The 72,089-nt window shown below is 34.1% G+C and overlaps 3 pseudogenes; 2 read left to right on the top strand and 1 right to left on the bottom strand.

Moving 5' to 3' along the window:
* The first annotated feature begins 19,794 nt into the window (after window positions 1-19,794).
* On the top strand, window positions 19,795-20,997 carry LOC122116234 (annotated as a pseudogene).
* Window positions 20,998-33,196: 12,199 nt separating this feature from the next.
* Window positions 33,197-33,293, top strand: LOC122116255 (annotated as a pseudogene).
* A 681-nt stretch (window positions 33,294-33,974) lies between these two features.
* On the bottom strand, window positions 33,975-34,693 carry LOC122116227 (annotated as a pseudogene).
* Between the last annotated feature and the right edge of the window lie 37,396 nt (window positions 34,694-72,089).

Here is a 72,089-nt window from a genome sequence, read left to right as displayed (position 1 = left end):
GCAAGGACTTGGCATTGTCCCTAAGCTTTTTTATGCTCAAGGTTATCAATCTACAACTTGAGGCACAGAGTTGATTCCTTTTTTCAGTGGTTAATTGGAGATAAGAATCTAACAAGTACTTTTCTGTCTGGGCTATTTTCAATCACAATTCTAAGATCTTATTACCCAGAATAGCTCGAATTATAAGAGTGAGTCACTGGCACTTCGTTTGATGTATTTTTTAATTTTAATTTTGTTTTAAGATCTTTGTTTCACTATAGTGTACATCATTCTATACATCAATGTAGAAAAGTGTATGTATTTCTGATGACAAATAATCTCTAAAAATGTATGTAATTCTACACATAACATATATATATATATATATATATATTTCTGAGAACAGTCTCCCTCTAAAATACTTTGCTACTATATTGACCTTTTACGTTTCAAAGATATACAATCTATTTTTCTAAAAGTTTCCTAGAATAAAATAACTAATATTTCAATAGAAAGTCGAGCTGATTACTTTCAAGGGAATTTTAGATATAGATATGATATTGTAGTAACATTTACATTATATTACTTGAAAAAGTTCTGTCCAAACTCTTAAATATTTGTGTGTAGTGAGGGGAGAGAGGAAGTTAATTCATAATGGTAAGGAATTGGCAATGCTTCACAAATCTATTCCATAATTTGTTATAAGCACATAGTCAAGCTACCTGATATGGTTTAGTTTTTTTGTGTTTCTTTATTTGTTCAAAATTTTAATATGGATGTGTACACAGTGGTAACATTAAAATTATTAATCAAAAGAAAAATAATAGCATATCTGACTTTCAATACTTAGCAATTATGATGCTAATAATAATTTTGATGAAGATGTTGATGATGACCACAGTGTAGCCTGATAATTATAATGTTGTGATAATTATAATGTTGTGATTGAAACGGAAAAAAACTTTAGACATCTTTGAAGCTAGACTTCCCACATTGAATACATAGTTATAAACAGTGTTGCATTACATACAATAAGAAAAACAAGAGGAGAGTTTCAATACCAAGACATAAAATTACATAAACAGGTAGAGACAGTAAAAACCCTAATGTTATTTCTGCAGTCTCTTAATGTATACTCACTTTTCTTGATGGTATTGTTTTCTTATAAATAAAATTGTTTATTTCCAAATTTTGATGGACTAAGATATAGTTTTCAACCAAGTGTGATTAGTTCAAATAACACTCTCTTACAGGTAGTATATAATAACCAATGTTTCCAATAATTTGTTAAGCGTCTGTTCTTCAGTACAGCTGTAAAGATATGATACAATTTACATAGCACCACTTACATATCTGTAGTTACCATAAAAGGACATAATCTGTAGAGCCAGGGATTAAAATTTATTTTTATTTCTGCGTGAAAAAATTTGTGACTTTATACCAACAAACTGAATTTGGCTCTTTCCTTATTTGTAAGCTAAGGTGGAAAATGTAAGGACTCTTCACTTTTCTTTTTTCTTGCTCCAGAAGTCAACAAATATTCTTCAATATTTCTGGTAGATTACATGCATTTACAGCTGAGAAATATAAGGCCAACAAATAATGATACTAGAATTCGTATCTGAGCTCTTCACTCTGTGTGCTTAAAAGGAGAATAATTGGGTGATGGAGAGGAGCAATATGAAAAGACTATGGAGAAAAAAGCATACTTTGTAAATGGTTGTTTTAGGACTAGGTGACCAGTGATGAGTACTTGAAACAGGCTGGTGTCAGGTGCATAAAAAGGAGTACATAGAAATTGTATTAGTGGCAGAAACTGTGAAAATCTTGATCATTCATCTTATCTAATGGGAGGGAGTAGAAAGGTAAGAAGAAATCTGAAGTGCAAACACATCTCTGGCTGGCAACTGTGTTAGTAATATTCTTGGTGATAAGGACTACAGGTGGAAATGATGGATTTAGAGGGAAAAGCTCTCAGATAGTTCTAAAGTTTATGTTAAAAAGATGCAACGATAGGTCTATTTAGACATCACCAAAAATCCACGACCATTAATATGAAAAAGTATAATATTATCGGAGTCATTATTAAAGGGAGTAGAAAAAGGAAAGTTCTGACACAAGTGTGAGCAATGTGAGCAGCAGTGTGGACAAGATAGGAAGAAAGAGATAAATAAGGAAACAAAAAAGTAATACACAAAGATTTACAGAAGTAAAGGAAGGAGAGAATTTGCAGGAAAATATTGAAAGAAATAGGCTATTTGGATTTGAAAAATAAAAGGACATAGACAAGTTCAATAAGGACAGTGTTTTGGTGAGTCATATTGATAAAATTTTGAGATATGAATGCGAAGCCATAAAATTCTGGATCCATGAATTCAACAGATCCTGTTGATCTTAAATGCTGAGAACAAATGCTTTTATCCTGACCTTAGAGGAATTATACAGATATAACTCTCATGAACTTTCCTTAGAGGTATCCTGTGAATATTTTTGAAGACTTTGTTTAGCCAGGAGATTAGAGATTGAACTACAGCACAGACAAGCCTAATTTGTCCTACAGTTCCAATGAGTGACTCATGTATCCACATCAGTATGGGATTTTATTGAAATGAATTTAGATGTGTTTGGATATATTATCAGCCTAAGCATTACAGTGCAGGACAAGTAACAAGTATTAGGTTGAACATACAGCATTACTGATGTGAGTGAAGACTCCTTGAATTGATTCTTCTTGAGAACAGAAAATGCCTCAATAGCCATTGACAAATCATAACTGCCATATACTCTATTGAAATCTAATTACTGTTAGGTATATCTCCATGCTAAAAATAACCCTGTCAATCAACCTACCACAAATTCATATATGTAGGAAGTGCTCTTATAAACTTCAAGTTTTTATTCAATGGAAGAGTTCAGACATTACCCTCACCACTAGGATTAAATGCCTAAAATCATAAGACATTTTGTGTTAATGCCTTTCTTTCATTGTCTCATACACTTTGGCAAGTAGGGAAGGATTCTGATGTAACAATAATACAATGGTGACTTGAATTAACACAACATCTAGGATCTAGTGTTAATTTGGTTACTTACTAATTCGCTCCAAATTTTGTGGATATTTATATTTCTCCTGGGAAAACTAATGAGCTCCAAGCAAATGTCCCTAGGAAGCCTTTCAATTCTAATATCACTGTTTGCCTCAAAATGCTTTAAATTCTACACCCTGTAGTGTGGGCATAGGGTTATACTGTGGAACGTTTCTCCTCTGAGAGTGAGTACTACCCTATTGCTTAACATAAACAAAGTACCTTCATACGTAGACTGGGTGTGTGCAAAAAAGAAGTGATAGTTGAACAATGTTCTTAGTAGTTTATAAAGATGAAATGGAAATATAGCAACTATGAACTAAGGAATGTGCAAAAAAGACAAAGGCACAAAGTAGAAGGTGCCAAGGAAATTATGTACTCAGGTATGAGGGTGTGTTCAAAGTATAGTTTCAGACAATGTAGTTGGATATCTTGGGGGGAAAACTGCTGTAAAATATTCTGGGATAATTGTGCAAGTAGAAGCCCCTAAATCTGACTCTAATCAGTCACAACATCATCAATTTAGGGATTATTTTCCAAGTGCAAAATGAGAAAAAGGGGGTTCATCACAGTTAGTGTTCTGGTTGAAATAATGGCAATCACATAATATTTCTTATAACTCTTCATTTATTTTGGAGCATTAAAGTAGGAAACAGCCAAGTAAATATTTTGCATGTACTTAAATGAAGTGAGATGTATTTTATTGGTCTCTGTTTACCTGGGAAATTATAGATTGTGTCTTTATATACTCTAACTTGGAACAATGATATGTTTTCAGTTATTTCTTCTCTTCCCCTTCTTTTGCCCTTCCACTTACATAATTTTTATTTAAAAAGACATACTTGAGCTTGCATTTCTAAATTCTTTAAAATTATCTGTATTTCTTCATACGTCTGGCAGCCTCCTAAATCTTTCTCAAGGGAATATTTTGTCACTAATATTTTTATCCTATATTATATCTTCCTGCCTAACTCAGTTCAAGAAATACATTAGGCTTATCCAGATATGTCAACACTTGTACCAACATACAATCTTACTTAGAAAACTGTCATTTTTAATGACCCTAATGATACTTACATGCAATCATGTTTTAAACTAATATGCTACTCAAAAGATGAACGAATCAATTAAACAAACAAATGGTGGAATTCTTTGCTTCTAATTCATAAGGAAATGGAAAGACTTGGAAAAATGCTACTCAGAAAATAAGCAAGACACAAAGAAACAGATTCCATAGTTTCCCTCATGTGTAATAAGTAAGTAATGTCTAGGTTAGTCCTATCAGATGAGCAGAATTGCTCAATAGCTATGTATAGATGACCATATAAGAGGATGCTGAGCAAAATGAACTCCTAGATATGGAAACAGAGGTTTTCTTTGTGGTTGTTGTTCTTAAAGTACTATGCGATTTCTTTTTTTATTTTGTGTTTTCCCCTATGTTTTATCCCCTGCTGTATTTGATTTCAGTATCCCGTGTATTATATACACATTTATCTTAATTTGGCAATGGAAGAGGAAGAACAAAATGGTGAGACAAAGGACAAAGGGCAAACCAATGCAATAGCAACACTCACAAGACAACATGTAGGAAATTTACAACTTGTGAGGGGTATTAGGGTAAAGGAAAAGTGTGAGAAATATGAGGGAGGGCATAAGAAGTTTGACTTGTTTGATATTCACTACATTACATTTACTGCAACCCCTTCTAAATATTAAATTGAGAATAAAATTAAATATAAAAATAAGCTACGGAGTTCCACGAAGATGATGGAGGAGAAGCTGGAGTGTAAACAAGCTCTCACATAATAAAACGAGTCATTTAGCAGGTCACAAGAACTTAACGGCTGCCTGACCTGCCAGACTCAGCTCCACCCAGGGAAAAGTCACCCAGCTCCGGTGCCAGCCCTAGGAGTGGCTTTCCTAATTGGGTAATCAGAGCCACAGGCAGCCTCTAGCAGCCTCGACAATCAATTGAAAATCAGTAAACAGAAACCCTGCGAATGGCTCCAGGCTGGGCTCTGTGAGTTTCTCACAAACTAGCCTCCAGGAAAAGCTACTGTTTGTTGAAAGGCCTCAACTCTACCCAGAACCTTGCCTCATCCCTGCCTCAACCTCTTTTGTGATTCTCAAAGCAGATCTGCCTCCCATTGAACTAGCCTGGGAAAAGGGTCACAAAATCCTGGGTAAAGCAGAGCATTTTTCTGCCTGTTTGAACAAACTAACTTAAGAACCAACCAAGCCACAGGACCACAAACAGACCAGAGACTCCAACCAGAGGCTGGTTACAAAACAAGGGAGATACAGGGTTTTACCCACCCCTCCTAAAAAAATCGAAGAACTTTTTTCTTCTTCTTCTTCTTTTTTTTTTTTTGTATCTTATATATAAAGAAAAATTTTCTTTTCTAAAACATTTTTTTTAATTTTTGCCTTTTTTGAAAAAAAATTGTTTTCCAGTAACTTTTTTTTCCTCTTATAATTTTTATTTTAGGGATACATGAGTGTGTGTTTTTCTTTCTTTTTTTGTTTTCTTTCTCTTTTTTTCTTTTTTAATTATCTTTTTGTTTTCTGTTTAGCTTTACTGAACTTCTGATCTTTTTTTCTTCCTTTCTCATCCTTTTCCCCTTTTCCTCTCTTTCATTCTTCTTTATGTGACTTAACTCTTGTCCTGCACATCCTCAGATAAACCCATAATTGACTATTAGACCCTATCCCTCATTGTGTACACACTTAATCCTCAAATTTATTATTCAATTCAAAACCTCTGAGACTTAAATTCCTTAATAGCAGTACCTCTTTATAGCTATATAATATTTTAAGCATTATTATTTTTAAGTTTTTCACATCTCCTTTATATCCATCCCCTTCTCTCAATATATTCACGTTCTTCTCTAAATAGATTTGAGAATAAGTGATTTGAGAATAAGTCATTTGAGAATAATCAATGAACACCAAATTAAGGAAGTAAAGAAATTCATACAAGATCTAAAACAAAGCTTCAACAAAGATTTTGAAGCCATCAAAGCTGACCAAATAGAAGGAAAAGAGATAAAAAAAAAAACAAAGTAGAAAGTCTTGACAGCAGGTTAGACCATGCAGAAGATCGAATCTGAGGGATTGAAGACAGCCTAGATATTATAAAGAAAGAACATACAATCATGCAAGACAAGTCCAAGAAATATGATAGATCTATCAAACACTTGGAAGACACAATCAGAAGGCCTAATCTAAGGGTAATGGGTGTAGAGGAGCACCTAGAAACAAAGTTCATGGTCTAGGAAATTTGTTTAACAGGATCCTAGCAGAGAACTTCCCAAACATAAAAAAGATAGGCCTATTCAGATACAAGAAGCTTTTAGAACCCCAAATAGACCAGACCAGAATAGGACATCCCACAGTCACATTATAATCCACACAGGATCAACTCAGACCAAGGAAAAGATCCTTAAAGCTGTCAAGGAAAAAAGATTAATCACCTATAAAGGGAAACCAATTAGAATCACCAAAGATTTCTCAGCAGAAACAATCAAAGCAAGAAGAGCCTGGAATGATGTATGCCATGACCTAAAAACAAACAACTATCAACCAAGAATACTGCACCCAGCTAAACTCTCCTTCATAACTGAAGGCCAAATAAAAACCTTCCATAGCAAAGAAAAAATAAAACAATACATCTCCACCAAACCAGCCCTACAAAAGATTCTTAAAGATGTCTTACACATAGAAAACCAACAAGACCACAATAAGGCCAAGAAACTGCACCCGAACTGAGAATCCAAGAACCATAGGAAGAACCCAGTTTTCGCAGCCCCCAAGAAGGTGGATAATATGGCAGGAACTCCCAAATACCTCTCAGTCCTATCTCTTAACATTAATGGACTTAACGCTCCAATTAAACAACATAGACTGTATAGACTGTCTACCTAGACCCTTCTATCTGCTGTGTTCAGGAGTCACATCTTGCTTGTAAAAACAAACACATTTTCAATGTTAAAGGCTGGAACAATATCTACCAAGCAAATGGTCCCCATAAAGAGGCAGGAGTTGCAATCCTAATATAAGATAAAATAGACTTCAAATTAAAATTCGTGAGAAGAGATAAAGAAGGTCACTATATACTAATTAAGGGATCTCTCCTTGCGGAGGCTATTCCAATTCTAAATATCTATTCGCCAAAAAACGGAGGACCCAAATTTATCCAAGAAACACTACTTTCCCTCAAATCCCATATAGATCCAAAGACATTAATTGTTGTGGATTTTAACACACCACTCTCCCCACTAGATAAATCAACTCGGCAAAAACTCAACAGAGAAACCACAGATCTAAACAGCTGCACAGAACAACTAGATTTAACAGATATCTACCGAACATTTCACCCAGCAGCATCAGAATACACGATTTTCTCAGCAGCACATGGAACATTTTCTAAAATAGACCACATTAAAGGCCACAAAGCAAACTTGTCCAAATTCAGAAACATTGAACTTATACCTTGCAATCTCTCTGACCACAAGGGAATAAAATTAGAACTCAACACCAAAAGCCACTAAAGAAAGTCTGGTATCACATGGAGGCTGAACAACACACTGCTGAATCACGAGTGGGTCATGGAAGAGATTAGAAAGGAAATTAAAATGTTCATGCTATTCAAAAAAAAATGAACACGCAAATTACCAGCTCCTCTCGGTCACAGCAAAGGCAGTACTCAGAGGCAATTTATAGCTCTGAGCTCCTACATCAACAAATTGGAGAGATCTGAAACCAACAATTTAATGACACATTTAAACCTCCTTATAAAAGAGCAGCAAGATAAACCCAAATCCAGTAGATGGAAAGAAATAATTAAAATTATATCAGAACTAAATGAATTAGAATCCAAAAAAAACTATAGAAAAAATCAACAAAACAAAGAGTTGGTTCTTCGAAAAATTAACAAAATTGACAGATGCTTAGCAAATCTTCTCAGAAAAAGAAGAGAACACACCCAAATAGATAAACTCAGAGTTGAGAATGGAAACATCACCACGGAAACAACCACGATTCAGAACATTATAAGGGAATATTTCTCAAAACTTTATTCTAATAAGTTTGAGAACTTGACAGAAATGGACCTTTTCCTAGGAAATAGTGACATGACAAAACTAAACCAAGATGAGTTAAACCATCTTAACAGGCCCATATCAAGCACTGAAATATAAACAGCAATAAGAGACCTCCCAGCTAAGAAAAGTCCAGGAACAGATGGTTTTACAGCAGAATTTTACAAGGCCTTCAAAGCAGAGCTCACACGAATACTCCTCCAACTCTTCAATGAAATTGAAAGAGAAAGTTCACTAACGAACACATTCTAAGAAGCCAGCATAACCCTCATCCAAAAACCAGGCAGGGACTCATAAAAGGAAGAGAACTATAGACCCATTTCTTTGATGAACATTGATGCAAAACTTCTCAACAAAATTTTGGCCAATCGACTTCAACAATTCATCCAAAAAATCATACAACACGATCAAACAGAATTCATTTCAAGGATGCAAAGCTGGTTCATTATGCGCAAATCAATTAATATTATTCATCACATCAACAGCAGCAAGGATAAGAACCACATGGTTATCTCAACAGACGCAAAAAAAACATTCAACAAGATCCTACACCCCTTTATGATGAAGGTTTTGGAAAAATTAGGAATCCATGGAACATTCCTCAATACTATAAAGGCTGTATATGACAAACCTACAGCCAGCATTATATTTAATGATGAAAAACTAAAGCCATTCCCTCTTAACTCAGAAACACGACAAGGATGTCCACTCTCTCCACTTTTCTTCAACCTAGTATTAGAATGCCTAGCTACAGCAATAAGACAAGATGCAGACATAAAAGGGATCCAAATAGGGAAAGAAGAAATAAAACACTCCCTCTTTGCAGACGACATGATCTTGTATTTAAAGAATCCTATAGACTCCACTCCCAAATTACTCAAGCTGTTGAAAAACCTTAGCAAAGTAGCAGGGTATAAAATTAACCCCCCAAATCCATGGCTTTTCTGTATGCCAACAATGAGAAAAGTGTGCTGAAATTAGGAAAGCACCTCCATTTTTAATAGCCCCACAAAAAATGAAATACCTAGGAATTAACTTAACCAAAGAAGTGAAGGACCTCTATGATGAAAACTTTAAAATCTTGAAAAAGGAAATCAAAACAGAACTTAGAAAATGGCAAAACCTCCCATGCTCCTGGATTGTAAAGATTAACATCGTGAAAATGGCAATACTTCCCAAGGCTCTATACATATTCAACACAATACCTATCAAAATTCAAACCTCAATCTTCAAGGAAATAGAAGAGGCAATCCAAAAATTCATATGGAACAATAAAAGACACCGAAGAGCAAAAACGCTCCTCAATGGAAAGAACACTGCTGAGGAATATCAATACCAAATTTCAAACTCTACTATAAAGCTATAGTAATCAATACAGCTTGGTATTGGCATAAGACCAGACCTCAGGACCAATGGAATAGAATTGAAAACCCAGAAATGAACCTACAGACCTATAGCCATCTAATCTTCGATAAGGGAGCTAACAAAATAGAATGGAAGAAAGACAGCCTCTTCAGTAAATGGTGCTGGCAAAATTTTGTTAACTACTTGTAGAAAACTAAAGCTAGATCCTTATATATCACCCTGCACCAGAATCAACTCCAAATGAATCAAAGACCTCGAAGTCAAAGCAGACACTCTGAAAACATTAGAGGATGGAATAGGAGAAACCCTAGGTCTCCTTGGCTCAGGCCGAAATTTTCTGAATAGAGACCCAGAAACACAACAAATCAAAGAAAGGCTGGGATTGCATGAAGTTGTAGAGCTTCTGCATGGCAAAGGACATAGCTCAAAAGATCAATAGAAAGCCAACGGACTGGGAAAAGATCTTCACTAGCCATACAACGGACAAGGGTCTCATATCTAAAATATACTTGGAACTCAAAAAATTAAATCCCTCAACAACAAATTCTCAAAGAAACAACTGCCCAATAAATAAGTGGGCTAAAGTCTTGAAGAGAAACTTCTCTGAAGAAGAAAGAGGTATGGCCAATAGACACATGAAGAAATGCTCAACATCCCTAGCCATAAAAGAAATGCAAATCAAAACAACATTGAGATACCACCTCACTCCATTTAGAATGGCAAAAATCAAGTACTCTCACAACAAAAGATGCTGTAGGGGATGTGTACAGAAGGGAACCTTACTTCATTGATGGTGGGAGTGTAAACTTGTTCAACCACTTTGGAAATCAGTATGGAGGTTACTCTGTTCCCTTCTTCACTGCTAATTAAAGTTTAATTATGGTTCTTTAAATGATGACAAAACGTCATATTTTAACGTATATTTTCATTGAGACTGGTGAAAAAAAGAATGTCTCTGATTGCTTTTTAAATTGTTTTCAAGTATTTTCCTTCACTATTTTCATTATTTCCTCTGTTCCGGTCTTCTAATCAGGAACACATGGTTACACAAAAAAATCTTCCTAAGATATAGGATGTTAGGTAGAAAAAAATAGATGTATAATTAAAGATTTTCATCTTTAAGAGACTGAAAAGCTCAGAAGACATTTTGCTATTATTGACATGGTTAAGATGCCTTGAATGTTTCCATTGTTAAACTAAGTGTAATACATGTAAAATGTTACAGTTGTTCCAAACGATGATTATGGCTTATACTTTTCTGCTCCAATGTGATGAAACCTCTTATAAGGTTGGAGGGCATATCGATTTTTGGGGAGAAGTGTTAATGTTAGAATGCCAAGGGGGATTCCTAAAACAGCACTGCCTATCACGTATCACTTATTACATTTGTGTCATATATGTATATAAACCTACAAATATGAATTGAATGAGAAATGTGTGATTCACACAATTGATTCAATAACAACTAAAACCAGAAAACACTTCTATGTATTTATATAAACTAGTATATCTAGTGAGAATTTGAAAATTTTTAGAATATGTATTTTAACATTTATGTCAAAATATTGTTTATCTGTTACTGTTTATTTTTAATTATTGTCAGTTGTGGGGCTTGAAATCTGGACCTGGAACTGTCCCTCAGCTCTTCATCTCAAGATTAGTGTTTTACCACTTGAGCCACTGCCAGTTTTCTTTTGGCTCATTGGAGATAAGTTTATCAGGGACTTTCCTGCTTAGGCTGGCTTTGAACCATGATTCTCAGCTCTCAGACTCCTTAGTAGCTAGGGTTAAAAGCATGAGCCACTGGCGCCTACCTACATAATTATTTTTTACATATTCATGAAGTATTAAGTGGTAATCCCCTTAATTTATATGTTGTGTAATGATCAAGCTACATCATATCTATTAATTTCTGCATGTAACATTCCTTTTTAGTGAGAATGCTCAAAAACTTATCTTCTGGCTGTGATGAAATAGCTATTCTTAACTATAATCGCCTTGCTAATTGTGGTATACAATTAATAGATTTATTTTAATCATAGAAGTCTGCTAATTAAAGTTTTATAAAACATGATTTGTAAAGTGAAAGAAATTCATGGTTCTATTACTTGTTTTAAGAGAACAATTATGAGGGCTGGGAAGGTGGCTCAGTGGTAGAACACTTGCCTTGCATGCCTAAGGGCATGGGTTCGATTCCTCAGCACCACATAAGCAAAAAGAAAAAAGCTGGAAGTGGCACTGTAGCTCAGTTGTAGAGTGCTAGCCTTGAGTTGAAGAGCTGAGGGACAGTGCCCAAGCCCAGAGTTCAGGCCCCATGACTGGTCCTATTAAAAAAAAATGCAAAAAGAAAAAAAATTATGCCTTTTATTTTCAATTATATTTCTGTGGGAATGTGTAATAGTTATTGATTTAACTGTTAAAATTGAATAACAATTACATTATATCTAGTTGATTCAAACTTGCATTTGAAAATTGCACACTTAACACAAATATACTTCCACTTTCCTCTATCACATAATTAAAATAACAGTAAAGCAAAGATTTGTGTTAGCCACTCATGTGTTGAATCCTAGAAACTCAGGAGGCTAAGACCTGAATACTTCAGTTCAATGTCAGCCCAAACAGACAAAAATATGAAAACTTATCTCCAATTATCCAGCCAGAACCAGAAGGTGAGAATGTTGCTCATGAATAGAATGTCATCAGCCATGAACAAAAACTTCAAGGAAGACCATTAAGCATTGAGTTCCATCCCTAAAAATGGCATATACACATAAGACAACAACAAAAGGTAATATGGACATCAATAATGAAGACAAAGTAATAGAAAAGATTGTGAGAAATATGTAAACAGGTGGAATACAGAAATCAATTGACAGAATTTTGATTCAGGAGAGGGAAAAGTCTCAGTCTTATTTGTACAATCTCATTGTAGTCATTTTTGTTGAAACCTGGCTATTGGGTAATTTGTGAAAGAGTAGATTGGATTACCTGACAAATCAGACATTGCCTGTGACTATGCATCATCCCACTCTGCAAAATCTAAAATCATGCTTGTTAATTTAAATAAAACCTCATGTTAGAGATTGTTCGGTCCACACAGACTGGGTCCTTATATTGAGGCTTCAGACCAGTGCTTTTGTTTATAATCACTCCTGTTTTAACAGGTTGGGACAAAGAGAAGTGGTGGGTTTAATTTTAAAAGTGAAGCACGAGACAGAATTATTTTTGTTGCTAAGGTTCTAACCACTTTAGCTGATTTTTCAGGCCAAGCCATCTTTGAGCAATGATCGCTTAACTATGGCTTCCATAAATGTGAGAAAACAGGGAAATTACACTCTATCTAGCTTTCTTTGTTTTTGTAGTTTCTCATGAATTTTTATTTTTCAGAACTGGCCCTGATATCAGTCTTCTAAATCGCTGCCTTCTAATTAACAAGGTATATTTCATCTCAAGCTTGGACCCACAATATTTGTCAATGTAAACATTCAGTATTGACTTCTGTTTTCTAGATATGAGATTAGTATGGATCTTTATGCTGTTATAAAAACACAGATAAATCCCTTGAATACTTTTTCCAATTTATTAAAGTATTTCTAGTATGACATCACAAGTAGGACATTAATATGTCACAAGTACCTTATGCAGACCAGTTATTTTAATTGTTTTGTGCACATATTAAGTCCAATATAATTTTATCAAATCTATATGAATGTATAATATTTACAGATACGTTTATTTACCAAAAATAAGTCTGACCCATATTTCCCTTTTATAATTAAACCTACTACTTCTCTTTCTGCCATCCCAAACTTGTTTCATCCTGGCAACCAATATATTTTTTCTCTGACTTCTAGATCATGCAATAAATAAACTTTTAGGATTGCCTTCAAATCTATGGTAAATTATTCCCAGTTATTGTATGCCTTAATATTGTATTGTATTCACTCGAGTTGCCTTTTGGTTCTGTTATTAGAGAATATAGCACAATTCCTTTCCCATTCACCAAAAGAAAGCTTGAATTGACGTCCATTTCTTTGACTAGAGGAAATAATGCTGCTATAATCCTCTGTGTTTTGGCCTTTAAGTGAATGTTACATTTTATTTCTATGAGACAAAGCCTGAAGAGCTCAATTACTGTGCTATACAGTGGGCATTTGCTTATTTCATATTCTAGGAACCTGTAAAAATATTTTCAGAAGTGGCTTTCCGATTTGACATTTCTGCCAGCATCCATTTTCTCTGTTTCCTGATACCATTTAGTATGGTCATTATTGTATTATGTGAAGTAATTCTCATACATGTTTTATGATGTCATTTAAGTTTTAATATGTATTTATTGGATGACTGATGATGTTTTTCATGTGTTTATTTTTCACAAGATGTATTTTGCTGGTTTCTAATTGATGTTCTTTTAAATATTAGGTTTTGAGAATTTTATGTAGAATCTAGATTTGAGGCATTCTTAAGGTATAGGATTTGCAAATATTATATCCTTGACTATGGGTACACTTCATCATCATTATTATAATCATCATCATCACCATCATCACTATTACGATTACTACTATTAATTTTTAACATGCATGCTTAGTCTTGGGGCTTGAACTAAGGGTCCCTGAGATTTGTGGCAATTTGTTAACAATTTACCATTTCAGTCATGCCTCACTTCTGGCTTTTTGCTGATTAATCAGAGATAAGGATCTCAGGGACTTTATATTGTGGGTACTGGCTTCAAACAGCAATACTCAAATCACAGCCTCCCAAGTAGCTAGGATGAGATAGATGAGCCACCTGCTCCCAACTTCTATTCCCTACTTGTATATGAGCTTTCACCGACCAATTTTTTTACACTTTTATTGAGTTCTAATATATCGTTTTCCTTGCCTATTATTTTAATGCCAAATTTAAGAATGCTTCATGTCCAAAATTGTCAAGACATCTTCCTTTGCTTTACATTTACATCACTCTTTTTGTTTTATATGGCACATTTTATAAAATTATATTGGATTTAATGTGCACAAAATAATTAAAACAACTGAAGTCTGCATAAAGTACCTGTGAAATATTAATGTCCTACTTGTCTGTCATACTATAAATATTTAAGAATCTGGAAAAAAGTATTCAAGGGATTTCTCTGTGTTTTTCTATAACAACATAAAGGTCTATCATAACCTCAATAATATTTAATGATATCTAGAAAACAGACGCCAATATTGAATGTTTATATTGAAAAATAGTGTGGGTCCAAGCTTGAGATGAAAAATACCTTGCTAATTAGAAGGCAGATATTTAGAAGACTGATATCAGAGCCAGTTCTGAAAAAAAATGTGAGAAACTACAAAAACAAAGAAAGCTAGATATAGTGTAATTTCCCTGTTATCTCACGTTTGTGGAAGCCATAGGTAAGAGATTATTTCTCAAAGGATGCTTGGTCAAAAACTAAGACCTCATCTGAAAAATAATCTAAAGTGGTCAGAACCTTAGCAACTTCAAGCATGAATAGTGCCAAAGGAAATAAAAGAAGAAAACAGAAAAGGAACCGAAAGAATAGAAAAAGAAATCTGTTTCTTCTTCATTCTTGTAGTTTTATGTCTTTGGATACGAGGATTGAGAGTATATTTTTTTTTATTTTTTTTAGGATTCAGGCCTCTCCAATATGAAAGCATTTATTTCAAGTAATTATTTTATTATTACTATTTATTAACTTATTTTAAGGCCTTCTTAGAGATTCAACCCATTTTATATATATGTCTTTATATATATGTCTATTCCTACAACTGAGCTGCACCCCAGCTTTCTTGTATAGTTTTGAAAATTGTTGATGAATTCTTCAATATATAGCTACTATAATTTTCATCTTATCTTTTCTCTCCCACTATTCCCACTACATATTTTAGTTTATGAGGTGAAAACTTTCCCCAATTTTATCTTCTAAACATAGAATTTTGCTTTTGAGATTACAGGGAAGTGCATTATTTTCATGACATCTATTAAAATTATATACAGAGATATGTATTTCTCATGTATGATTGATTCTTAGAGTTCATGGCAATAAGCAATATTTTATATGGTCATATGCACATAAATATTGAGCCATTGTGATCTTCTCCAAAGAATAGCTTCCCTTGGTCTTGCCATGTAAATGCTTAGATTACTGTTAGTTAATCATGTCCAAATGTAATTAGTTGTCTTTTACAATTATTGGATTAAATTGTACATTTATGGACATATTCTAGATATTAGAAATGAGGAAACCCATGCAACATATATTTAAATGTATGTGGCTTATTTCACTTAATATCATTTTTCCCAGTCTTTCTATTTCCGCAGGAATGGGGAAAAGCCATTCTTTCCAATGGAAGCACAGAATTCCATCAATACAACAGAATTGAGGATCCGGAAATGAAGCCACTCCTATAGGCACAAAATCTTTGATAAGGGACCCAGAAACACAGGATGGAAGAAAGACAGCTTCTTCAAAATTTGTGCTGGTAGAATTGGCTGTACACAGAAAACAGAAGTTAGATCTTTATATATCCCTCTACATTAGAATCGATTCCAAATGGATGGAAGACCTTAATGTAAGACCAAATACCTTGAGAATGTTACAGGAAGGGCTAGGAGAAAGATGAGGGCTCCTTGGCACAGGTCAAACTTCCAAAAATCAGAAACCAAAACGAATCAATGTAAGTCTGGGTAAATGAGATTAGGTCAAACCAAATCAATCATTTATCAGACTCAAAAGCCATGGAGAATAAAGATAGCACAGATTTATTAGGGAGAAAAACTACAGATGAGAGCCTCAGCCAATGGTAAATCCTTACTCCCTTTTCTAACTAGGTCATTTATAGTGGCATGAATATAAGTGTTTTCTGGTGGGGATTAGAAAGAAAACAACTAAAGCTAAGACATAGCATGTGAAGTGAGTTATAGCTGGAGGAAAGTAAGGATTAAGGCGGGGTGGGGGGTCTAGTTCAATGCTTTGGCTTGGTACCAGCTAAGTAAGGTATACCTGCACAAGGGAAGGTCGGGGGGTTAAAGCAGGAGGGATTATTAACAAAAGCTCTGGTCTGAAGCTTCAAAATTAGGATCCTTGTCTATGTGAACCAAACAACCTCTAACATGAGGTTCTTTTTAAATTAACAAGCACGATTTTAGATTTTTGCCGAGTGGGATGGTGCATAGCCACAGGCAATGTCTGTTAGGACAGGTAATCTAATCTACTCTTTCACAAGTTACCCAGTAGCCAGGTTTCAACACAATGACTACAATGAGATTACAAATGAGACTATGATTTTCCCTCTCCTAAATCAAAGTTCTGTCTAATGATTTCTGTCTTCCAGATGTTTACACAACCTTTCTCATGATTTTTTCTACTATTTTGTCCTCATTATTGATGTACATAATACATTTCTATTGTTGTGTTGTGCATATATGCCATTTGTAGGGCTTGAACTCAATGTTTAGTGGTCTCCCTTGAATTTTTTACTCATGGCTGATGACATTCTACTCCTTGAGCCACATCACCTTCTCCTTCTTGCTGGATAATTGGAGACAACTTTTCACATTTTTGTCTGTTTAAACTGACATTGAATCAAAATATTCAGGATTTAGAGGCCTGAGTTTCTAGGACTTTACACATGAACATCTAACACCAAGCTTTACTTTACTGTTATTTTAATTATGTGGTAGAAGAAAGTGGAAGTATATTTAGGTTATGTGTGCATTTTTCAAATATGTTTGAATCAACTTGATATAAAGTAACTGTTATCAATTTTAACTGTTAAATTAATGAATATTACCCATTCCCAAAGAAATATAATTGAAAACAAAAGGCACAATTGTTTTCCTAAAACAAGTAATGGAACCATGAATTACTTCGACTTTAAAATGCATGTTTTATATAATTTTAATTAGCAGACTTCCATGAATAAAATAAATATATTAATTGTCTACCACAAGAAGCAAAGTGATTATAGTTAAGAATAGGTATTTCATCACCGCCAAAAGATAAGGTTTTGAGTAGTCTCACTAAAAAGAAATGTTACATTCAGAAACTAAGGGATATGATATAGCTTGATCATTACACAACATATAAATGTATGGGATTACAACTCAATATTTCATAAATGTGTAAAAAATAATTATGTAGCTAGTGCCAGTGGTTCCTTCTTGTAATCCTTGCTACTAAGGAGTCTGAGAGCTGAGAATCATGGTTCAAGTCAGCCTAGGCAGGAAAGTCAGTGAGACTCCCCAATGAGCCACCAGAAAATTGGCAGTGGATCAAGTGGTAGAGCACTAGCTTTGAGCTGAAGAGCTGAGGGAGAGCTTCCAGGCCCGCATTTCAAGCCCTCATGAGTGATAAACATTAAAGATAAACAGACAAATAAACAAATATTTTGACGTAAATGTTAAAATATATATTCTAATTTTTTTAAATCCTTACCTGACATACTAGCTTATATAAATATAGAGGCATGTTTTCTCATTTTAGTTGTCATTAAATCAACTGAGTAAATGACACATTTCTCACATAATTCATATTTATATGTTTATATGCTTATATGCCAGAAGTATAATTAATTGATAAGTGATAGGCAGTGCTGTTTTATGTACATCATACATGTGTACAAAGCCGGTGGCAACTTTTTCTTATTTTCAGAAACCATGATATGTTGTGGCCCTGTAGTTGCATCAGGAAAAGACTGTAATTCATTTAGTTTACTATACAAAATCTACTGTAACAAATTTCTACAAGTTACGTGGCCTATATAATCCATATTTATCATTTTACAGTTCTCAAGGACAGAAATCTAAAAGATGTCTCACTAGATTTAAATTGAGCCACCAACAGAGCTGAAATATTTTCAGATGATTCTAGTGGAAAAGACTTTTACTTCCTGTTCTGCTTTCAAGAAACTTCAGAATCTGTGATGTTGTCTTGTCCTTTATCTTCTAATTTAGCATTTTTACATCTTTCTGATTGTTCTTACCTAATAATGTCCCTTTCCAAGTACAGCTGGAACTGTTAAATACCCATTTGAGTATACTTCCCTATCTGATAATTATTCAAATTTGTGTTCCTTGGGTAATAAAAGGTCATTTTTTTACAAACATGTATATATATATATATATATATATATATATATATATATATATACACACACATATACTGCAAATCTACATTTGAGGGATTAGATATTTGGGGATGATAGATATGTTGGGAAGGTATTTTGTTGCCTACAACAATGAGTTTGTAGCAATCTTTCTACTATAACCTGTTATTCTTTCATTCAATTTGAACAACATATTTCTTCAGTGAAATATAACTAGAAAAAAAATTAGTCCCTGAAAGCAATTAATCCTGATTTAAATATTTTTATGTACTAAAAACCCTAAATCCCAGAGAGCAGCTCCTGAAGCAGTTCTGGCACTATCAATTTTTACACATTTTGCTTCAAATCTTCTCTTTTCAAGAGCATTTGGCTGCTATTATTTTGGAATTATGGTTAATATTTATTTGACTGCTATTTTTAAAGTATGCACCACCCAATCCTGGTTCTCTTTTTGTAACGTTTTTGTGTCTAATCTATTTCTGAAAGAAACACAGCTATTTAAATGACCTGAACTACTTATTGAAGAATCAGTGTGGAGAGGAAAAGAAGAAAAAAGATGTCTCTGTGTGTATGTTATGTTAAAAATGTACCTATAGAACTAGAAGTCAAGCAGTACTAAGGTGGAATGAACATTACTTGTTAACTATTTCCTGATTACTGGATTCACTTGAAAAAGAATACTTTTATTTTTTGTGAACATACTGTATAGAGGTGTTACAATTACTTGGGCAAGATAATGAGTACATTTCTTATCAAGCATTGCTGCCTCCTCCTTTGTTTACCCTTCACAAAAAATTAAAATTAAAATTTAAAAAAATAAAATAAACAGACAACTAAAAAAAATATGACACAGATAAGTCACTTTAAATGAAGAATTTTGCTAAATGTATTTTCAATGTCTTAATGTGAATTATGTGTAAAGAAATGAGGTTTGATATTAATACACATTAAAGTTTGTCAAGTTTAATTTACAAATATTATTTCAATAAAAGTTTACTACATACAAAAAAAGAAAAAGAATACATTCCTCTGTGTGGAAGCCACTTAGTGGTATATTAAATTATAAATTCAAGGATTACAAAGCTTCTTGATTTCCTGTAGGAGGGACATCCCAATATCTCAAATAAGCTTCACATTAAAGCCAAAATGGTGCTGTCCCAGAGACAATGAGATCAACTTAATAGAGCTATAGCAGATTATCTTCTTTCAAATGGCTATGAAGAGGCTTATTCAGTTTTTAAAAAGGAAGCTGAATTAGATATGAATGAAGAATTAGATGAAAAGTGTGTTGTACTTTTGGAAAAAAATGGACATCTGTTATTATATTACAAAAGAAGGTTATGGAATTAGAATCAAATCTAAATGAAGCAAAAGACGAATTTACGTCAGAAATGAGATCCAAAAGAATGGATTCCCCATCCACCAGAAAAATATACATTGAGTTGTCACAGGAGTCCAGTCACTCGAGTCATTTTCCATCCTGTGTTCAGTGTCATGGTCTCTGCTTCAGAGGATGGTACAATTATGGTGTGGGATTATGAGACTGGAGATTCTGAACGAACTCTTAAGGGACATACAGATTCTTTAAAGGATATTTCCTTTGACCACAGTGGCAAGATACTGGCTTCCTGTTCTGCAGATATGACCATTAAACTTTGCGATTTTCAAGGCTTTGAATGCATCAGAACCATGCATGGCCGTGACCACAATGTCTTTTCAGTAGCCATCATGCCTAATGAAGATCATATAGTGTCTGCTTCACGGGATAAAATGTGGGAAGTGCAAACTGGCTACTGTGTGAAGACATTTACAGGACACAGAGAATGGGTAGGTATGGTACGGCCAAATAAGGATGGCACTCTGATAGACAGCTGTTCCAATGACCAGACTGGTCGTGTGTGGGTCTTAGCAACAAAGGAGTGCAAAGCAGAGTTCCGAGAACATGAGCATGTGGTGAAATGCATTTCCTGGGCTCCAGAAAGTTCATATTCTTCCATCTCTGAAGCAACAGGATCTGAGACTAAAAAAAGTGGCAATCCCGGGCCATTCATGGAATCTGGATCCAGAGACAAAACTATTAAGATGTGGGATGTCAGTATTGGCATGTGACTTATGATTCTTGTGGGTCATGATAACTGGATACGTGGAGTTCTGTTCCATTCTGGGGAGAAATTTATTTTGATTTGTGCTGATGACAAGACAATGCGCATCAACACTGTTACCTCCTTGGATTTCCACAAGATGGCCTTCTATGTGGTGACTGGCAGTATAGATCAAATAGTAAAGGTGTGGGAGTGCCATTGGTTCTCATTTGGCCCCTCCTCCCTTTTCCCCCTGGATGCACTCTGATGATACCATGGTCCCCCACTGAGCTCTGTTTAAATAAATATTGTCCTTTCATGTAAAAAATGTACCTATAACTAGTTATCTTAAAATAATATATTTGTAATTATGCTTAGATTCTGACAAAATTTAGCCTCTCAACAAGCAATGTTAATGCAGTCTAATTTCATGCCTGCCGTAAGCACACAACAAATTAGTATTTCTTTAAAAATTATTTTTAAAAACTTTAAAAAATTACTATTTATTTAAAAAAACTTTTTTAAAAATTAGCCAAGGCAAGTGGTTTATTAGATATTTAGAGTATGTTCAGACACTATGATGGAAGCTAGACAGGAAAAAATAATCATGATTTTATTCTTCCTCTAGACACTCTGATTTACTTCACCTATTTCTGAAAGAATGAAATTCTTGCTTTGAAGACTTTAGCTTGATATTTGCAATGTGTCATTCTTCCTTTATTAATTGGAGAATTTGGAGAAAGATGAGAATTCACACTAGAAAAAAGAGAAGAGGAAAAGAGAAATCTAGATATTTTATTCTTCCTCATCTCCATCACAAGGTCTGGATAATCATTGGGGATATTAGATACAGTGCTCTAGAGTAGAAAAAATAATCCCACAAGTGATCAAATGGTGAATGCTTATTTATAAAAAAGTGTAATAGCCTTATACAGGAAACGTTATCTATTTTTTAGTTCTTGTTTAATATTTGTTAAATTCTGGTCTGCTATATTCAACTATCGGTATACAAGGATGGGAAGAAACACATATCTTAATATCATATTCTAATATTAGCTTAGTTCTTGCTGTGTTATATGTATGTGGCTGTATTTGAGTTTTGCCTCAATTTCACGCTATATTCTTCCAGTATTTAAGTTGAAAGAAGACTCCGTCTGGAGACATCTATTTTATAGCTAAGGGAAAACAAGTCAGCTGTTAGACACAAACAATGAGATAGAATTCTTCTCCTAGAAATAGTCTTTTACCCCTTCTGGCTCATTTTTGTAAGCTGAAGTAAGTCACATGACCCATCTTGACATTGCAGAGTAGAGGTAAATCTCACCTACAGGGAGCTGATGCAGGACATAGTGTAATATGCCAAGATATGCATCACTTGAGATAAAGATAAACATGAAGAGAACTTTAATATGATCAATCATACTTGCCATCACATGTCTCTGAAGGAAGGAAGGTATTATGTACCTTTGTGTCTGAAACTACTGAGATCTTCAAATGATGTCTTTTATGCTTGGATGTTACAGGAATTAGAGAAAATTTTGATACTTAGAGAGCATAAAATCTCAGAGAAAGCTGGAGTAATCATTTCAATACTAAATTTTGTTCTGCTAGGAAAAGAAACCATTTTATAGACAATCCTTTATTCTTTCTTACCTAGTATCTCTTTTTTTTCAGAAATAGATTTTGTTAATATATGTAACTATCCACCAGAATAAATGCCTTCATTTATCTGCATCTGATGCAGATAGCATAATCAATTAGATATAAATGGAAGTTCATCAGTAGCACTTTTTAAAAATGTAAAAGTGTGGACAGAAGCCAATATACATATTTTTCCACCTTCACCTTCCACATCCTCCTTCTTCGTTCCTAGAAAACACACCCAATCAATAAAAAGGCTTAGATATTTGGCTCTTGACCTTGAAAGTGGAAGCAGAATGTTATGGATGTCAGAGATGAATGTTAATATCACATGGAACAGCCCTAAGAGTCCCACAGATCTTAACACTGTACTTCCTTAGTGATGTGATAGGAAAGTAAGCCTTACTGGACTTAGTATGTTTTTCCATTTCTTTTCTACCACCTGCCCCAAATTATAATACATAGTAATGGAATGAAAAAGTAATGACATCTTAAGAAAGTCATTTAGGGCTCTGGGAATATGGCTTCATGTTACATTGATTGCCTAGCATGCATGACACCCTGGGTTCAATTCCTCAACACCAAATTAACAGAAAAAGAAACACTGGAAGTGGTGCTGTGGCCCAAGTGGTAGAGTGCTAGACTTGAGCAAAGAAAAAAATAGCTCAGGAACATTTCTCTGGCCCTGAGTTCAAGCCCCAGGACTGTCAAAAAAAGTCATTTAGGTAGTAATTGCAATATAAAGAACCCATATTTAGAATATATAATTACTCTTTCCATAATGATACCTGACAAGAACCCATAATTCATCTACTTTACTATAATAGAATAATGTGTTGAAAAAAAAATGTTTAGCTGATAGGTCACGACAATTATTGCCAGGAATGTGCTTAGACATCAGGTGAAGTTTATTCCTGTAAATTCAAAGCATCCAGGCTTTTTGTCGTCACTTGTATTCAAAATGAGAAAGGTAGTCTAAGTAAGATTTGGAAATCTTTTCGGTAAGTCATGGCACAAAAAAGCCAGAGGCAATTAATATTAGCTTTATAATAAACTTCATCTAGATTTTCATGATTTAAAACAGAAATCTTGATACAGTTGATGTCACTTGGCTTTCTTACTATCTCAGTTCAAATCCAACCAAGGCAAGAGAATCTGTCAAATTCTTGTCTGTAATTAAACATCAAAAGAGCCAGAAGTGGAGAATTGGCTCAGGAAGTAGAGTACTGGTTTTGGGAGCAGTTGGACAGGGAAGACAGTATTGTTCAGGGGCATGGTCCAGCCTCTGAGTTCAAGCCCCAGAATCAGCACAAACTAAACAAACAAGCAACCATGCAAAAAAAAAAAAACCCGCATATATTTCTTTGATACCATCCTTAAAGTATTGTAAACAGTTTAATTCTGTGGAAACCCATACTGTTTTTCCTGATAAATGGATTTTTTTAATTGTGAAAATACCTTACAGAGGGGTTACAATTACATGGGAAAGATATTGAGTACATTTCTTATCAAGCATTATTTCCTTCTCCTTTGTTTCCCCTTCCATACCTTCCCTTGTCCCACCCCCAACCCACCACTCAAAAGTTGTAAAGTTTATTTTTGACATAACGACTTGTATATCTTATTGTTGCAATTGGTCCACCTGTATCCTTATTTAAAAGATATGTTATTTCCTTTCCCCTCCAAAAATTATACCAACACCAAATACAGTGAAAACAGGGGTTATTCCGTGGTGAAGGGACATACAAAGCAACAAAGAAATCAACTTATAAATATGTTCGAAACAATCATAAGAAAAACCATTTGAATCCTTATCTTGGGGTTCATTTCTCCTAACATCAACATTTCTGAACATTTCTGCTTGTATCAGACATATATTAATTATTGCAAATAAGGGAAACCATGGGACCTATGTTTCTCTGGGCCTGGCTAACTACACTTAATATGATTTTTTCCAAATCTTTCCATTTTCTCATAAATTGGGCAATATCATTCTTTCTGATGGAGGCATAGAATTCCATTGTGTATATATAACAAATTTTCTTTTTATTTTTTTGAGTCCCGTCGTGCTGACCCTCAGCATTTCAGCTCAATGCTAGCACGATACCACTTGAACCATAGCACCACTTCTGGCTTTTTTTTCTGCTTATGTGGTGCTGGGGAATCGAACCCAGGGCCTCATGCATGCAAGGCAAGTGCCCTACCACTGAGCCACCTTCTCAGCCCCTATATACAACATTTTCTTGATACATTCATCTACTGAAGGGTATCTGGGTTGGTTTCATATCTTAGCTATGGTAAATAATGCTGCAATAAGCAAAGTTGTTCTGGTAGCTTTAGTATAATCTTGTTTGTGATCATTTGGGTAAGTTCCCAAAAGTGCGATTGCTGGGTCAGAGGGGAGCTTTATGTGGAGTCTTTTGAGGAACCTCCATCCTAATTTCCAAAGTTGAACAAGTTTATACTCTCACCAACAATGCAGTATGGTTCCCTTCTGTCCACATCCCCTCTAGCATCTGTTGTTATTAGAGTTCTTGATTTTAGCCATTATGGTCAGGGGTGGGTGCTTCAACTCTGGGCTTGGGCACTGTCCCTCTGCAATTCAGCTAAAGGATACCACTCTACCAGGTGAGTCATAGCACTACTTGCAGTTTTCTGATGATTAATTGGAGATAAGTGCCTCAGAAAAGTTCTTACTCAAGCTGGATTTGAACTGCAATCCTCAGATCACAGCAACCTGAGTAGCTAAAATTATAGGAATGAGTCACCGGCACCTGGCTTAAGATCACATCTCTAACAATGTGCATTCAGGACATGTAATGTGTATGTTCATCTAACTTTATATTAATTCTAAAGTTAAAAATCTGAGCTACAGCTTAGACTTCATACTCACAAAAATATTTCTAGTTTAAACGTTGATACTTCTGGAAAAATAAAACCTAAGAATGTAAAGGAGTCTGGGAAGTTCAGTTTGCATCCAGCCTGGACTGAACAGTTTTTGAGACACTACCTATAATTAACCAGACAAAAGCTGGATTGGAAGAATAGCTCAAGTGATGGAATACCAGTCATGAGCAAGAGTGCTGAATAAGAGCTTGAGTCTTTTGCATACATACATACAAACATACACATACACACAGTCAATTATATGTGCACCTACACAAATTAAACAACTCTCAGAATGTGTAGAAAAGTTACAAAACAATAGAAACTATGTCCTGAGTAAGACTAGAATCAAGTAATAACTTTTAATGTTAGCAAGTCCTAAAGTGAACTTTCTTCAAAAAAGTTTGAGAATTTACATAGTTAGGGACGAGAAATTGTAAGAGAATCTAGTAATTATTATTAAAGGGATCAAATCCATGGAGGAATGAATCAGAGACCCTTGCAGGTAAATCTGAAAATGTTCATATCTTGTGTCAAATGTTAGAACATTTTTGCAAATAGTACATACACAGTCTAAGCAGTCAGTCTATTGGATAAGATCATTGGAGAAGTTCAGATTTGCTAGTCTGTATCTACATTAAATAAACCAACAAACTATGGCAGGGTAATGTGATACAAACCTGGAATTCTAGCACTCAGATATAGACAGGGGATTAGAGACTAGAATTACGTAGTGATACCTTCCCTGAAACAGGTAGTATAATTTTGTCTCAATAAAACAAACCAAACAAGAAAGGAATACACTGTTGGAAATTTGGGCTAATTTTGTCATTATGTTTAGAGAAGTCAAGTTTACTATTTAAATGCAACTCATGCATAGTCCTCAGTTGTGTTTAAAATACTGTCTTCATTACAGAATATAACTAGATGCAAAATGGCTCATGATTCCCATCCAAGAATTTGAGAAAGTAAGTAAGCATCATTCTATTGGATGCCAAAGAAATGATGAAAGATTACAAAAGCTTAAGCCTGGAGGAATAGCAAAGTTTGTCTAATATAGGACTTTGTAGACCTTGTTAAATTAGAATTTAGATTTAAAATAATATTTTGGTTTGTTTGTAATTTCACATTCTATAGGATACTACAAAATTCTTCTTACATAGAGGTTTGAATTGACAAATTCACAAATGATTCTGGCATTCTATTTGCCTAGAATATTCTTTCAAGAGAGTTGCAATTAGAACTTAGTAATCAGATAATTCCATCAGTTCATATATAAAATGGCAATGTGAATAATCTAGACAGAGTTGCCAACAAATGGATGATATCAATTTATAAATTTAGAAAAAACAATTATTTGAGGATTTAGTGAAACATGGGATGAAGAGAGAAATTGAGTGATATCTTGGTTCTTCTATTTATTCATAACACAGGAAGCAATTTCCTTAATTGTGTGCCTCTGTGTAAATCAGAAAAAATGCTAGGATTGGGGTTTGTTTTTATTTGGTTTTTGTTTTATTGGTTTGTCCTAGCGCTTGAACTCTGGGCCTGGACACTCTCTCTGAGCCTGTTTTTTACTCAAGGCTCATGCCCTACCACTTCAACCTCAGTGCCACTTGTATCTGGCTTTCTCTGAGAATATTATTAGAGATAAGAATCAAAGGAAACTTCCTGTCTGGGTAAGGTAAACTTGAAATGTAATCTTCCGATCTTAGCATCCTGAGTATCTATGATAATTAAAAAAGTGTAAGTATAAATAATATTTGCAAGTGTTCTGATCTCAAGAATACTACTGGTGGAGAAATGTTGCATCCCAGTGTATTGTGATATTTTTTCCTAGAACAAGAAGGGCATCACATTAACAGAGGCATAGAATTTTTCCAAATAGACATAAGCTATTCATGATATGAATTAAGGGAATTTTAAGGTGCACCTTACAAGTTGGAAACTGTTGGGCTAGGACGACTTTATGGTATAAATCTTGGGATTGATGGTCATAGAAATAAGAGCCTACCCCTGTTTTCACTGTATTTGGTGTTGGTATAATTTTTGGAGGGGAAAGGAAATAACATATCGTTTACATAAAGACACAGGTGGACCAATTGCAACAATGAGATATACAAAGTCGTTATGTCAAAAAATGAACTTTACAACTTTTGGGTGGGGGTTACGGGGTGGGACAAGGAAAGGGATGAGAAAGGGAAACAAAGGAGAAGGAAATAATGTTTGATAAGAAATGTACTCAATATTTTTCCCAAGTAAGTGTAACCCCTCTTTATGGTATTTTCACAATTAAAAATTTCAATTGATCAGAAATAAACAGTATAGTTTTCCATAGAATTAAACTGTTTTCAGTTTTAGTATGAGAAAGGACTAAATTTATTCTTTTTTCAAAATATTGGCAAGTATATTGTGAAAATATTGTCTAGTTTGACAATATTCAAGTTGATGAGCCTCTGATGAAGGTGTAATTCAAATAAAATGCCAAATAGTATTGATTTTTAAAAAGTTACCACTTAAAGAATAATATTTACTATAACCATATAGTGAAATTATATTTTATGCAGCTTATTTTTTCAATTTGATCGTCAAAGTGATGTACAGTGGGGTTACAGTAACTGTAAGGTAGTTAATACATAACTTTTCAAACTTGTGACCCCTCCCTCATTTTGATCAGTTTTCTTTCACCTCAATACTTCTCACAAGTTGTTATGTACATTTCCCATATATTGTCATGTAAGCATTGCTATTGCATTGGTTTTCTCTTTGTCCTTTGTCTCACCATTTTGTTTTTCCTCTTCCCACCCCTAATTATGGTAAATGTATACACAAAATACAGGGTACCAAAATCAAGTACAACAGGGGATAAACCATAGGGGGAAACCCCCCCAAAATAGAAATCACATACTACATTAAAAACAACAACTGCAAATACAAATCTGTTTTTCCATATCTTGGAGTTCATTTTGCTCAGCATCAGCTGATATGGTCAAATATATGCATAAAAAAGCCACTGAAAAAGAATAGCTGCATGGTCACTATATCATGAAAACAACATGTTAACTGTTTTTGATGGTGAAGGTGGAATTAGGATTGGTGAATTCAAGATTCTGATAAAGGAATTTCAAAAAGATTTTACAATTATGACAGGTAAGTTTCAATTGTTCAAAATATTTAACAACTTAGACTATAAAGAAAACTTAAAATTGCCTGGGAAAATAGGCTTTCATGCAAAGAAATCCAAGGAGACTTAGTGGAAAGAGCAATGTGGGTGAAGATGGCTCATTAAACAAACCAACCAACCAACCAACAAATCACAGAAAACTTACTGTAAATCCTGTAGGTTCCCTTGAGAATGTCCTTACCCAGGAATTATACTCTCACTGTGTGAAACAATGTTGTAGTGGACTTTAAATTCAAAGTTCTTAAAAAAGTAAATCATCAAAACTTGTGAATTTACCTTTAATTACCAAACTGTAATTCTCTGAAAAAGATATTTTGGGTCAAAAAATTTAGAGAGAAAGTGCCCTCCACAATGAAAGAAGGTATTGGATTTACACTTTTCTGTTTGTAATACTTTCCACAATGTCTTTGCACATGAAGCACTGAAACAGAGAAAAACATCTGATTGAATAATTCAAACCAATGATTTCACATTTCTAAGTATCTCACAAAAATAATATCCTTATTAACATGAGATAGTGAACACTTCTCTTATTACATAAGCCAAAAAGTTTGGGATCAGAAAAGAGTTGAGCAAATGGAAAAGGTAAGAAAACTGTTCTTAGAAGCCCCTGCTAAGCGTATTGGCTTCAGCAGTGAAGGGAGGCCAACATTTTTTATATACATTGTCTTAATATTTTTGCTACCTAAAGTGATTTTACAGAGCATATTTGGCCCACTACGATGTAGAACAGATTGAAAGAAAACATGAAAATAAATTCCACATCCAAATGAGGCAACTTGAAAGAGTTTTAAATGAGAAACCATGAAGATGGAGCAGTGGGGGAGGACTTATAGTACTTCAGCTTCACTACACTTGAAGTCAAGAAGCTGTGATTAATTGGAAATCACGCAAGAGCTAAGAGGAGGGCATAGAAGTAGGACATAGAAGCATTGTCCTTTGTAACAGACTGTCATCAAGGTATGGATGATTTAACTCTATTCTCCTCCATACATCTTGTTGAGCAAATGCAAAACCAAGAGAAAGAGAGTCTATTGAATTAATTTTGCAAAGAATAACTTCACTGTTCCTGATATGGTATCTAAGGAGAGGTTTAAGAGAGAAGATAAAAAGTGGAGTATTCTTTGGTTTCCTCTAAGGATCTTGTTACAAAATATGTCTTTGAGGGTAGAAGTGATTGAACCAAAAAGCGGTGGAGTACTTATTTTTGTAGGCACTTTAGACACAAGAAGACTTTCAAGGTAAAAGAAAAAAATGTATAGCCAAATATTTGTGATCACAGCTTCTTGGACCGGTTTTTTTTGGAGACAAAGTATTACATTAGAATTTGTCCTCATTAACATAGATGTTGGGTTTTTGTGGCACCCGAATGCAAGGGGGATGTTTAATAGACTTGCTTGGACATGTAAATAGCATGACAGAAAAAATGGCCAATGATATTTAGTGAATTATTTTGACCAATTACTTTGTCATAACAAAGAAGGAAAAATGTAATTCAAAATCAATTGACTTAAAATTATGAAGAAAGAGTATAAAGAGAAATGAGAGAAAACATTGAGGATTGTTTTCTCTCCATTGGAATAATGGGTTCTTGATCATGTTTCTTCCTTTCTATCTTCACAAGCTATCAAATGTGTCTCAGGACTGGAGAATCCATTTAAGAAAAAGAGAACTCACAGAAGAAAGATAATATTTGCAGCAGATGTCAGTGATTTATATCCTTAGACAGTCTATTTAAATCTGTTCAAAATTCTCCCCTACCCCTAACAGCCCTTTTTGGACAGCTTAGTTTGCTTTTCCCAAGACTGCTTTTCATTAACTGCTTAAAATTTGAGATGTCATATTCATACTCTCTAGAGATTGCTGTTTGGTTGTGATTTTTGTGTGTTTTTGTTGTTTTGTGTTATTTAAATGAATTTCAAAAGATTGTGCAAGTGTGTTACAATTAAATATGTCCACTTAATTGTTCATTGCTCCTGGATCAGATTCACTTCTTCTATCATTCTCAACCAACTCCTTCTCCAAGATTTATTTCAGATTTATCACTTCCTTTATCATATGTGTACATTGAGTACTCTAATTTTATTTGTCCCTTGCTCCATTTTTCATTCATTCTATGTCTTTACTATTATTCCTCTCTGGTTTCAACTTCCTGATAGTCATTCTGCGAAACTGTCTGTTAATACTCTGAAAGGTTTATATACAAAACACGGAGTTTCAATCCTGTATATACTTGAACTGGTGTCAGCTTATATTTAAATAACTCATTCATCTGCAATAACAATTTGAAGACAGGAGATCTAAAGCACCTAAACATGATTTAATTCTCATCCATTTGGACGATTCATCTTTAGTTAACAAGAAAGTTTAAGAATGGCTTAGAATGTATTCCTAACTACAAATTTTTATAAATGGCTTTGTACAATATTTGTGATTATTTTCTTTCACCTGAGATAAAATTTCTACTACCCATAAGTTTTGGAAAAAGAAGAAAACTAAAATTTACTACTATAGAGGAATAAATAAAAATAGAAGACAGATTTTGTGTTTGTCACATCCCTGATGAGTTCCCATATTCAATACATTAAGTCATATTTTTATATGTTAGACATATAGGGAAAACATAAAAAACGCAACTATCTGTGACTTTTTAAAATGTACCTTATTAAATGATGGAATTTATTAGCTAAAGTTTGGGTTTGAAATATGGGATACTGATCTATTTAACACATTTCTGTGAAGCACCTACTGAACAACACAAATGGTTTGTGATACGATTTCTACAATTTAATGAATGGTTGAACCTGTTTGTTAGTAGTGCTGAGTAAATAAATCAAGTCTATTGTAACTTGCTCTCTACACTTGAAAAACTTGTAATGTCACTAAGTATCATCTAAATGTCAAATGTTATTTTGCGAATGTGATTTTAAAAAGTTTATTTGAAAAGCAATACACTTTTAGGAGATTAAATGTAGGTTATCATTGGTTTGAGAATGGCAACATTTTTATACCACAGAAGCAATTTTTACTGAAGTACCAGTGTTTTGAAGCACTGAAAATCTTCTCAATTAATGTTTTTCTGAATTACTTTTGACCTCTAAATAAAGTTTTCCTGGCCTCAGTAGACCAATTATGGATCTATCCTTCCAGGAACTATTTTTTTAACCACTTATACTGGACTGAAGTCTTTCATTAATCATTAGGGGAGGGTTATTAAAAATACTCTTGTGACACTTTGTTATCTCATTCACTCACATGGGCTGGTCATCTGTAAATTGAAAGTTTGAATTACAGTACTTTCTCTCCGATTTTGTGTTCTCATTTTAAGTTGCCTTGCATTTCACAATTGCTTACTGCTAATTCCTGCATCTCAAGGAATTAGGGCCCTGAAATATTATAAGAAATGAGAAATCGAGATGGCTGTTCAATTACTTTCATTTGGCATGTTGCATGGGCCTAGATGAGAAGACTTGCCCCTGTTATCTGATGATGCATGTAACTGGGACCAGGGATCCGAAGACCCAAGGGACCTGCAGAAGTATAATATCTTTTAGAGATCATATCAGCAAACTTTGGGTATAATGAGTAGGAATGCTTCAGAAATATGGGAAAAAACAGTTTGGGACCACGGAGTTAAAACAAAAAAAAAGGCAGCAGAGTAAATCCCTAATAGATTAGAGGAAAACAACATTGTATTTTTTACATGTGAATTCAGTAAACCAAGAACACAGAAGGTAGTACAAGTTTACACTAAAGACATTGCATTGACACTTTTTATATTCTAATCAGCACATACAAATATAAAATATAGAACTATATATAATATAATAAAAAAGGGCACATGTTTTGCATTGTTCTAATGTGGTTATGGTGTCAAAAGCAACTCTGTTTTAAAGTATTATTCCCTTATCTCTACCTCAGTGTTTGGTAGAGTTAGACCTATAGCTTTGTCATTTGTAGATTTATAGCCTAGAGGCAAGAAGAAGCACTGTGATTAAAACATTACCAATTTAAGGCCTAATAACCAGGAGAAACATATGGACTTCTCCTGCAAATATGAAAATATTTGGTGATAGAAAGGCAGTCGTGTAAGTTCCTCCAGGACATTAGGTAATCATGCAAAGGGACAAATTTTCCACCTTCTTTGCGTTAGCTACTTTTGAAATGGTAGGTATAATAAACAATTATATTTTGATAAAATACCTTCTAGTCTGAACATTTCTGTCTGAAGTTTTCATCTCTCTATGATTCTTTGTAACTAATATTAGTTTTGTTCGAGTAAGACAATCTATGCTGTCAGGGTAAGATGTAATGGTTAGTCTGTTCCTAAATGGAAGAAGGGTAAAGGGTAGATACACATTTGTGCCAGTAAGACCTCATTTGGGAAAATTTAAGCTTAAGAACTTTAGAAGTAGCTCTTAAGCAAGGATTACTTTGAATCCATTAGCTCCACAAATCTAACTCAGTTGTATAAATAAGTACTTGAAAAAGCCATCACCTTTGAACCTAGCTAGAAATGCGTCAAAGTATGATCAAATCTAAAATGAAAAAGAATTAAAATAGTCATTGACAAAAAATTGCAAATGTGAGCAATCGACCAAACCATATGATTTTTTCAACTCTACGTAGAAATTTAGGGAAATAAGTTCAATAGCATTGTTAGGAACAATAATATTTCTTGTTACAAATATGCACCCAATGATATAAGCCTGTATAAAGGTTGCATAATTAACTACTTAAATTTAGAGGATACTACATGCTTCAGCAGCATATATACCCAAATTACAATACAGAGATTAACATGGCACTTGCATGAGGATGATATGAAAATTTGTGAAATATTCCATATTTTTTATTCTTCAGATGCAAGAAAAGAAAAACAGTAAGTAAAAAGTTGATTACAAAACTACAAGTAACAATACACGTAAATCATAGAATTTAATGTTAGTTTGACATCACTGTATTAAATCTTCACCTTAGAAAGGTCTTCACATAGCATAACCTTTACAAAACATTTAAAATTAGACAACGTTTTCATTTTATCTCAAAGAAATAAAATACTATAAGGACCTAGGGAAAAAAGGGAATTTTTCAACTGTTTCAATATTGAATGCAATCTGAAAGGACACATTTATTAATGTACCTATATTATAAAATGATGTAGAATTCAAAGTATTATATAGAATATAGAATATTATATAGAATATATAGAATATAGAATATTTTAAAATATACTTTTTTCAGACAAGCACCAGAAATATCTTTAGTTTCTGTACTACTTATTTCAACAGATAAGTTAAAAATATTTCTGATTAAAAAAAAATCACAAACTCTGTAGAAATCATTATAGATATATACAAGCAACTCTTGAATATATTTTGGCATCAAAATCAGGCAATTCCCGTGGAAGAGTACCATGGAACCCATGAATTTTTACAGTAAGTTATTGTTATTACTTTGTATTGTGAAAATATTTTGTATGGACACAAAGGATGAGCTGGCATTTTTTAAATTTCAGAAACTAAAGCAAACCATTACGACTTAGGAGAACAATTTGTATAGCCTTCCACAACTTGAAAAAGGTAGTGATACATACTTAGTCTTTTGACAATATCAAATGCCATTTCTTCCAAGTTGTTCTTCAGACCTGGTTTTATATAATGGTTCAAGAGAAGGAGATCCAGAGTATCTTTGGTATCTCTGTTCCCAGCAGCAAATGCAAAGGAAGCAAGAGGCTTTTTGCTTGGGCATTCTTATCTGCATCATGATGAAGTCATAAAGAAGACTCTCTGGTATTATTCCACTTAAAAGCACTGTGCATGGGTGTCCAGCCATCCACACTTACTGTAGGAATATCTGCCGCTTGTGCCACCAACTCACGGACAATGTGTAAATGTACATTGTAGGCTTCCCGATGAAGAGGGGTATGCTCATCGTCATCCCTAGTATTCACATGAGTGGCCTTTTTGGAAAGTGTTCTCTGCTCTGTAGTAAGTAGATTATTTTCAGCAGCCCAAAGAAGAAATTTGCTTGGATCCTTTTCCAATTTTTTCATGCAATTGATACCATTCCTCACTTTTTCATCTTGTTCCTCGTCTTCATCAGAATTGTCGAACCAGACACGTTGAGTACCAGTGAGAATGAGGTGTCCATGTTTTTACAATAGTTCAAGTTGGTTGAACTGGTCAGAAAAATCCGGTGAATTTTCTGCATCTGTTTTATTTTAACCATGATTTATTTTCTCTTTTTCCATTTTTACTAATCTAAATTATTCTAACTGGACAGTAGAGAGAGCAGAGGAAAGATGTTCCTTTGTATTCAAAGGTACAGACTGAAAATGAGGACCAGTGGTGTCTTCATGTGCAGCTTATTCTAGGAATGATAAAATATGAAATAATGTCTTCTATTTAAATGGTTTGAGAAATGGCAGAGCAGAAAGTGAAATGATGAAACCAAAAATGTTAAAGAAAATTAAATTAGGATAATTATGGAGCAATCATATTATCTATGAGAACCATGAAAGAGAGAGAGGAAGAGACACAGAGATGTGCAATGACCTAGCTAGCCACAAAATCCATGCCTCTGATCAAGTTATAGAGCAAACAATTTTATTTTAAAAAAGATGTAAATAGAATTTACGTATTTACTTGAAGTTAGTAAATACATTTTTAGTAGCCTACACAAAGACACATAGCTTTGACCAAATCACAGGCAAGATTCTAAATCCTTGATAATTCTAATAATAGATAATTTGAATCACACTTTTATGTCGAATGAAGGAATAGGTCTAGACTAGGAAAGCAGCTAGAAAAGGCAGGCCAATTGTATCTGTGACAAAACTTTGTGGAAAATGGTATTGAGGTTTCTTTACTGGTGATCCACTTGCACTGGAAGCGTGAATCTTAACTATTGCGTGCTGATTCTGAATTATTGTTTTGATCATTATATACTCCAAGAAGAAAAGGTGAGATTTAATTGATAGCAAAGGACTGCGAATACATTTCAACTTCTCATTAAGCAACTTCAATCATCAAAGTCACATGAAGACATTAGATAGGCCTATAGTTTTAGATGAAAACAAGAGTCTTTAAACAAACAAATAATTTAAGTAGTCATACAAAGGACTTCTATTTTACTACAGCATTATAAATTTTTTCTAATGTTGGGTAACAATAAATAGAAAGCTCTTAAAGCTCATATGTTCAATAGTGAGTTCTTTTATACTATATCATGGTATTTTGTTATGTATGGTCTTAAGAAAAATTTAAATTCCAAACTTTTATTTCTGACTGGACAATATCTCTGAACATCTTGCTTCTATACTCTGTTTTAAATTGCTAACTAAGTATGTGCATTAGATAAGTATAGAGGACAAAGTAGAAGCCACACCAGTGGTCCATATATTTAATACAAGCTATATCAGAAAGAGGAAATCTGAGGATTGTGGTTTGAAACCAGACCAAGCAAAAAAAAAAAAGTCCATTAGATTCTGATTTAAAAGTAACCAGCAAAAACTAGAAATGGATCTGTGTTACAAGCAGTACAATGCTAGCCTTGAGGAAACTAAAACAAAAAAAAAGAAATTCAAGGACAGAAGCAGGCCCTGAGTTCAAGTGCTAGTATTAGCACCAAACAAATGAATTAATTAATTAGTGAATTAATTAATTAAAAATAAATTAAGTATTCACATGTGGAGAGGCAGGTAAAATGTAACACCCATGGTTACTGGATTGTTTATTTTGTAATAAGGCAAATTATCATTTGTACTAATCAGTGATATTTTATTTGAACTTTTTGTACAATAAAACCTGAATTTAGCATGCATGAATTTGTGAGTGTACATGTGTACACACGTGGTATGTGTATATGTGTGCATATGCTGTTCCATTGTTGCTTGCCAATGTGGACAGGGTGAAGCTGAAGAAAGATAACTATGTTCCAATGTTTTTATTTATCAGTGTTCTGTCATATCATTTCAGTGGAACCACTCTTCTGTACACAATATTTGTCAAATAAAAACATCATCATAATCAAAGCATTTACAACATTAAGTTAGATAAAAAAGACTGCTTTCAGCTCTTATTAGATGTTAAATAAGAAGATACAGACATAATTAGGTAGTAAATTATTGTTGTAAGATGACTGTCAGTACAAAGTATGTATTTGACCTCTTAAATTGGTTATACTTTTAAGATATACTCATGGAGTGAGTTTGACTGACTTGACCAAACAGATATTATTCTCTCGTTATTTCTGTGAAATTCAAGGTTGATTTCTGTTGAAAATAACTTACTTAATAAGATCATATCTATTGTCACTAAGAGATAATCAACCCCATATTTATTATGTTTGAATATCCCATCTTAGTGACTCACAATCAGCCTTGTGTATATGCTTGTTAGATATTCCTTTCAAAAACAAACAAACAAACAAACAAAAAGCATGTGTCATCTCCAGGTTGTGAATGTATTTGAAGTCGTTTTACTTCTTTTTTTGAACTTGAAAAATATTTTAATTTCACTTAATTTATAGTCACTGGTTTATATAAAAGTCATAATGACACTATAGAAATTTTACTAATAGTAATACATAATTTTCTTTCAAGTGAAATTTTATCAATATTGGGTGGCAGTTTTGATACTGTAGGTATCTCAAATAATTCTCTTTAAAAATATTTCAATCAAGTCCAGAGTAACATGAAACTCAAAATGCTAAGACAGACAGTAGTCACAACTGAAAATGATATTCTCTTTCCTTAAAAGTGTTTACGTAAATTTTTCCTAATAAATCCAAGTGAAATACTTTTACCTATAAGACATATATTTTGTACATGCAAAGTTATCTTCACTAATGGCTCCTTTGTGGGAGTAACTATCGCAACTTTAACAAATAAGGCTTTTGGAATATCTTTTCCAATATAAATAACATCCCAGAGGAAGTCTTGTAACTTCTAAAAAGACTTTGAATATTTTAGTATTATTTCATTTCATTGACTATAGAGATAAACACATTTCTGAAATATATATTGTTATGATCTGAAAATGTAAGTTGGTATATAGGCTTTTTAATGCATCATTTTAAGAAAATCCAGTTTTTTTTATTGTGAAAATACTGTACAGAGGGGTTACAATTACATGGACAATATAATGAGTACATTTCTTATCAAGCATCGTAGCCTCCTCCTTTGTTTCCCCTTCCCATCCCTTCCCATCCTCCCCCGGTCCCCCACCCAATCCTTCCCGCACCCCCCACACCAAAGTTGTAAAGTTCGTTTTCGACATAACGACTTGTACATCTCATTGTTGAAATGGGTCCACTTGTATCCCTATTTAAACGATTTGTTTTTCCCCTTCCCCTCCAAAAATTATACCGACATCAAATACAGTGAAAGCAGGGGGTATACTGTGGGGGAGGGATAAAAGACCGACCCCCCCCCAAAAAAGAAAATCCAGTTTTTATGAAACTAAATGTAATAGAATAAAAGACTGTAATGAATTTGGTAAGCTAATTATTATTATAACTTTGTTCTCTACTGAAACAGTCCTTTGAATGTAGATGATGCAGTTAAATTATTTCCTTTGTATCTGTAATTCAGTTAATTTTAGAATCTTTGTAGCTATGATTGATTTGTAGTATAAATAAAGATTTTTAAAAATGATTAGGATTAATCTTGTGTTCTGTACTTTACCCCCCAGAAAATGTGTTATTTTCAAGCGTTAAAACTTTATAATTAATTATTCAGTATTATAAGAAATTTTAAAAAATGCAGTTGTATGGATGTCTTTTTAAAACAATTGCATTCACAAGTTGCGGAGTCTTTAATTCATGCTTAGGTCTTGGTGTCTATGATTTTTAACCTCTGGTTGCTAACGTTAATAATAGGTCGGATTCATTTTTGGGTATATGAAAGGTAAAATATTTATCTGGGGCCATTTTTTATATCAGTCTTGCTTTAATAGAATTTTAAAGTACATTAAGTACATAAAGTAACATTTCTTGCAAAATGTTGGGTATAAAATGCAATCAAAATACTTATAGTGGTAAACAACTTAGGTGAGCTACAATGTGGAAATGATTGGTCCATAAGAACTGCAGTCTGTTTCCATCAAGAATTGGGCAGGTCATTCTTTCAGTAAGACTGTGTTAAATAGAGATGGGGTCTCCAGGCATTGCAGTGTTGAGTCATGGGATAAAATATTATTTCTACTATTTTGAGCTAGAAATAAAGAACGTTATAGTTTAGCAATTCCTTTCAGCAGGGAAGAATAAAGTGATTATGAACTTGGAGTTTTCATATTACTGATACCTATTTTCTAACGAAGAAAAAATGAAATATTCTTAGAGTTTACACAATAATTCTGGGAAATTTTCCTAGAATTAGTAGACTAAGTGTTGGTATTGTAGTCATAAAATAGAATGAAGTTATTTGATACAGTGGGAGATGGGCCACAGGCTAACATTACCATGCGTGCAATGTTGTACTAGTAATTCCAACTCTGAAGACTTCAATATCATCATCTGAGAAATACCAATGGAAGTAGTTCCTCATTATGGGATTATTGTGAGGATTAAATTAGATACCATAGGTAAAGTACGTGGGAAAACAATCAATAGAAGTTGATACATTCTACCTGTTTTTTATCATGTGATGAATTCTAACGTTTTTATTGTAATTTTTATATTGTGTCTCTGTATGATATGCAATGTGATGTAGTGATATTAATTGAATTGGTCAAGTTTCTGTCATTAGGAGGGAAATAGCTCAAAGAACATTTCTGAGGAGGAAACTATTATATTGACTCATGGTTTAAGAGAACACAGTTTAAGATCAGATGTCTCTATTGTTTTTCATTTTAATTTTATTATCTTAAGTAGTTGTACAAAGGAATTTCCATTCAACAAATCAGTTTTTAAGTACAATCTTTACATAACTTTCCCACACCCTTCCAAACCTCACCCCACTTTAATTTTGTTCTAATTTCATACTATCTACATTGAATAATATGCCCTCACCCTCTTCTTCCATAATGCTCTTTATTGCTTCCCTATGATTTCCCCTCACATCCTCCAAGTGATAATTTCCTGGTATTCATTTTGTTGGATTAAAAGTTAAATTTTATAAGAAATTACACCTTTTAACTACTCCTCTGCAAATAGCATGCTTTGGTTAATACTGTTGTGTAAAATTGCATAAAGTTCTAGCTTCCAAATACCGACAGAACATGGGTTTTGTGTGTTTGGATCTGACTTAGTTTACTTAACGTATTTTTAGATCTATCCCTTTTTTGCAAATAATGTAACAGTCTTCATAATGGATGGGTGCAATCCAATTTTGTATATGTGCCACACTTTTTCCAACCATCCCTCCACCAAAAGGCATCTGGGCTATTTCCATAACTTGGCTATGGTGAATAGGGCAGCAGTGAACATGGATTTGAAAGTGATTTTACTGTAACATTTTGGAAGAATTCATCACTATCTTTCTGGCAGCAATCCTCTAGCCAGTTTTCCAGAATAATCATATCGCTCCCTTTATCTCCATCACAACTTTCTGTAATTCCTCAAAAATGCACTGCACCTTACATTTCTCAGTAAGCTAAAACCACACTGAGCCCATATTCTTTCAATACATTTTTATTTATTTATTTATTTATTTTAATTTTTTATTGTGAAAATACCGTACAGAGGGGTTACAATTACATGGGCAAAGTAATGAGTAAATTTTTATCAGGCATTGTAGCCTCCTCCTTTGTTTCCTCTTCGCATCCATTCCCATCTCTTCCTCACCTCCGCCCTGCCCAGCCAAAGTTGTAAAGTTCGTTTTGCAACATTATGGCTTGTACATCTCATTGTTGCATTGGGCCCACCTGTATCCCTATTGAACGGTTTGTTTTTCCCCTCCACAAGTTATATGAACATCAAATACAATGAAAGCAGGGGGAGAGACATACAAAGCAACAAAAAATCATCTTATAAATATGTTAGAAACAATCTCAAGAAAGAAAAAAAAAAACCGTCACACCTGAGGGTTGATAGTGCCTGGGCCCTATCTCTAAGCTTCTGTGCCCAAGGCTAGTTGTCTATCACTTGAACCATTGCTCCACTTCTGGTTTTTTGGATGTAATCGCATGTATTTTCAAGATTGGACTGGCTTTGAAGAGTGGTCTTCAGGTCTCATCATCCCAAGTAGCCAGCTAAGGTTATTTAGCCTCTGAATAGCTAGTTAAAATTCTTCCTGTCCTCTATGCTTCACTGCAGTTTTATTTTTTCCCTGAGGTATTCACAAGCCTAACTCATATAGATATCTAATTGCTTTAAAAAAAAACTGCTACTGCTTGGCACCAGGGGCTCCAATCTCTACTCTTAACTATGTAGGAGGCTTGAGAACAGAACCAACGCCAAAAGTTTAGTGGGCTTCTTCTCAATCTATAGCTGGGTTCATTGGATCAGTTCCACCATCTTGCACTATCTGGAGGCTAAGATTGGAAGGACTGAAGAATCCAGGCCAGCCAAGGTATGAAGCTAGACAAGTTGGTGTGAACTCTGATGTCATTGATGAGGGGAAGGCTAAAAGGACAGATCAGGTGCATGTTCTTGTCAAGGGAACCCCTATACTAAAATTAACCACTGATATGACGCCAGCCTAGCAAGAACAATACCCCAAGTTGAAATCCCCACAATTTCCCACAACCAAAATAAGTATATATATTAACATCCAAAAAGTTAATACAATCTGTTCGTTGCTCTAATGGTATCTTTATCTGATTTTCATATGATGTGACAGAATAGATTCCTCACTAAATTTAAGATATTTTAAAAAACACCTAGAAAATTCTTTCTCTCTTATTAAGTGTAAACGAATGGCAAATTGCCCCATTTCTTACATATTTGAATACTACTGTAAATTCACCTTATGATTATTATAATTAGTAAGATATTCTGATTTATTACTTTACTTTGTAACAGTTTTTAATTTTTTTTCTTCTTTTCTGAAGTTGAAGCATTTAAATAATATCATCAAATCATATTCTCTGGGTACATACGCCAGTTATTTACAAAGTATTTTACCAATGGCTTCAATGAATTCTTAATTGTTATGTTATTTCGTTTATTTTTAATTTCAATTTAATTTTATTGTAAAAGTAATGTGCAGAGGATTTACAATGAAATAAGTATGATAATGAGTACATTTCTTATGGAAGGAACATTGTAATCCCCTCCATCGATTTTTACTTATATATATTTGGCGTATTGTGTTTTCAAAATGTGAAAAATATGACTGACTATCAAATATATAGAAAATTAACCCTCAAAAATCAATGGCTTTTCTGTATGCCAAAAATGAGGAAAGTGTGACTGAAATTAGGAGAGCAACTCCATTTGTAATAGCCCCACAAAAAATAAAATACCTAGGAATTAACTTAACCAAAGAAGAGAAGGACCTCTATGATGAAAACTTTAAAATCTTGAAAAAGGAAATCAAAACAGAACTTAGAAAATGGCAAAGCCTTCCATGCTCCTGGATTGGAAAGATTAACATCGTGAAAATGGCAATACTTCCCAAGGCTATCTACAAATTCAATGCAATACCTATCAAAATTTCAACCTCATTCTTCAAGGAAATAGAAGAGGCAATCCAAAAATTCATATGGAACAATAAAAGACCCCGAATAGCAAAAACGCTCCTCAATGGAAAGAACACTGCTGAGGAATATCAATACCAAATTTCAAACTCTACTATAAAACCATAGTAATCAAAACAGCTTGGTACTGGCATAAGAACATACCTCAGGACCAATGGAATAGAATTGAAAATCAAGAAATGAACCTACAGACCTATAGCCATCTAATCTTCGATAAGGGAGCTAAAACAATAGAATAGAAGAAAGACAGCCTCTTCAGTAAATGGTGCTGGCAAAATTGGTTAACTGCTTGTAGAAAACTAAAGCTAGATCCTTATATATCACCCTGCACCAGAATCAACTCCAAATGGATCAAAGACCTCGAAATCAAAGCAGACACTCTGAAAACATTACAGGATGGAATAGGAGAAACCCTAGGTCTCCTTGGCACAGGCCGAAAATTTCTGAATAGAGACCTGGAAGCACAACAAATCAAAGAAAGGTTGGACAAATGGTATTGCATGAAGTTGCAGAGTTTCTGCATGGCAAAGATCATAGCTAGCAAGATCAATAGAAAGCCCACGGATTGAGAGAAGATCTTCATTAGCCATACAACAGACAAGGGTCTCATATCTAAAATATTCTTGGAACTCAAATAATTAATTCCCTCAACAACAAATCCTCAAAGAAACAACTGCCCAATAAATAAGTGGGCTAAAGACTTGAAGAGAAACTTCTCTGAAGAAGAAAAAGGATGGCCAATAGACACAAGAAGAAATGCTCAACCTCCCTAGCCATAAAAGAAATGCAAATCAAAACAACATTGAGATACCACCTCACCCCAGTTAGAATGGCTATAATCAAGAACTCTAACAACAACAGATGCTGGAGGGGAGGTGGACAGAAGGGAACTATACTTCATTGTTGGTGGGAATGTAAACTTGTTCAACCACTTTGGAAAGCAGTATGGAGGTTCCTGAAAAGACTTCACATAGAGCTCCCCTATGACCCAGCAATCCCACTTTTGGGCATTTACCCAAATGTTTACAAACAAGACCACACTAAAGCTACCAGCACAGCTATGTTTATTGTAGCATTATTTACCATAGCTAAGATATGGAACCAACCCAGATGCCCCTCAGTACATGAATGGATCAAGAAAATGTGGTATATATACTCAATGGAATTCTATCCCTCCATCAGAAAGAATGACATTGCCCCATTTGTTAGGAAATGGAAAATCTTGGAAAAAATTATATTAAGTGAAGTTAGCCAGGCCCAAAGAAACATAGGTCCCATGGTTTCCCTTATTTGCAATATCTATTATATGTATGAGTCAACTGGAAAAGGTCAGATAATGTGATGTTAGGAAAATGAACCCTTAGATATGTATTTTAATGCTTTTTTATTTCACGCACTTGTTTCTAACGCATTTATAACATTATCTCTTTGTTGCTTTGTATGTCCCTCCCCCACAGTATAACCCCTGCTTTCACTATATTTTATGTTAGTATAACTTGTGGGGGAGATGGGGAAAAACAAGTCATTTAAGGATATAGGTGGACCTGTTGCAACAATGAGAAGTACAAGTTGTAATGTCCAAAACGAGCTTTACAATGTTGGTGAAGGGGGCGGCGGGGAGTAAGGGGAAAGATTGGGGGGGGGGGAGGCTGGGAAGGGATGTGAAGAGTAAACAAAGGAGGAGGCTGCAATGCTTGATAAGAAATATACGCATTATCTTGCCCATGTAATTTTAACCCCTCTGTACTGTATGTTCACAAAAATATAAAATTAAATTAAATTTTAAAAAAACATATAGATGTCGCTATAAAATATTGGTTCACCTGCTCACTAAATTCGTGTGTAAATTCAAGGAATACAGGTCAGTCAGACTAATCTCGTAAAATGGTGTAGCTTGAGCCCTCATTCTAGATTTTAATCTTATTACCATGCATAGTAGTGAAGACAACATAGCTATTCTATAAGAACAGACACATAGAAGAATGTAACAGAATTGTCAAAAAAATTGTATTGTCAATAGATTTGTCAATATTGTCAATAGAATTTGAAAAGGATGTCATGAGCTTATGAAATAAAAATAAAAATTGGATGTACTGGCACTATTGCCTCTCTAGATTTAAAAAATGATCTTAGCCTAATATTTCAATCCTTATACAAAATTTAAAATAAAAAATGATTATCAAAAATGTGAGATGTGAAAACTTATAAAAATAAATGTAAACATTAATGACATTGCATCAGTAAAGCTTTCTAAAAATTTGACATTGAAAGCATTAGTGGCTAAAAAAAGCAAGACTAAACAGGATAATATCAACTGATAACCTTTCATAATTCAGAGGAGACTATAACAGAAGTGAAAACATATCCAACAGAGAGAGGGCACATATTTGTTAATGCTACAATGTTAATACTACAATGATCCTGAGTCTTAAGTATTTTTGTATCTTCTAAATCTATATACAATTTTTCCTGAATAGGATATTTCTTTAAAGAACATATGTAAATTAATAGTCAATAGGAGGAGCATTAAATTCCTCTTTAGTATATAAGAAAAAAGAAAAACAAAATTCACTAGTATTACCATAATATAAAAACACCACACAAAATATAGTAATGAATTTGTGGAGAAATTTATATCCCCCACATAGCGGATCAATTTGTATAATACTGCAATCATTTCAATAAGCAACTTTTCAAGTCTTCAAAAGGTCAAAAAGAATTGTATATGATCTAGACATTACACTTCTAGGTATGTAGAAGTAAAATACTTGTTTGGACAGGAAATTTAGTTCATTGACAGTGCAGTTGAATAGTATGTGTGAGACCCTGGAAATAAAACCCCAAAAATAAATTTTAAAAAGACACACTGGATAAATTCCTGTAAGTGAATTTATATCTACTTTAATGTCTGTTCTAAATTTTACAGAATTTCTATTTGAAGAAATGCAAGTTTGTTAAATTTAGGCTTGGAAAATCTATGAATGTACAATTCACTTCCAAAGCACTAAAATATATACAATAAAAGGAGATATGGGAAGGAAATGGGAAGGGGAAACATCAAGGAGGCAACAATGCTTGATAAGAAATGTACTCATTATCTTACCCATGTAATTGTAACTCCTCTGTACGATATTCTCACAATAAAAATAAAAGAACAGCAACAAAGATAAAAAATAAAATAAAATAAAGAAATAAAAAGGAGATAATATATTGCATGTGAATTACATGTTAACAAGAAAAAAAAAGGTATTGTTAAATATTCTTCACACAAAATGCAGTATATCAAAAAAGATGTTTTCGATGTTGGCTAAAAACTCTTTGTAAATGACAGCTTTTAGAACAAAGATGTGATTAGTGTTCATTTTGAGTTTATACAGAGATAATTCAATCAAAATGTGTCTGTGATAGCTGGAGTACCTAGGAATAATGTTTCACTTATAAGTAATTGATAACCTTTTCTAGAAGAAACATTAACAAATGACAGAAGACACAAATCTGTGCATCTGAATTTATGAAAGCCATACGTTTCATGCTCAATCCAATTGCTTTTCTCTACGTTGCTAGGAAAAAAAATGTATTCTCAAGATAACAGCCAATAGCAATAAAAAGAAACAAAATACACAATAATCTTGATTTATTTGTGAAAATAACAAATGAAATAAAACAATTCTACTTAAGGGACTCCAATATTAGTATATATGAAGGTGTTCCTAAATGCCAACTTCCATGGAATTTTTGGAATTTTAATTTCTATAAACATCATAAAACTAGAATAAGAAAACAAATTTAGTGTTGGAGCGAACCACCTGGAATAATTTTATTAATTGTTTTGAAATTACAAAATAATTGATACCATTAAAGAAAATGATCTTTCTTTTGGAAATCATTTAAAAATTTGTATCACTTGTTATAATTCAAATACCAAGCCAGAGTAATTTTATGTAATCATTACAAATATCATTTTATTACTATCATAAAATAGAATAAAAGCCACTCTCAATATATTACCTACCTATCATTATTCTTAATTCCTAATGACTACTTCAATATTTTAGACAATCTAAATAGTCATGTCTTTAACATATACATAAATATTCTATGCTTTTTACTTAACATTTTCCAGGGGCATGTATTCATGTTCCTAAGAAATGTTCACAGCAGTTAAAAGATGCTTTTGTGAAGTTAATGGGATACATTGTGTTGTTGTTGTTGTTTGCAAGGACTGGAAATAGTTCGTAAGCCTTTTATGCTCAAAGAGAGCACTCTACCACTTGAGGCATAGAGCTAATTCCTGTTTTTAGTGGTTAATTGGAGATAAGACTCTAACAAGTACTTTTATGCCTGGGCTAGTTTTGAATACAATTCAAAGATCTTAACATCCAGAATAGCTAGAATTATAGGTGTCAGTCACTGGCACTTGATTTGCTGTATATATATATGAAGGCAGACAACCTCTAAAATATTATGCTACTATTTTTGACCTTTTTAATTTTAGAGGTATTCAGTTTATTTTTCTAAAAGTTTCCTAGAAAAAAGTAATTAAAATTTCAATAGAACTTCAAGGGAATTTTAGAGATACACATGATATTTTAGTAACATGTACAGTATATTTCTTGAAAAAATTCTGTTCAAAAAATATTTGTGTGTAATGACAGGGAGAGGGGAAGTTAATTTGTACGGGTTAGGAAATTGCAATGCTTCAAAATTCTATTCAAAAATTTGTTGTAAGAATATAGTCAAGCTACCTGATATGGTATATTTTTTTTGTTTATTTGTTCAAAATTTTAGAACATAGTCAAGATACCTGATATGGTATAGTTTTTTGTTTATTTGTTCAAAATTTTAATATGGATACATGCCCAGTGGTAACATTAAAATTATTAATCATATGACAAATAATAGCAAAACCATAAACATATATCAAACTTTCAATAACTAACACTAATGATGCTAATAATAATTCTGATGAAGATGATGATGAATACAGGGTACCCTGATAATGACAATGTTGTGATTGAAAAGGAAAAAATTTAGACATCTTTGAAACTAGATTTCCCACATTGAATACAGGGTAACTGTATGTAATATAGTTACATACAATAAGAATCACAAGAGGGCAGTTTCGGTATCAAGAAATACAATCACATAAACTGGTAGAGATAGTAAACCTTAAGGTTCTCATGTAGTCTTTCTAATGTATACTCACTTTTCCTGGTGGTATTGTTTACTTATAAATAAAATTATTTATTTCCACATTTTGATGGACTAAGATGTAATTTTCACCTTAGTGTGATTAGTTCAAATAACATTTTCATATTGATACTATTCAAGAACCAAAGTTTTCCAATGATATATTAAGAGTATGTTCTTCAATACTGCTGTAAACACATGATAGAATTTACATAATACCACTTACATATCTATAGTTGCCTTAAAAGGACACAGGCCTTAGAGAAAGGAGATAAATTAATTTTTATGTCTCCGAAAACAATTTGTGAATTTATACCAACAAACTGAATTTGATTCTTTCCTTATTTGTAAGCTAAGGTGGAAAATGTAAGGACTCTACTTTTCTTTTTTCTTGCTCTAGAAGTCAACAAATATATTCTTCAATATTTCTGGTAGATTACATCCATTTACAGATGCGAAATATAAGGTCAACAGTCAATGTAGTGAGTAAATAATGACACTAGAATTTGTGTGAGAGAGGAAGTGGCGCTGTAGCTCAAGTGTTAGAGAGCTTGACTTGAGCAGAAGAACTGGGGAACAGTGCTCAGGCCCAGAGTTCAAGGCCCACGACCGACGGAAAAAAAAAGAATTTGTGTCTGAGCTCTTCGCTCTGTGTGCTTACAAAGAGAGTAATTTAGTGATGAAGAGGATCAATATGAAAAGACTATGATGAAAAAAAGCATACTTTTTGTAAATGGTTGTTTTAGGACAAGGTGACCAGTGATGAGTACATGAAACAGGCTGTTTCAGGGCATAAATAGCAATATATAGAAATCATATTAGTGACAGAAACTGAGAAAATCTTCACCATTCATCTAATCGAATGGGTGGTAGTAGAAGGGTAAAAGAAATCTAAAGTGTTCTACATCTCTGGCCAGACAACTGTGTTAGTGATATTCTTGGTGATAAGGACTACAGGTGGTAATGGAGGATTTAGGTGAAAAAAAACTCTGATAGTTCTAAAGTTTATATTAAACAGATGCAGAAGTAGGTCTGTTTAGGCATCACCAAAATATACACGACCATGAGTATGCAAAATAATAATAAAATTAGGGAGACATTATTAAAGGGAAGAGGAAAAGGAAAGTTCTGACACAAGTGTGAGCAATGTGAGAACCAGTGTCGACAAGATAGGAAGAAAGAGATAAGGAAACAAGAAAGTAACAAAAAACAGATTTAAAGAAGTAAACAAAGGAAAGAATTTGCAGGAAGAAAAGGTCAAAACTGTTACAGAGATATTGAAGGAAATATGCTATTTAGATATGAAAACTAAAAGGACATAGACAAGTTCAATAAGAACAGTGTTTTAGTGAACTGGTAGACATGAAACTCATATTGATAAAATTTTGAGAAATGAATGTGAAGCCATAAAATTCTCGATCCATGAATTCAACAGATCCTGTTGATTTTAAATGTTGGAAACAAATGCTTTTATCTTGACCTGAGGAGAATTATACAGATATAACTTTCATGAACTTTCCTTAGAGGTATTCTGTGAATATTTTTGAAGACTTTGTTTAGCCAGGAGATTATAGGTTGAACTACAGAGCAGACAAAACTAATTTGTCCTATAGTTAAAATGAGCAACCATTTTATCCACATCAGTTTGGGATTTCACTGAAATATCTTTAAATAAGTTTTAGTATCTTATCAGCCTATTCATTATATATGTAGTACAAGTAACACCAAGTATTAGATTGAACATACAGCTTTACTGATGTTACTAAAGACTCCATGAATTGATTCTTCTTTATAATAGAAATGCCTCAATAAGCATTGACACATCATAACTGCCATATACTCTATTTAAGTCTAGTTCTTGTTAGGGATATCTCCATGCTGAAATAACCCTTTCAGTCAACCTTTCATAAATTCTTATATGTAGGAAGTGCTCTTATAAACATCAAGATTTTATCGAATGGAATTTCTCAGTCATTACCCTCAGTACTAGGATTAAATGCCTAAAAAGATAAGACATTTTTCTTTAATAACTTTCTTTCATTTTCACATACATATTTGCAAGTAGGGAAGGATTCTGATGTAACAATAATACAGTGGTGACTTGTAATAACACAATATCTAGGATCTAGTGTTCATTCGGATACTTACTAATCAGCTCCAAATTTTGTGGATATTTATATTTCTCCTCTGTAAACTAATGAGCTCTAAGAAAATGTCCCTAAGGAGCCTTGCAATTCCAACATCACTGTTTGTCTCAAAATGCTTTAAATTCTACATCCTTTAATGTGGGCATAGGGTTATACTCTGGAACTTTTCTCCACAGAGAGTGTGTACTACCCTATTGCTTAACATGGCAAAATTACCTTCATACATAGACTGGACGTGTGCAAATAAGAAGTGGTAGTTGAACAATGTTATGAGCAGTTTGTACAGATGAAATGGAAATAGAGCAACTATGAACTCAAAAAGAATGTGCAAAAAAGACAGAGGCCCAAAGTAGAATGTGCCAAAAGGAAATGCTGAAGTTTATAAGTCTTCATATATTTTGGAGAAAAAGCCAAGTAAACATTCTGCATGTACCTACATTAAGTGAGCGGTATTATATTGGTCTCTCATTTACTTGGAAGTTATATATTATGTCTTTTTATACTTTAACTGGGGACAATGATCTGCTGTCAGTTATTTTCTTCTCCCCTTCTTTTGTACTTCCACTTACATAAGTTTTATATAAAAAGACATACTTGAGCTTGCATATTTAAATTCTTCAAAATTATCTGAAATACATCATACTTCTGGCAGCCTCCAATATCTTTCTCAAGTGAATATTTTGTCACTACCATTTTATCCTATATGATAATGGATATCTTCCTGCCTAATTCAGTGCAAGATATACATTAGAATCATCCAGATATCTCGACATTTGGACGATGATAAAATCCTATCTTACTTAGAAATCATGATTTTAGAATATCGGGTGAAGTGGCATCTGTCATTTTGAATGACCATAAGTGATACTTACATGCAATCATGTTTAAACCAATATTCCACTCAGTAGATGGACGAATAGACAAAATGATATATATGCATATATATGTACACACACACACACACACACACACACACACACAAACGGTGGAATTCTATGCTTCCAATTCATAAGGAATGGGAAGACTTTGAAAAATCCTACTAAGTAAAATAAGCAAGACACAAAGAAACAAATCCCGTGGTTTCCCTCATTTATAATAACTAGGAAATATATAGGATAGTCATAGCAGATGAGGAGAATTCCTCAATAGCTATGTATATATGACCATATAAAATGATGCTGAGCAAAATAAACTCCTAGATATGGAAAGAGAGGTTTTTCTTTGTGGTTGTTGTTTTTAATGTTCTATGTGATTTCTTTTTTTTTTTTCTTTTCTGCTTTCCCCTACTGTATTTGATTTCAGTATCCTGTGTATTTTATATACATTTATCTTAATTTGTCAAGGGATGAGGAACAATAAAACTGTGCGATAATGGACAAAGGGCAAACCAATGCAATGGCAATGCTCACAAGACAACAGGTTGTAAATTTTTTGGTTTGTTTTGAGACGAAATTATACTACCTGGTTCAGGGAAGGTATCTCTATATAATTCCACTCTCTAATATCCTGTCTTAGTCTGAGTGCTAGAATTCTAGGTTTGTATAACATTGTCTTGCCCAAGTTGTTTGGTTTATTTAATCTAGATACAGACTAGCAATTCTGTACTTCTCTGATAATATTTTCCACTAAACTGATGGCTCCGACTGTTTATGTACTATTTTCAAAGATGTACTAATATTTGACACAGGATATGAACATTTTCAGATACACTTGTAGGGGTCTCTGATTCATTCCTCCATGGATTGATCCCTTTAATAATGATTACTTGACTTTCTTACTATCTGGTACCTATCTATGTAATATTCTCAAGCTTTTTTGAAGAAAGTTCACGTTAGGACTTTCTAATATTAAAAATTATTACTTGTTTTTACTCTTACTCAGGACACATTTTCTACTATTTTCTAACTTTTCTATACATTCTGAGAGTTGTTTCATATGTGTGTTTGCACACTTCAGTTCCTCTGTGTGTATGTGCATGGTTGTATGTATGTATGCGAAAACCTCAAGCTCTTATTCAGCAATCTGGCTCATAAATAGTATCCATCACTTGAGCTATTCCAATTCAGCTTTTGTAGGCTTAATGATAGATAGTGTCTCAAAGACCGTTCTGCCCACGCTGGATGCACACTGAACTTCTCAGACTCCTTTCCATTCTTAGGCTTTATTTTTCCATGAGTATCAACTTATAAACTAGAAACATTTTTGTAATTGTAAAGTCTAACCTGTAGCCCAGATTTTTAACTCAAGAATTCATATAAAGGTAGATGAACATACATTTTGCATATCCTGAGTCTATTCTGTTAGAAATGTGATCTTAAGCCGGGTGAGCGCTGGTGGCTCAAGCCTATAATCCTAGCGACTCAGGAGGCTGAGATCTGAGAATTGCAGTTCAAATTCAACATGAGTAGGAAAGTTTCTGAGGCACTTATCCCCAATTAACCACCAGAAAAATGGAAGTGCCTCTGTAGCATAAGTGATAGAGTGCTAGCCTTGAGCAGAAGACAGGAGGGACAGTGCCCAGGCCCAGAGATCAAGCCCCACTACATCAAAAAAAAAAAAAAAGAAAAAGAAAGAAAGAAAAAGATTTGTGATCTTAGCCATCAGTTCATTTCTAGTATAATTCCCACTCTCTCAACATGGCCTCTTTTCCAGTAAGTCCATGCTCTTATATCTGACTTGCTTTGGAACCAGAATTATTCTTCCATTCTACTTTTTACAAATTTTCATGATTAGCTACTATGATTTAGAGCTGGTAGATTGAAGAGAGTAAACTCATCCCTTATGTTCCACTTAGTAGTAATGCTTTCTCTATATCACTCCCATAGATCTATATGCTGGCCTTGGATTTATAGTTTCAAAGTTGTCTTATTTTCAGAGTCTTCTATAATGTATTGAACCATTATACTTAAACACAGAACTTTTCTTTCTCCTATTATTCCTATTGTTTTTCTACTGTTAACTTATGTAAACTTGGTAAATAATGCACAACACACACACTCACAAAAACAATATTTCTGAGAACTTTCTTCACACTTAAAATTTGTCTTAATTTAAGGAGCAATTAGGAAATTTGAACTTGATGTACTCCAAGTTAATGATTTTTTCATATTTTTATTGTAAAAATGGTGTACAAATGGGTTAGAGTTACATAAGTATATTAATGAATACATTATCTATCGAGCATTGTTACGACCTCTTTTGTTTTTCCCCTGCCAACTCTTTTCTCCCTACCTCCTCAATTCCCAATAAAAATATGAAAAAATCATTATCTTGGAGTACATCAAGTTCAAATTTCCTAAGTGCTCCGCTCCACAAGTTGTAAAGTTCGTTCTCTACATAGTGTCTTGTACATTTCATTGTTACAATGGGTCACACTGTATCCTTGTTTCAGCATTTTATTTCCCTTCTACTCCCCACATTAGAAAAATATATAGGCAAGTTTGCAGGCCCCCGAAATCAAATACAGTGAAAACAGGGGTGATACCGTGGATGAAGAAAATAGTAGGGAAACAAAATAGCACATAATACAGGTTAGATACATTAAAAAAATAGAAAGAAAAAAAAAGCAGGTTGTGTCCATATCTTGGGGTTCGTTTTACATAACGTCATCTTAAATGAACATATGTACATGCATAAATTCCATATTTTCTCTTTACTAAGCTGTCTCTGAAACGCATGTTACCTCACGTCCAAAGATGTCTTTGTGCTATTTCAATGACGCCAAAAAACATTTATTTTACCTCAAGAAACCATAGCTTGTTACTAGAAGGAACTGTTACTGCAAGTGGAAACTAATCCCAAGAGAGGAATTAAACATAGAGAAATGACAAAGTTCAAGTTAATTTGTGCTGTCCTTTTTAGTGTACAAGCAAAGAATCCAAGGCTTGAAGGAAACTCTGTACCTGACTTGTTCGAGTGTGTTCTATACTGACATAAAACCAAGTCGTTATGTTGAACAAGAAACTTTACAACATTGGTGGGGGGAAAAGGGGGAAGGAAGATTCGGTGGGGAAGGGGGGAGGATGGGAAGGGACGGGAAGGGGAAACAAAGGAGGAGGTTACAATGCTCGATAAGAAATGTACTCATTATCTTGCAAATGTAATTGTAACCCCTCTGTACAGTATTTTCCCAAGAAAAAACTTGTCTGTGAACTTCTAGTTGAGAGTATCACTAAAGGAAACAAAATGCCATTTGAAGGCCAGCATAGAAAAAAAGTAAATAACTGTTTTAAAAAGTGTTCTACTGGAAAGGAACAAAGACATGGAGGTTTTAAAATATCTTATTCATGAATATTTCACTCCTGAAATAATTCTCTTGTTGCAGGAGTCAGTTATCAATTCCTTTAGTCTGGTCCTGAGTTCTCCATAGCAATAATTATTGAAAAAGGCAGGATCCAGTGAGTATGATCAGCAAAAGCAGCCTCTTCCTTCTCAAACCAGTCCTTTAAGGATGGTCCCAAAGAAATATGTGGATTTTTTTGTTTGTTTGTTTAGTTTTTGCTCACAGGCAGGTCCCTGAACAGTTGTCTTTCCTGCCCACTTGCCCCCAAGCTAGTATTTTACTGTTTCATCCAAAACTACACTTCTGATTTTTTGGTGTTTAATTACAGATAAGAGTTCAACAGACTTTCTTGCCTGGTTGGCTTTGAACTAATATAATAAGAAAGCCAAGTGTCATCAACTGTATGGACTTCTCTTTTGAACCAAGAAATATTAGGTGAAGTTTATTATAAGGCTAATATTTGGCAATTCTTAAAATAAGAATATGTCCAGCAAAGAAGCCATAAGTTAAATAACTCGGCAAAAGTAGATGCACTGAGTCCTTTTGGAATTATTTTTTCTGCTTGGGAAGATTACTATTGCTTTCATTGTTCCTTTTGGGTAAACTTAAATTCATATTTGCACATTTTTTGATGGTCGTGGGGCTTGCACTCTGATCCGGGGTGCTGTCCCTCAGCTCCCATTGTCTGTTCTACCAGCTGATTTATTTTCCTTTAGCTATAATAATAGCATATTTCCAGAGGGAGCCTTCTTTCAACTTATACACTGGAAGAATATAGCATGTGATACTGAAGCAAAACTCAAATACAGCCACATACATATAACACAGCAAGAATTAAGCTAATAATAGAATATGATATTAAGATGATAGTTTCTTACCATTCTTGTATACCTTTATGATAGTTGACTATAGCACACCAGAATTTAACAAATTCCAAACAAGAACTAAACAAATAGGTAACATTTCCTGTTTGAAGCTATTTTATTTTTTATAAATTAGCATTCTCCATGAGATCACTGGTGGGGTTATCTATTTCTATAGATGCGTTTAATCACTGTAGAGCACTGTATCTAATATCCGCAGACCTTGTGATTGAGATGAGGAAGAACAAAATATCTAGATTTGTCTCTTTTCTTCTTATCCTTTTTCTAGTGTGAATTCGCATCCTTTTCCCAAATTCTCCTATTAATATGGAAAGAATAACACATTGTGGATAGCAAGAATTTCATTCTTTCAGATATAGATGAAATAAATCAGAATGGCTCAAGGAAGAGTATAAACATGATATTTTTCCCTTCTGGTTTCCAACATAGAGTCTGAACATGACTCTAAATATCAAATAAACCACTTGAATGGTTATTTTTTTTAAAATGTAGTTTTTATAATAAATAATAATTTTAAAATTAAAAAAAATACTAAATAGTCATTTCTTGTTTGCTTTTGGGAGGCATGAAATAAGAGTGCATTAACACTGTTGAGAGGCTAAATTTTATCAGAATCTAAACATAATGAAAAGTACATGATTTTAAGATAAACAGCGTGTAGGTACATTTTTAACGTGACATACACACAAAGACATCTTCTTTCTTCTTTTCCTCTCCACATTGATTCAACTTCAATAAGCAGTGCATGTCATTTAAATAGCTGTGTTTCTTTCATAAATAGATTAGACATAAAAGAAAAAAGAGAACGAGCATTGGGGGTACATTCGTTAAAAAAAAAGCAGTCAAATAAATACTACCGCTAATTTCAAAATAATAACAATCAAATGCTCTTGAAAAGAAAAGATATTAATCAGAATGTATATGGGAAGGGATGGGAAGGGGAAACAAAGAGTAGGCAACAATGTTTCATAAAAAATGTATTCGTAGGGCAGGAAAGGTGGCTCAGTGGTAGAGCGTTTGCCTTGCATGCATGAGGCCCTGGGTTCAATTTCTCAGCACCACACAAGCAAAAAGAAAAAATCCGGAAGTGGTGGTGTGGCTCAAGTGGTAGAGCGCTAGCCTTGAGCTGAAGAACTGCGGGACAGAGCCTAGGCCCAGAGTTTAGGCCCCACAACTGGACCCCCCCCCGAAAATAAAAGAGAAATGTACTCGTTATCTTGCCTATGTAATTGTAACTCCTCTGTACAGTATTTTCTCAATGAAAAAAAAAGAGGGGGGATAGTGCGAGAACTGCTTCAGGTGCTGCTTTCTGGCATTTAGAATTTCTAGCATATGACAAATGTTTTAATCAGGATTAATTGCTGTCAGGGACTAAATTGTATTCTAGTTTTATTTCATTGAAGAAATATGTTGTTCAAAATTACTGAAAAGATAGCAGGTTATAGTAGAAAGAATGCTACACACTCAATGTGGTAGGCAGTAAAATACCTTCTGAAAATATCTATCGTTCCCAATTAGCTAATCCATCAAATGTAGATTTGCTATATACATATATGTTTGTAAAATAATCACCTTTCATTACCCAAGGAACACAAATTTGAATAATTATCAGATGGAGGAAGTATATTTACATTTGTACTTAAAAGTCCCAGCTGTATTTGGAAAAGGACATGATAAGGTAAGAACCATCAGAAAGATGTAAAGATGCTACTTTAGAAGATAAAGGAAAAGACAACAACCCAGATTCTTAATTTGTGGCAAACAAAACAGAAAGTAAACGCCTTTTCCACTGGAATCATCTGAAAAGTATTTCAGCTCTCTCGGTGGCTCGCTTTTAATCTAGTGAGACTTCTTTTTGATTTCTGTCCTTTAGAAATGTAAAATGATAAATATGGATTATTCAAGCCAATTAACTAGGAGAAATTTGTTACAGGAGATTTGGTTTAGTAAACTAACTCAAATACAGCGTTTTCCTTATGCAGCTACATGGATACCACATGCCCTAGTTTCTGAGAATAAGAAAAAATTGCCACTGGCATTGTACACATGTATGATGCACATACTACTAAGTGGCTTGCATTAATGAAGTCTTGAAATTCTAAATAATATTAAATAAGAAGCTCCTTATCTTTATTTTCACATTTATGGATCCATGAATACCAAGTTATATAGAAGGTTAGGGTAAGAATATGGAAATAAAATATGTCTCTGAATATTATAAAGATAAGTTATGTCATTTTGAGTTACATTTTCTAAAGTAATAAAAGATACGGTAAAACAGGAAAAGAAATTCAATTTTCTATTAGGGAATTAGAGAATCCAGTAAAGATAGAGCAATCCCAGGATGGTATAGAATGTTATAGGCTCACTCTATGGTGAAAAAGAAGATAACAAAAATGGGTCCCGTAAAACAATGGGAAACAAAATCTACACCTACAGATTGTGAGACAGCTAGAAAATAGTTTCCCCTATGCGAAGTCTTTGATATTTTAGGTTTGTTTACACAGCAACTTTCCTCTCTTAGGAAATGACTCTTTATTAATACTCAAGGGTTTGCAGCTTATAACGCAGCAATAAATAATGCTTCTAAATGTAAACAAGCATGAAACTAAGTGTACCCAAGGCTACTTCCATTGCTATAACTGATACATAAGAATTACTTTGGGGTATATTCAAACAATCTTGAACTTTTTCATATCTTTCCGCTTCTCCAACACAAGAAGTCCTAGTCAAGGTATGTAAAACATTAATTAAAGATTTTTATATGTCTTATTGTTCACATTAAACAAGTATACTTTTCCTCTTTGCAAGCCTGACTTTTAAAGAGTCAGACCCTGACAATTACTTTATAGACAAAATTTTATTGCTTTGGCTTAGGTGTTTTCCTGACTTTGGGTGTTGCTTTCTATAATTTTGGCAACTACATAGAAACACAAGATAAATCCATTATTCTTATGTTGAATTGTTCAAGGTCCAGCTGTCTTCAATCAGAGATTTTGTTTCCTTTTTCACTGCTAATGAAAGTTTATTTCTTCTTAAATGATAACAAAAACATTATACTTTAACATACATTCTCATTTGAATATGTGAAAACAGGAGTGTCTGGATTTCTTTTTTAATAGTTTTCAAGTATTTTCCTTGGCTATTTTCATTATTACCTTTCTATTGGTTTTCTACTCAGGAACATAGGGTTACACAAAAAGATCTGCCTAAGATACAGGATGTTAGGCAGAAAAAAAACAGATGTATAATTAAAGATTTTCATCTCTTAAGAGACTGAAAATCTCAGACGACATTTTGCTATTACTGGCATGGTTAAGATGACTTGAAAGTTTTGGTTCATATATTAGTGAAATGCATGTACAATGTTACAGTTGTTTCAAACAATGGTTATGGTTTATACTTTTCTGCTCCAATGAGATGAAACCTCTGACAAGGTTGGAGGGTTAGGTTAGAAGGGTTAATGTTAGAAAGCCAAGGAAGATTGCTAAAACAGCATTTCCTATCAGTTAATTACATTATAACATATTAGTATACAAAAATATAAATATGAATTGAGTGAGAAATGTGTGATTTATACAACTGATTCAATGGCAACTAAAACCAGATAAACACTTCTCTATATTTATATGAACTAGTGTATCTAGTGAGGATTTTAAAATATTTAGAATATGTATTTTAACATTTATGTCAAAATATTTGTTTATTTTTAACTGTTTATTTTTAATTTTTGTCAGTCATGGGGCTTGAATTTTGGGCCTGGACACTGTCCCTCAGCTCATCAGCTCAAGATTAGTGCTCTAGCCCTTGAGCCACTGCCAGGTTTCTGGTAGCTCATTGGAGATAAGAGTCTCACAGACTTTCCTGCCTACGCTGGCTTTGAACGATGATTCTCACCTCAGCCTCCTTAGAGGCTGGGGTTACAAGCATAAGCCACTGGCGCCTTGTGACACAATTATTTTTTACATATTTATGAAGTATTGAGTGGTAATCCCATTTATTTATGTTTTGTAATGATTATGCTATATAATATCTATTAATTTCTTCATGTATACATTTCTTTTTAGTGAGAATGCTCAAAAACTTATCTTCTGGCTGCGATGAAATACCTATTTTTTTTGTCGGTCATGGGGCTTGAACTCTGGGCCTTGGCACTATCCTTCAGCTCTTCAGCTCAAGGCTAGCGCTCTAACACTTGAGCCACATCACCACTTCCAAAATATCTATTCTTTATTATAATCGCTTTGCTTCTTGTGGTATAAAATTAATATATTTAATTTTATTCATGGAAGTCTGCTAATTAAAGTTATATAAAACACGAATTGTAAAGTTCCATTACTTCTTTACGGAAACACATATATCTTATTTTAATTTTATTTCTGTGGGAATATGTAATATTCATTGATTTAACAGTTAAAATTGATAACAGTTACATTATATCACGTTGATGCAAGGTGTATTTAAAAATTGCACACTTAAAACGAATATACTTCCACTTTCTTCTACAACTTAATTAAAATAACAGTAAAGCAAAGTTAGAAACTCAGGAGGCTAAGACCTGAAGATACTAGGTCAATATCAGTCCAAACAGACAAAAAATGTGAAAACTTATCTCCAATTATCCAGCAAGAAGGAGAGGGTGAGGATGTGGCTCAAGGAATGGAGTGTCATCAGCCATGAGCAAAAAATACACGGGAGACCATTGAATATTCAGATCAAGCCCTAAAAATGGCATATATACACAAGACAACAACAACAAAATTAATATGAACATCTATAATGAAGAAAAATAGTAGGAAGTATCATGTGAAATGTGTAAACATCTGGAAGAGAGAAATCATTTGACAGAATTTTGCTTCATGAGAGGGAAATTTTCGCAGTCTCAATTGTACAATCTCATTGTACAGATTTGAGTTGGAATCTGGCTATTGGGTAACCTGAAGGAGTAGATTGGATTACCTGACATAGCAGACATTGCCTGTGAGTATGCATGATCCCACTCTGCAAAAAAATGAAAATCGTGCTTCTTAATTTAAATGAAACCTCATGTTAGAGACTTTTGGTCCACACACAGTTTGAGGTGCTTATTTTGAGGCTTCAGATCAGTGAATTTGTTTATATCCACTCCTGTTCTACCCCCTCTTCCCTTGTGCAGCTATACCTTACTTAGATGGCACAAAGACAAGGCTTTGAACTAGACTCCCATGCCTTAACCCCTCCCTTTCTCCAGCTACAACTCATTTCACGCACTATCTATGTATTAGCATTAGTCGTTTTCTTTCTAATCCCCACCAGAAAAGTCTTATATTCATGTAAACCCACTATAAATAACCTAGTTAGAAAAGGGAGTAAGGGTTTAGCATTGACTAAGGCTCTCATCTGTATGTTTGCTCCCTAATCAATCTGCTCTATAATATCTTTTTTTTCTTCATGGCTTTTGAGCCCTTGTGTTTCCCCTCAATAACTCTTCCTGTAACATTCTCAATGTATCTGGACTCACATTGAGGTCTTCCATCCATTTGGAGTTGATTCTTGTACAGCGGAGATTTATAAGGATCTCGTTTCATTTCTCTTTGTACAGCCAATTCTATCAGCCCAATTTTTTGTGGAGGCTGTCTTTCTTCTATCCTGCGTTTCTGGCTCCCTTATCAAAGATTATATGCCTATAGGAGTGGCTTAAATTCTGGGTCTTCAATTCTGTTGTATTGATGGAATTCTGTGCTTCCATTGGAAACAATGGCAGTACCGCATTCCTGAGGAAATGGAAAGACTGGGAAAAAAAGATAGTAACTGAAATAAGCCAGATCCAATTAAATATATGCAGCACTGCATATAGCAAAACCTTTTACAATAACATATAATGAAATATTGAAATGCCTATTGAGGACATTATACAATTATACACATGCATACAAAACAATATGCTCTATTCATGAGAAAAAATTGCATGGACTTACTTTGGAAACACTAATATTATATGGCAGATATGGATACAATAGACTACATTTTCTAATTATATGAACTTTTTAAAATTGGCACATTTTTAGAGGTAGAATATGAAATAATAGTTACGTAAGGGGAGGGTAGGTTGAAATGATGACAAGAAGTGACTACTAATAAATATTGGAGTATTTTGAGAAGGTAGGGGTGTTCTAGAAATGAAGGTGATGTTTATACTCCAACTCTTAAATAAAAAACTAAATGTGTGTTCTCAATTTAGACTCAAGCTATGTGGATGGAATTGTTAAAAGAGGGATGATTAAGGAGGGTATTGGCATTTATTAAGAGTGACATTATGTTAAAGTCTCTGTACATTCAAGAAATTTAACAGTGTATTGATTAAAAACCACCTTTCATTGTTTCTAAACAAAGAATCATTGTACTTTATCGAAGAATTACAGATTGCATTTGCATTAACCTTAGGAATAATTTTAGAATAGTAGTGGGTGAATCTGAGTGATAATTCAGAATTTAAAATCACAGAATTCTGTAATGCATATAACTTTAGTATGTTAATGAATAAGACTATCAAAAAATACGACCTATAATATATCCTCTGATTGACTATACATGCCATTGCAAGTCAGTGAATATTCTACAAAGTTATGTAATTTGACGGATGACATAGGATTGAGAAGGATGAGGGATAATGATCATCAAGAATTGGATTGGCCATGGAATGTGGCTTAGTGGTAGACTGCTTGCCTTGCATGTGTGCAGCCCTGGGTTTGATTCTTCAGTATTACATAAAAAAATATGGAATTGGAACTATGACACAGGCTTTAGAGGACTAGCATGAGGAAAAGAAACTCAAAGACATTGCCAAGGTCCTACGTTCAAGTCACAGGACTGCCAAAAAAAAAAAAAAAAAAGATGTGTTCTATTAAGCCGGGCACTAGCGTCTCATGCCTGTAATCCTAGATAATCAGGAGGCTGAGAATTGAGGTTTGAAGCCAGCCCAGGCAGGAAAGTCTGTGATATTCTTATTTCCAATTAAATCTCAGAAAAATCTGGAAGTGCTGTTGTGCCTCAAGTGACAGAGTTTTAGTTTTCACCCAAAGGAGCTCAGGGACAGTGCCCAGACCGAGTTCAAGCCTCTGGAGAGAAAAAAGAAAAAAAGTACTCACTGAACACTGTTCATAAATTGCTTTTTCAAACAGCAATTTCCATAAAACTACTTAAAGTTAACTAAAAATATGATTAGAATAAAATGTGAATCATTTTGGGAACCAGATATAGCTAGAATAAAAGGGTAGTATCAGGGACAAAATAAATTTTATATCATGAAGTTTGAGTTGAAATTTGTTCTTCAATCTTCTTACATCTTTTATGAAATGGACAATACTCCCAATTATAGGTCAATTTCCTTGAGGAACAGAATGAATTCTGCTGCCTTTTCATAGAAAACCATAAAGGTGTATTTTTTTCCTCTTATTGAAGAACATTAGATATTTTAAAGTAGATTTGTCCAACTATAATATTAATTTAATCTATCATTTCATTAGGGCAATGTTCGTCAGATTTTTATTTGCAATAAATCTTATCCCTTATAATAAAAAGAGCATGCTGTGTCAGTCTCTTATTAATATGAGAAAATGCTTTGTAAGATTAACTTAAAAGGAGGAAAGATTAATCTTGGCTCCTGATTTTATACATTTCACTTCATGATTTTATCCTTACTGCTTGGGTTGGTGGTGGCACAGTACCCTATGTCAGGAACATTTGATAAAGTTTGTGTATTTATAAAAGCCAGGAAGTAAAGAAGAGGAGAAATAGTGGTAGAGGGAGAAAGAGGTGAAGGAAAAGGAGGAGACAGAGAAGAAAAAGAAGGAAGAGGAGGAAAGAAATTTGATCTTACCATCCTCTTTAATCACAAGTTCTCAGTGACCAAATCTCTACAATTTTGCACACTTGAAACGGTTGACCACCTCTTTATGGCACAATAGTGAAAACTTTCCTTTATGAATTCAGATTAATTTCTAGAGTGCTGGATAGATATTTCCATACAATTGCTATAACTTTTGTTCCTAAATATTTACTTGAATTAGTAAGAGAAGCTATTACGCATGGAGGTGGTTTGGTTATAACATTGCTGGAGGGATGCATGAAATGTTTTGAATGCAAGTACATTTTATTTAACATTTAAGGGAGTTTCAAGAGATTTCATTTTGTGACCTTCAAAAATAACTATTTCATCAAACTCATAATGACAAATTTTTCATAATTTTAAGGCATTTCCATTAAAGATTTTGTCATCTATAGTGAAGTTCTTTCTTTCTAGTTAAAGGAAAAATAAATACTATCACAATCATTTATTTCTTAATTATTTAATAGACAGTAAGTATAATATGCATTTCCTGCCATTCAAAAATAAGTTATATTCAAGTCCATAGGAATAATTGGATAAGTGATGGAATATCTTGCTTCAGTTCTCTCATATTGAGATTCATTCCATTTATAAAAATCAATGTTGACATAAAATACATGAAATTCAGTGATTCTCAAATGATTGGTAATCAAACCTCAGAAATATATGGCCTGTAACTACGATTTTTAAATACTCAAAAAATATATGAATCTACATTTTTATGTCAAAAAATTTTAGGTTAAAAAGGAGAGAAAATCATGTGACCGCAGGAGATAATATTTAATTTAATGAAGAATTGCTTCATTCAGCCTGACACAGCCCTTTGCTCTTAGCTTACATGAGAAATTTGATTAACGAACTCTTTTTCACTTTTGAATAATAGTGTATTTCAATCCCAAAGATTTTGTTATTTAAACCTTTGAGTGTAATTTTTTCATAAAAATGAAAAATATTTTTCACAGTGCAGGTTCAGGGGTAATAACGAAATAACTATCTAAATGTTAATTTGTTAATTTGAGCCTCTACACTTCAAATAATATAAAATTTATTTTATTTTTAAATATATTATATCTGTGCTGAATATGGGTGTCTCAAGCTTTTAATCCTTGTTACTCTGGAAGCTGGGTTCAAAGCCAGCCTTGGTAAAAATGTTTGTGAGCTGCATCTCAATTAATCACACACACACACACACATCACAACACACACACACACACACACACACACACACACACACACACACACACAGCCAGAAAAACAGTTGTGGCTCAAATGTTAGAGCAATATCCTTGAGTGAAAAAACTAAGGGATAGGGTCTTGAGTTCAAATAACAAGAACAACACAGACAAAAAATAGTACGTCTAAATTCTTATTTTTGTTTGAAGAAATAAACAATTCATAAAAGTAATATTTGTTACATATCTTGCAACTTTTGTGTCGTTGTTTTAGTACAATTTGTCTTAAGATATAACATAGGCTATTAAAATTAATATTAATCCAGTGAATATTTAAAATTACTTATCACAACTTGTAGTAAAACAGCTGATATTTTTTCTATACACATAAGAAATATTCTGAGCAAAAGAAAGAAAGGAAGAATGAAAAAAGACAGAAAGAAAGAAAGGAAGAAAGAAAGAAAGAAGGGTAGAAAGAAAGGAAGGATGGAAGAAAGAAAGAGAGAGGGATGTAGGGATGGAGGGAAAAAAGGAGAAAAAAGAGGAAAGGAAGAAAGGAAAGAAGGACAAAGGAAGGAAGGAAGAAAAAGACTATTTAATTTCTAAAATCTACTATTTAGCCAAACATAAATTCATGTAATTAGCGCTTTAGTAAATGCATGGTTGCAATTGTCACTTCTCTGCTTGTTCTTCATGCATGAATGAAACCAACAAATGAAGGATCAAAAATAACACATGAATCTTTTTGCACTTATAGTAAATATGTACATAAATCTTTTTCTCATTTTCTATACATCATCAAATAACTATTTGCAAACAATTTACATTTAATTATAAATATTCTAAATATTGATGTAACCAAAGAATGTCAATATATTATGTAATGTGAATACTAGTATTTATAGAGTTATTAATATTACAGTCTTCATGTAATATTAATTATAACAATTTTATTATGTATTTTATCAGAGAAACTAGTATCCTCTGATTTTGGTTTCTGTGGAACTCCTAAAAGCAGACCAAAATTAAAATCAAAGGAGATCTGTATTTGTTGGCACAAACGTATATTTCTGAAAGCATAACATATTATTCATATACTCATCACAGATTGTTCTTATACATCACAATGGCCTTAGGAAGGCTGTACCATGTTTAAATGGTTACCTGTGATGTGATTCATGAGCCACTAAACAATCACATTTCACTTTACCGTCACTATAATTATTCCCATTGCAAAAAGAATCATTCACATAATTTACATGATATAAACTTGTCCTTAAGTTATCTTCTGTGAAATAATATCCAAATGATACACTACACAAAAGTTCCCAGGGTATTGGATGATGTAAATCCTTCCAGATAGACAAGTTGAAATTCTACTCCCCTTCTGGGGATATTAGAATCACCCTTTCAGAGATGACTCTGAAATAATGACCCTGATAAAAGAAGCCCAATATAACTATTCTGCCATATGAATGTCCAGAAAATAGATTATAATGAACCAAAAAGGGGACCCCCGTGAGACAAGGAATTGCTTTGCATAACCATTTTTATAGTCACTGTTCATGTTTCTAGAGTATAAACTCCTGATGTTTTTAAGCCACTTATTTTGAAGTAATCTCTTAAAACAGCCCAATGGGTGACAAAAAGCAAAGTAGTTTTCATTTAAATTCCAAAAATTCTGATAAAAAAGGTTCATAATGTTTTATTATTTGAATTTTATTCTCTAAACCTCCAGGTTAAAAATATTTTTAACTGAGAATTGAATTGAGGTTAAACTCTCTATTCAACTATCATAAATAATTTTTACATATTTTTATTATCTTTATGTAGTTGTACAAAGGAGTTGCCATTCACCAAAACAGTTTATGATACATTGCATCTTGATCAATGTCACCCCTTTCAACATTCTCATCCACCCCTCCCAATCAACGCCAGTCCTTATGTATCTCAATATTATGTTATGTATGGAATTACTTCCTATTGAAGTAAGTAGTATATGTGTACAATGAACCTGGAATTGTCTTACCTATTCAACATCTTCACCCCCATTTCACGCTACCCGTTCCTTTTTATATTTCAATTCTGGGAAGTATACAATGGATTCTTGCCTAGAATCTATCCTTTTCACCTTCAATTTCCTACTCCTCTCACATTGCCCCTCACTGTCCTCCATTGCAGTACACTAGCTTTTATTTTGTTGGACTTTGGCTAAGTTTTTAAGAGAGTTATGTATCTTCACTCTCCATAGACTCTGACACTTAAGATAATTCATTTGTAACTCCGTGCATACCATCCAGTGTGTTTACTTTTACATTTGTAGACACCTTCTATCTACCACAAATGAGGAAAATCATGCAACCTAAGTTTCTCTGGGTCTGGTTTATTTCACTTAACATGATTATTTCTAAGTCTTTCATTTTCCTTAAGAATGATGCAATAAGTTCCAGGAAGATGGCGGAGGAGAAGCTGCAGGCTAAACAAGCTCTTGCATAGAAAGCAGTTTTAGAGTTCCAGTGAACAGTCCTAAGCCAGAAAATCACACCAAGTGTGCCATCACAGTACAGAGAGTTAGGCCAGAGAAGGAAAATCCAGGCAAGGAGACAGATCTGAGCACTTGCCAGCAGCCGCCGCTGCAGTGGCAGCAGCGGCGGCGGCCGTAGCAGCCATACCAGCAACGCAGAATGTCTGGGATGAAGGAGCCAGACAAGGCGGGACAGCGGATTCTACTCAACACCAACAAGAACCAACAAGAAGCAGACAACTTCATCCTGCAGTTCGCAGACCATAGAAAACCCAGGAACCAAGACTCGGCATGAGTAGAAGCCTAACGTCCTCACTCCTTCTCAGGGACCAGAGGAAGGAAGGCCTCCCTTCCCCTCCCCCACTACTGGAGACCTCCATGTTTGATACTGGCAAAACATGGCTGAGCTAGCTCCCACTCAGGCCTTGGAAGAAAACTGGAGTCATTTAGCAGGTCACAAGAACCAAACTGACCTGCCAGACTCAGATCTACCCTGGGAAAAGTCACCAGGCTCAGGCGTCAGCCCCAGGAGTGGCTTTCTTCACTGGGCAAACAGAGCCAGAGTCTGCCCCTCCCTTTAGCAATGTCACCAATCAATTGAAATTCAGTAAACAGAAACCCTGAGAGTGGCTGCAGGCTAGGCTCTGTGAGTTTCTCACAAGCTAGCCCTCCATGAAAAGCTACTGTTTGCTGAAAGGCCTCAACTCTACCCAGAACCTAGCCTCATCACAGCATCTCCAAACTTGTGGAAATAGCCATCTCCCTCTTTTGTGATAATCAAAGCAGATCTCCCTCCCAATGAACTAACCTGGGAGGAAGATCACAAAATCCTGGATAAAGCAGAGCATTTTTCTGCCTGTTCAAACAAGCTGACTTAAGAAACCAAACAACCACAGGAAAATCAAACACCACAAACAGACCAGAGACTCCAACAAGAGGCTGGTTACAGATACAAGGTAGATACAGGATTTTCCCACCCATCCCCCCACCCCCAAAATCAAATAAATGTTATTCTTTTTTTTTCTTTTTTGTACCTTTTATAAAAAATTTTTCTAAAACTTTTTTAAGTTTTAATTTTTACCTTTTTTGAAAAAAAATATTTTCTACTAACTTTTTATTCTTCCTCTTATACTTTTTCATTTAGTGGTATATATGTGTGTGCGTTTTTCTTTCTTTTTCTTTTCTTTTTAAATTTTTTATTATTATTTTTGTTTTTTGTTTAGCTCTACTGAACTTCTGATCTTTTTTCTTTCTTTCTTATTCTTTTCACCTTTTCTTCTCTTTTGCTCTTCTTTATATAACTTAATCACTGTTCTGCACATCCTCAGATATACCCATAATCGATATATAGACTTATCCTCTTTTGTACACACTTAATCCATTAATTTATTACTCAATTTAAAACCTCTTAGACTGAAATTCCTTTATAGCAGTACTACCTCATTATACCTATATTATATTTTAAATATTTTTATTTTTAAGTTTTTCACATCTTCTTTATATCCCTCCCCTTTTCTCATTATGTGCACGCTCTTCTCTGAATATTTCCTTTTTAATTTTTAAGTTTAATTTTTAATTTTTACTCTTCTTTTTTTCTGGTCTCTTTTTTTCCCTTTCTCATTCTTCTTTTTTTACTCTCTCTGTACTTTCATCCTATCCAACCTATTTCCTGCTTTGAGATTAGGACTTAGTTAAGTGAACTATCCCGGTGCTTTCCCACATTTCTCTATTCCTATTTTTACCCACATCTCTCTCCAAACCTAATAATTTCTGGTTTGCCAAATTCTTCTTTGCAGTTCATAGGCCATTATGATATAGTTGTTTGATGTTGAATAGATATATCTGTTGAACTAGATTGTATCTGCAAACAATTGACTGTGCAAATACAGACTTTGGTTGATGCTTGCTTAATATAGTGTTCTAGCAAAAAAAACTGGTGATATTTTCATTGCAAATGGCTAGAAAGCTGGAAAAACACAAGAAAAATGGCAAGAGTGGGTATCTCAATTCCCACTAATGATACTCAGGGGACAGAACAGATAATGAACAATCCAGAGGAGAGTTACCAAATAGCTAAACAAACACTGCTGGCAAACATGAAAAATGAAAATATTGAAAACCTACAAAGGACTTGTATGAGCGTGATAGGGAGAGAGAGGAGGCAATCCAAAGGTTTATACAAGAATATCATGAGCATGAGGAAGCTATTCAAAAACTGATACAGGATTTATGTGAGCAGCTTGAGAACACTCAAAGAGAAAGGAAGGAATGGCATGAGCAGGCTGAGAACACTCAAAGAGAACTGCAGGAGTGGCATGAACGTGAGGAAGCTAAGCAAAGACTAATACAGGAATTGAGAGAACAGGATGAGAATACACAAAGAATACTAAAGGCATTCATGGAATCCATTAACAAAGAGCTGAAGGAAGTCAGGGAGACCACAAAGGGAATGCTGAATGGAACCCATCAGAAGGAATGGGAGTGCAAGGAAAGCATAAACAATCAACTAAGTGATTTGAGAATAAACACTGAACACCAAATTAAGGAAGTAAAAAAGTTCATACAAGATCTAAAACAAAGCTTCAACAAAGAATTTGAAACCATCAAAGCTGAACAATTAGAAGGAAAAGAAATAAAAAACAAAGTGGAAAGTCCTGACAGCAAGTTAAACCATGCAGAAGATCGAATCTCAGGGATTGAAGACAGCCTAGATATTATAGAGAAAGAACATACAACCATCCAAGACAAGTCCAAGAAATATGATAGATCTATCCAACACTTGGGAGACACCATCAGAAAGCCTAATCTGATGATAATGGGTGTACAGGAACACCTACAAATAGAAGTTAATGGTCTAGGAAATTTATTTAACAGGATCCTAGCAGAGAACTTCCCAAACATGCAAAAAGATAGGCCTATTTAGATACAAGAAGCTTTTAGAACCCCAAATAGACCAGACCATAATAGGACATCCCACTGTCACATTATAATCCAGACAGGATCAATTCAGACCAAGGAAAAGATCCTTACAGTTGTCAAAGAGAAAAGATTAATCACCTATAAAGGGAAACCAATTAGAATCTCCTCAGATTTCTCAGCAGAGACAATCAAAGCAAGAAGAGCCTGGAATGATGTATGCCATGCCGTAAAGACAAACAACTATCAACCAAGACTACTGTACCCAGCTAAACTCTCATTCAAAACTGAAGGCCAAATAAAAATCGTCCATAGCAAAGAGAAATTGAAACTATATCTCCACCAAACCAGCCTTACAAAAGACCCTTAAAGATGTCCTTCACATAGAAAACCAACAAGAGCACAATAAAGGCCAAGAAACCTCACCCAAACTGAGAATCCAACAACCACAGGAGGAACCCAGGAGCTGCAGGCCGCAGGAAGGTGGATTATATGGCAGGAACTCCCAAATACCTCTCAGTCCTATCTCTCAACATTAACGGACACTAAGTCTCCAATTAAGCGACATAGACTGTCTACTTGGATTATAAAACAAGATCTTCCTATCCGCTGCCTTCAGAAGTCACATCTTGCCCATAAAAACAAATGCATTTTCAATGTTAAAGGCTGGAACAAAATCTACCAAGCAAACGGCCCCCATAAACAGGCGGGAGTTGCAATCCTAATATCAGATAAAATAGACTTCAAATTAAAATTCGTGTGAAGAGATAAAGAAGGTCGCTACATACTAATTAAGGAATCTCTCTTTCAGGAGGGTATTACAATTCTAAATATCAATTCACTAAAAAACGGAGCACCCAAATTTATACAAGAAACAATACTTTCCCTCAAATCCCACATCGATCCAAAGACATTAATTGTTGGGGATTTTTAACACATCGCTCTCCCCACTAGTTAGATCAACTTGGCAAAAACTCAACAGAGAAACCGCAGATCTAAACAACTGCGTAGATCAACTAGATTTAACAGACACATACCGAATATTTTACCCAGCAGCATCAGAATACCCATTTTTCTCAGCAGCACATGGAACATTTTCTAAAATAGACCACATTTTAGGCCACAAAGCAAACTTGTCCAAATTCATAAACATTGAAGTTATACCTTGCATTCTCTCAGACCACAAAGGAATAAAATTAGAACTCAACAGCAAAAGCCCAAAAAGAAAGTCAAGTAACACATGGAGGCTAAATAACACACTGCTAAATCACGAGTGGGTCATGGAAGAGACTAGAAAGGAAATTCAAATATTCATTATATTCAACAAAAATGTGCACACAAAACCAGGCAGGGACTCATCAAAGAAAGAGAACTATAGACCCCAGCCTAAGAGATTTAGAATGCTAAAGGCAATGAGCAAAAAGCCTAGTTGATAACTAGTTCTTCAATAACCAAAAATGGTTCCCTAGAACAGTTTCTGGTATACCTTAGTTACTATCATTTATTCCTTCCATCTGGAGTTATTCCTTCTCTTCTGTCACAACTGTTAATTAGCCTCTGCTGTTTTGGTGCCATGAGTGACCAAAAAGATTTCCAAATCTCTCTTATACTACCCTTCTCTTTCTGATTAGCAGTGACCACACAAAATCCTAGAATCTTTGAATTTCCAGAATTAATCTTCACCTGAAATCTAAGCACATTCTTGGCATTAATTGCTGTGACCTAATGAACGAAACTATTTTTTCACCTCAGTATGATAACATAAGTAAAGTACACAAACTAGGGACTATTGTCAGGTGTCAGTATGGAAGGAGCAACTATATATTCCAAGTATGGTTTATTGAATTTGAAATTACTAACTAAATTTTTTGGTTTGGTTTTGTTTTTTGCTAGTCCAGAGGCTTAAACTCAGGACTAGGGAATTATTCCTGAGCTTCTCTTTTTTTTTCCTTAAGGCTAGTACTCTACCACTTGAGGCACAGCACCACTTCCAGTGTTTTTCTGTTTATGTGGTACTGAGGAATTGAACCCAGGGTTTCATGCTTGCTAGGCAATCACCATACCATGAAGCCACATTCCCAGAGCCTTAAATGACTTTCTTAAGATGACATTACATTTTCATTCCATAACTATGTATCATAATTTTGGCCAGGTGCTAGAAAATTATGTAGAAAACCATACAATACAATAAGTCCAGTAAGGCTGGATGGACAATGAATAACCATCAAGGACTAGCCAGGGCACAGAGGGTCTTACCTCAGGGATGTAGTTCAACAGGCTCAGCGAGTCAGCTCCTGACCCACAGCCCACATCCAGAATGAGAGGGCCACCTTGGGTTCCAACCACATGGGGACACTGGACCACCTCCTCCAGCACCCATTCAACCAGTGGCTGTGTATGTGAGAGAGAGAACAATAGTTAGAATTACACCTAAGTCCGGTGCCAGTGGCTCAGAACTCTAATCCTAACTACAAAGGAGGCTGAGATATGAGGATCTTGGTTCATAGCCAGCCTGGGCAGGAAGGACTGTGAGACTCTTATCTCCAAAGAACCACCAGAAAACCGGAAGTGGCCCTGTGGGCTCAAGTGGTAGAGCACTAGCCTTGAGCTGAGGAGCTCGGGAACAGTGCCCAGGCCTAGATTTCAAGCCCCACGATTGACAAGAAATGGACTTCCGACCAAAAAAGGTGGGCTGAATAGCACCCACTGTCCTAGGGAGCATGGCAGAGAAGTCAGGCTGAGCTTCCTGTGAACTTGAGGTTATATGTAGGTTACCTGGCTTCTCTGTGCCTCCCTTTCCCCAGCTGCAAAATTCAACACAGTGAAGGATCCCCTTCCTCATGGGTATAGGGTAAGAATGAAAGAGAGCCATGTTTTGTTTCATAATCCCACACCTGTTGCATGATTAATAACAGGCCCCCCCTGAGCCCTTTCCGGATATCTTCCTGTCATATGCTCACAGAATTGCCAAGAACCTTATCTGAAGGCTGCTTCCTCTGTGCCTGATCATGCTCCAGATGTGCC

Source organism: Dipodomys spectabilis, unplaced genomic scaffold, assembly GCF_019054845.1.
Source record: "Dipodomys spectabilis isolate Male_0828 unplaced genomic scaffold, ASM1905484v1 ptg000129l, whole genome shotgun sequence".
NCBI classification, from domain to species: domain Eukaryota; kingdom Metazoa; phylum Chordata; class Mammalia; order Rodentia; family Heteromyidae; genus Dipodomys; species Dipodomys spectabilis.
Note: the sequence above shows the minus strand (reverse complement) of the source record. Positions and strands in the feature narration are given on the sequence as shown.